The sequence below is a fragment of the Lolium perenne genome, chromosome 1 (assembly GCF_019359855.2).
Source record: "Lolium perenne isolate Kyuss_39 chromosome 1, Kyuss_2.0, whole genome shotgun sequence".
NCBI classification, from domain to species: Eukaryota; Viridiplantae; Streptophyta; class Magnoliopsida; order Poales; family Poaceae; genus Lolium; species Lolium perenne.
In genome coordinates this window covers 262,300,712-262,372,800 of record NC_067244.2, presented here as the reverse complement: position 1 = coordinate 262,372,800, position 72,089 = coordinate 262,300,712, and the positions used below count along the sequence as shown (strand labels likewise).

The 72,089-nt window shown below is 45.2% G+C and overlaps 2 protein-coding genes across 2 annotated transcripts; one reads left to right on the top strand and one right to left on the bottom strand.

The window, feature by feature from the left end:
- Positions 1 to 7,807: 7,807 nt before the first annotated feature.
- On the bottom strand, positions 7,808 to 16,388 carry LOC127327790 (uncharacterized). The gene is made up of 15 exons (XM_051354587.2): positions 16,150 to 16,388; positions 15,066 to 15,471; positions 14,795 to 14,972; positions 14,101 to 14,240; positions 12,805 to 14,029; positions 12,625 to 12,725; positions 12,312 to 12,456; positions 11,851 to 11,919; positions 11,728 to 11,773; positions 11,272 to 11,639; positions 11,028 to 11,107; positions 10,760 to 10,895; positions 10,441 to 10,600; positions 10,146 to 10,228; positions 7,808 to 8,344 (listed from the first exon to the last, which is right to left on the bottom strand). Exons 1-15 carry the CDS (start codon positions 16,271 to 16,273, stop codon positions 8,216 to 8,218), a joined length of 3,390 nt encoding a protein of 1,129 aa, XP_051210547.1. The 5' UTR covers positions 16,274 to 16,388; the 3' UTR covers positions 7,808 to 8,215.
- A 43,592-nt stretch (positions 16,389 to 59,980) lies between these two features.
- Positions 59,981 to 62,151, top strand: LOC127327789 (uncharacterized). Its single transcript, XM_051354586.2, has 3 exons — positions 59,981 to 60,585; positions 61,058 to 61,210; positions 61,523 to 62,151. The coding sequence occupies exons 1-3, from the start codon at positions 60,185 to 60,187 to the stop codon at positions 61,899 to 61,901; spliced, it is 933 nt and encodes a 310-aa protein (XP_051210546.1). The 5' UTR covers positions 59,981 to 60,184; the 3' UTR covers positions 61,902 to 62,151.
- Positions 62,152 to 72,089: the final 9,938 nt, after the last annotated feature.

Sequence of the window (72,089 nt, the reverse complement as noted above, 5' to 3'; positions counted from 1 at the left end):
TATGGTGTGGGGCCCCCGTGCCTCTTCCGACTCTGCCCTTCCGCCTACTTATACTCTCCGTCGCGAAAAACCTATTACCGAGAGCCACGATACGAGAAAAATTCCAGAGACGCCGCCGCCAATCCCATCTCGGGGGATTCAGGAGATCGCCTCTGGCACCCTGCCGGAGAGGGGAATCATCACCCGGAGGACTCTACATCACCATGATCGCCTCCAGACTGATGCCTCCATTGAATCTGGGATAGTGACAGAAAGTTCTAAGGTTGTGGATGTGTTGTTGCTACTAGGGATAAAACATCGATGCTTTGTCTAAGGATATTTGTGTTGATTACATTACGAACCATACTTAATGTAATTGTCTGTTGTTTGCAACTTAATACTGGAAGGGGTGCGGATGCTAACCCGAAGGTGGACTTTTTAGGCATAGATGCATGCTGGATAGCGGTCTATGTAATTTGTCGTAATGCCCTAAGTAAATCTCATATTAGTCATCATGATATGTATGTGCATTGTTATGCCCTCTCTATTTGTCAATTGCCCAACTGTAATTTGTTCACCCAACCTGCTATTTCGTATTGGAGAGACACCACTAGTGAACTATGGACCCCGGTCCATTCTTTTACATCTGAATACAATCTACTGCAATCATTGTTCTCTGCTGTTCTTCGCAAACAAACATCATTCTCTACACCATATGTTTAATCCTTTGTTTACAGCAAGCCGATGAGATTGAAAACCTCACTGTTAAGTTGGGGCAAAGTATTTTGATTGTGTTGTGCAGGTTCCACGTTGGCGCCGGAATCCCTGGTGTTGCGCCGCACTACACTCCTTCACCAACAACCTTCACGTGGCCTTCATCTCCTACTGGTTCGATAACCTTGGTTTCTTACTGAGGGAAAACTTGCTGCTGTGCGCATCACACCTTCCTCTTGGGTTCCCAACGGACGTGTGCTTCACGCGTTATCACGCGCCGCCCCCGGGGGAGATCGATCTCCATGATCTACTCCGGGGGCCGCGCAATCCGTATGAGGGTTCGTTCGCCGATCTGTTGATCCGCTGCCCTCGAGTCATTTTTTTCCAATATGTATATTGGTTTTCTTTTTGCTCCGCCGGTCGCTCGACCGGCGTTTTTCTTTTTGGTTTCACCGATCATAGATCGGATTGAGTCGCCCACCGCCGCCGTCATCACGCGCCTCTACTCCAACCTCGGCGTCGACTTTGCACCGGCTCTCCTCCATCATCCGCCCTACGCCGGCCACTGCGGTCGACTCACTGGCTGGCTGTAGCGCCTGCCTTGGTAGGCTGCCGCGGCCGGCTCGCCCGCGTCGTCTCCGCCTCGGCCGGTCCGGCCCAGCAACCGGTTTGACCGGGACCGTGGCCGGCTTGTCCGGTCCAGTAGTCGGTCTGACCGGGCGGCCGACCGGGCGGGTGAGCGGAGCCCCCTGGACGACCGGGCCTGTGGCCGGCTGGTCCGGTCCATCAGCCGGTCTGACCGGGTGGCCGACCGGGCGGATGAGCGGAGCCCCCTGGACGACCGGGACTGTGGCCGGCTGGTCCGGTCTAGCAGCCGGTCCAACCGGGACCAGGGCTGACCGGGCCGGTCGTAGAGCCGGTTGACCGGGTCTGGCACCGCCTCCATCGACCGTGCGGCACGGCTGCACGCGATGCACATGGGACGCCGTTTGCGTCGCAACCGGCCGCCTTCGCCTGCACGGTCTCCATCGCCGGTCCGTCTTCGCCGTCATCGCCCAGGACATCAACGACAACGTCGCCAACGACTCCGATCTGCGGCGCGTAGTCTACGCCATGGCACGTGTAGCGCCGCCGTCGGTCTGATCAACCGACCCCGCATACGTCTCTGCCAAGCACGTCCCCGAGCACGCGCCTACCACCGATTGAGCATCGGGTTGCTGCTGCGTCGCCCCTTCGGGTCGCAGCGCCGCCGCCTTTGGTCCACGCTGCTAGCCAACGACGCGCCTTATGAGGCACGTACATCGCTGGTGGCGTCCCGCCGCTGCACCGACTCGCGCCCTGCAGTTACGCCGGCCCCTCAGGCCTTGGCATCGCCGCACGTGGTCGCCTTCGCCGTCCCCCGCGCGTCGATGTCCGAGGCCTCCACAGCGCCGCCCCTTCGGCGCGGGTCGCCTCCATCCGCGCATGGTCTTCGTCACGCCGCTAGGTCTTCCTCGCCTACTTCGTGTACCGCAGCCGCGCCCCCACCCCAGGTCGCCGCTGGGCTCGCCAACCACTTCAGGTCGCGCTGGGCTCGCCGACCACCGCAATGCCCGTCTAGGCGTCCAGCATGACCACCCCTGGTCACCGCTGGATTAGCCACCTTCTACGTCTCCAACCGTCTCGACTTCATCGCCCGTGCCATCGCCTCGTCCCCGTCTACACCACCTGCTACTCTACTCTGAGAACCGCGGGCAGCGTCGGCATCTCCGTCGATCTGCGACCGCGACGCTTCCGGAGGCCTCCTCTGCTAGTCCCTCTGACACGGCGATAAGTTCATGATGGTCACTGTGAAGGAGATATGCCCTAGAGGCAATAATAAAGTGGTTATTATTTATATCTTTATGTTTATGATAAATGTTTATATATCATGCTATAATTGTATTAACCGAAACATTAGTACATGTGTGATATGTAAACAACAAAGAGTCCCTAGTATGCCTCTTAACTAGCTTGTTGATTAATGGATGATTAGTTTCATAATCATGAACATTGGATGTTATTAATAACAAGGTTATGTCATTGTATGAATGATGTAATGGACACACCCAAATTAAGCGTAGCATAAGATCTCGTCATTAAGTTATTTGCTATAAGCTTTCGACACATAGTTACCTAGTCCTTATGACCATGAGATCATGTAAATCACTTATACCGGAAAGGTACTTTGATTACACCAAACGCCACTGCGTAAATGGGTGGTTATAAAGGTGGGATTAAGTATCCGGAAAGTATGAGTTGAGGCATATGGATCAACAGTGGGATTTGTCCATCCCGATGACGGATAGATATACTCTGGGCCCCCTCTCGGTGGAATGTCGTCTAATGTCTTGAAAGCATATGAATAAGTTCATAAGAGACCACATACCACGGTACGAGTAAAGAGTACTTGTCAGGAGACGAGGTTGAACAAGGTATAGAGTGATACCGAAGATCAAACCTCGGACAAGTAAAATATCGCGTGACAAAGGGAATTGGTATCGTATGTGAATGGTTCATTCGATCACTAAAGTCATCGTTGAATATGTCGGAGCCATTATGGATCTCCAGATCCCGCTATTGGTTATTGGTCGAAGTGAGTACTCAACCATGTCCGCATAGTTCGCGAACCGTAGGGTGACACACTTAAAGTTGGATGTTGAAATGGTAGAACTTGAATATGGAATGGAGTTCGAATATTTGTTCGGAGTCCCGGATGAGATCCCGGACATCACGAGGAGTTCCGAAATGGTCCGGAGAATAAGATTCATATATAGGATGTCATTTTATGTGAATTAAAATGATCCGGAAGGTTCTATGGAAGGTTCTAGAAAAGTCCGGAAGAAACCACCAAGGAAGGTGGAGTCCATGGCCGGCCAACCCTAGAGGGGGAGGAGTCCCAAGTGGACTCCCCCTATGGGGGCCGGCCACCCCCCCACATGGAAGGGGGGAATCCCACCCCAAATGGGATTCCCACCTTGGGTAGGTTTCCCTATCATATGGAAGGTTTTGGGTTCGGGTCTTATTCGGAGACTTGTAGTCCAACACTTGGGGCTTCCACCTATATAATGAGGGGCCAAGGGGAGGGTGCCGACCACCCCAAGACCACAACCTGGCCGCCCCCCTTGAGTGGCCGGCCACCCCAAGACCACAACCTGGCCGCCCCCCTTGAGTGGCCGGCCACCCCCTCCCAAACCCTAGCCGCCCCCTCTCCTCCATAAGCTCCCGCACGCTTAGCGAAGCTCCGCCGGAGTTCTCCACCGCCACCGACACCACGCCGTCGTGCTGTCGGATTCAAGAGGAGCTACTACTTCCGCTGCCCGCTGGAACGGGAGGTGGACGTCGTCTTCATCAACAACCGAACGTGTGACCGAGTACGGAGGTGTTGCCCGTTCGTGGCGCCGGTGATCAAGATCTTCTACGCGCTTTTGCAAGCGGCAAGTGAACGTCTACCGCAGCAACAAGAGCCTCATCTTGTAGGCTTTGGAATCTCTTCAAGGGTGAGACTCGATAATCCCCTCGTTGCTACCTTCTTCTAGATTGCATCTTGGCTTGGATTGCGTGTTCGCGGTAGGAAATTTTTTGTTTTCTATGCAACGTTATCCTACACACTGCCCCTCGCATGCCCGGTACTGGCAACACCGGAACTGCCTTCGTCCCCGACACGTTCCCGAGTCTGGCAAACTCGCGCCGGACGTCTCGTCTTCATCGGCTTCGACAACGTCTTCTTCGGCATCGCCTCTACGACTGCCTCGACCGCGTCACCGACTTCTTCTATGTGTACTCGATTCTGGCAAAACCGAAGTATGCCTTCGTCCCCGACGTGCGCCTGGTTCTGGCAAAACTAGGGCCGCACCTCGTCCTCGACGGCTCGGACTACATCGACTTCGGCATCGACAACCTCCACGACTGCCTCGACGCGTCTCCGTCACTCTCCTCGCGCACTACGCGCTTGCGGCTACATCGACACCGGCACCTGCCCACGACATAGACCACGGCAATCCCTCGCGCGGTTTCCTCGACCAAGGTTGCAGCACCCACGCTCTCGGCTACCTCGACATCGGCACAAAGGGCTACCACCTCGCCTGCGCCTCACCAGCTTCTTCTCCACCCTGACCGTCCGCGACGCTACCCTTGTTCACGTCGCTACCGCTACGACTGCGGGGGGTGTTAGAGATATATTAGGTAGTATTAGATGTCACGGGATTTGTATAGGATTTGTCATTCATCTCCTGCCATATCTCTAGGAGAGCTTCTTAGCCTCCAAGTCTTGTACGCTATATATACTCGCCCATGAGGCGCAATACAACATCCAATATATTCCGCCAATCTCTCTCTCTCTATCCTTCTACAAAATGTGGCGGCACGGTGCACATCTTCTCATCGATGAATGTTTGTGGCAACCAGCAACTATCGTACTTCGTTTTCCCCTACCTGATTTGAATGAAATTGAGTTGTGATCTCGCTTTTCTCTTTTTGTTCCCTTTTCCCATCATATGTACTCTCACAATTTTACTGCTGCTAGTCTTGATCGCTTAGATAATAAACGATTCTTATCACGTACTACAATTACGTCACGTGGTTTTGGCACATATATATGCACACTCACGGTTCACCTTTAATAGCACCTTGTCTGGCTTTGCATTCTTTGTCGTATGTACTCTCTCTATTTTACTACTACCAATATAGTTTACGAAGCTCGAGTACACAATTTGATCACCTATGTCTGTTATAACATGTTTGTTTATCCCAACAAAGTGTTAGGGAAGAGAGACGTCCATTGTAAAACCAATTTAGGGTTCCATCTCCCTCGCTGGTGACATCATTGGTCCGCTCCTTGTATGGTGGCATGGGGACCTTGGAAGCATGGTGGCCCTCGCTGGTGGGAGGATTCTTGTTCTTTGGTTAGTTTTTTCAGTGTCTTCTTCAAGATAGTGAGGCGGCGCTATGTCCTGAAGTTAGAATACTACAACAAGCGGTGCTCAGCTTAGGTGATGGAGGGACGAGGACGGCGGCGCTCCTTCGGCTCACACTAGTGTGTGTAGTTGTCGCTAGGTGGTTTAAAGACGTGTTTATAACTTTTATTACTTTTAGAGATGCTTATACTATTGTTGATTACTACTAATAGATCACTAGAATTTTCCCAAAAAAGAGAGGGTGAAACGATAACCTTACGATGACATTCATGCCGCCTATTGTTTAATCGAATTTTTCGGGCAAGCACGAAGACTTGTCTCTTAATGTGATTGATGTGGATGTGTTTTAACCGGTTTGAAGTTGGGTTGTAAATTAAAACACGGCATGATTTCTGAAAATTACATATGTCATCCGCTCAAAATTATTATTTATCATGTGTTGTGCTCTATATTTGCACCATATAATTCAGGAACAACAAACATCTCTCGTCACAGAAAAACAAAATTATTACAAACAAAACATGCAAACACATTAACAAAATATGCTTAGTATATAAGATCTCTTTTGATTTACAGTTGTCATCATTGGTGATGGTTACCGCTCTATTGCGCTAGTCCTTTGGGATCGATGACTTCATGTCTACCTACTACAACAAGCTCTACTACGACAAGTTTTGCTCAGCTTTGGTGATAGAGGGGTGACGACGGCGACGCGCTCTACTAGTCGCTAGATGGTCCAAATATCTAATTGTAATTTTCATTCTGGCTGAGGATTCTACTACTGTTGATAATTACGAAAAGATCGGTGAAATTTTCGCAAAAATAATTAGAGGTGAAATTACGATGATATTCATATTGTTTAATCATTTTTTTTCTGGCTAGCGCGAAGACTTGTCTCTTCATGCGATAGATGTGGGTGTGTTTTAACCGGGTAGAAGTTGGGTTGACAGTTAAAACATGACATAATTTTGGAAAATTACATAGCAAATCCTCTCTAAATTGTAATCCCTCATGTGTGTTGCGCTATAATTCGGGCACAACAAGCATTATCTCTTGTCACCCACAAACAAAATTATTCCAGACAAAACATGTCAACAAATAAAAAGATAGTATATAACCGGGGCAAAACATTGCCATCATAATGTAGCAAGTAAAACAAGGGGAAATCTATCTATGGCTACCACCATTACCACCGATGATCCTTGACTAATCTCGGGACAGCAGACTCACTCCCATGACGATGCACCCACCGGCGCAAAACACGGCACCAAAAGCCTTGAGGATCTCGTCGATCCGTTTTAAGTTTTGATTGGACTTCCAGGTGGGGTCGTTGGGTCTGGGCTCGATGTGTCCGGCGAGGCGCTGGAACAGCTTCTTGTCCTTGCCCGTCCCGTACTTGTGGCGAGCCTCCGTCATCAGATCGTAGAGCTCCTCTTTGCTCTTGTCGATCCGTTTCAGCAGGACGCCCTCGCTATCGGCGGTAGTGGCGGCGGTGGTGGTTGCCGCCAGTCAGGGGCTATTTGGTTGTGCCCTGCTCCCCACGCCAAATCAGGGCGCGGCAAAATATTGGCGAAGGATTCGCCCGCCCCAGTTTCGCCAAATCGGGGCACGCCAAAATATTGGGGAAGGATTTGTCCGTCTCAGTTTCACCAGCGCGTGGGCGCACAAACTAGAGTAGGGACCCGAATTTTTGACGTGGCTGAGATAGGATGACTTCAAACCAAAATACTAGCTCATGATACTAATCAACTCCGAAATTTTGGTATGGCAACCGATGGCCACAATCCAAATAGCCCCTTACTACTCTAGCAATCAGGAACTCAAAAAGTGTCTTTGGCTCTCGAGCTGAGTGACCCCTTCATTCTAAAGAATACAAAAGATCATACTCCTATATAGAAGTTCCAAAAAATCTGAAAAAAAAATGGACAGTCAGTGGTGTATTCTACAAGCATGCAAAGTAGCAATACGAAACTCTTTATATGGGCTACAAATCAACAGTTTTTTCATTTTTGTGTAGCTCAAAATATGGAGTATTTGAAATTGATATTTTGCACCTGTTGGCTACATCCATTTTTTATTTTTTTGAACTTGTAAATATTATATATTTGATATTGTTTTAACCGGATCAGCTGGGGAGTCAAAAATCTCCACTCCCAGGAACTGATGAACTCCTCCATGCATGAAGTGACAACTCTTATCTTCATTCATCATCGCAGATGTGTATAAGTTGGATGTAACCAAAATGGAATATTACAAAGGCTAACGAAGTGTGCAGCTATCCTGCGCCACAGCGACAGAAAAAACCTGTACCAACCTCTCTTTCTTTGCATGCTGCATTACGTATACAAAAACCCCATTCCAGGAAAAAGAACACGAAAAAGGACGCACACCATTCCGTCAAACACGAAACCGGCGTGGGTAAGGTCCAAGGGGGGAAGGGACCAATCCTCGCAATGCGAGTTGTTAGCTAGCTACTCGTATTCACACTGCACAAAACTAAGCTATCGAGAACAGCAGCGCTATTGATATCACCTTATTTACAGTGAAACACATCAGCGCTCCAGGAGACTCGATCTGTCGCAAAGAAATCATTCCAGGGTGGCGAACTCATGTTTGTCTTTGTGCCACTTCCTCACGGTGTCGTCCAGCTCCGGAAATGCAGCGAGGACAAGGAGCTCTAGGAGTTCAAATGTTAGCTGCTTCAGACAAACTTGGGACTGCAGGGAAAAACCAAATTGTATATATCAGTTAACGATCATACAGTTGCTCATTCTAATGTTGCATTTATCTTCATGTTTCTTTCCTACAGTACAATTTACAGCATATAAGCATTTTTTTTTTTTTGAAACAAGGCAAGACTTGCCATTTTCATTGATAAAGAAGAAGGCGGCCGATTTATTAACGGGAAAACCGGCCAAAAACCGATACAGATGCACCAAAATCGTCATGGGAGATGACAATATTGGGCACAAACCCCCGACCGACCTGGCCAAATGCCAACAGTCGGCCACACACGCCAACGAGAGATAGCTCCGACTTGGCCGTCGAGCATCACAAGAGAACTATGCTGGGCTTGCGCCGACCGAATCATCCTCCACCCCACCGGTTGCTGGTCATCGTTGCCGCAGGGGCACCCTCCACCGCAGCTCCGACTCCACAGCTCCACAAAGAAGCACGAGAAGACCCGTCGGACACGCCGGTAACCGACTATCGAAGCCCAAGCCGCGACCCAAACTCTGCTTGACGCCTCATCGTTGCCAAACTGCCCGTAGCACCCCCCGCAAGGCAACTCATCCACCATCCATCCTCGAGTCCCCAGGACGAAGGCCACTCCGAGACAATGCCCTCAACAGGGAGAGAGACGCAGAAGTGCCTCCATCGTCCGATCCCAAGGATCTGAGGTTTCCCTCCGGATGCAGAACTCCAAGGTGACGAGAGTAGTCCTAAACGACGCTTCCAAGAAAGTCAACGGCACCCACAGGTGTCGCCGTCGCCAGTCCGGACCAAAGCCCGGGACAAGGATTTCTCCTAGGATCCTTCACCTCGAACCACCCGAGCTGCCAGACGACGACCTGCAACCGCACATCCGCAACCAAGAGCGCCACAACACCGCCTCCCTGCCGCTGCCAAGCACCAACAGATCCAAGATGGATCGATCTGGGCCAGCAGCACAACCGCCCAAGCCACCACCTCTCCAACCGACGACGCCGCAGCCGCCGCACCGCCGGCCTGGCCAGACGCAGGGATTGGAGCTTGGAGCTCCAGATCCGCCACGATGGAGGCTCCCTGGGCCGGCCAGCAGCGACGCCACCCCCGTGGCCGAAGATGCCGGCCACCATCCACGGGGACGCGCCGCAGCACACCACCGCGGCCACCACCCGAGCTCCCGCCGCCGAAGCGCCGTCGGCTCGTCCGGGGCCGCCGCCCCGGCCTCCACGCGCCGGTCGGCCCGCCGCCACCTCACCCGGCAGAGCCAGCCACCAGCGCCGCGCGGGAGAGAACCCCCACCACCTTCGGCGGCGAGGCCCGCCGCCGCCGCGGCAGAGGCCGGCGGCAGCGGCGGCGGAAGGACACGGAGGGGGGCGCGGGGTTGGGGGCTAGGGTTTCCCCCTGGCGCCGCGTGAGGAGCGACGCGAGGGGGTCAGGTCTCTACTATACCGATGTTAATAGTTGTAGTTTAGCATATGACTATGAACATGGATGTTTTAGGACTGTATGACTACAAACTTAAATCTACTGGTCTTAAACAGGTCAACACTGGTTAAGTTGATTGATGAAGGGCCGTATGAGTTTGTGCCAAACATGCTGATATGCTGACTTCATAAAATAACAATACTGAGAATTATGAGGACGATGAATGGGAAAAAGAGATGGCTTATACGTCAGCTGCATAAGCAATGACTGGTAAAAGGGGAAACACTAGGAACTTTCATGCTAATAGAACTGACAATGTCATAGTGTTGAATAAAATGGTAAATCTGCATTCTGTATGCACTGAATCCCCAAAGATTTTTTTACCTGAAGAAAGAAGTAGATATCCTGAGCACATCTTTCGTACTCCTTTCGACCAACCAGACTCACTAGCGCAGGTGGTGCTTTATCTGTGCAGATAAAAAATGTGAACAATCAGTGCTAACAGAAGAACTCTAAAGAACATAGCAACTACAAATCACAGAGGTGACGAGTCTGGTAGCATTATATTGTTATGTCTCTTGAGACATTGAAAAATATAAGAGGGATAGCAGGTAGCAAAAAGAGCCAGGGGTGCGCCCCTGTTTCTCTAATTAGCAATGATAGCATGTACCAAGTTTACCTATTATCAGTTCACGGACAAATTCTGCACGATGTGCAGCTTCTAATCGTTGTTCTTCAGTCAGATAGTTTGTCTTCCCATCATTCTGGGCACCAGGAGAAGGTTCAGCTGGTTTTCTGCTGGGATGCTTTGTCATGAAAATTCCATCTGGCCAGAGTATCTGCAGAGTTAAAACAGGGAAGCATACAGCCTAAATTAGGGGCAGAATCAACACACGATGAGAAGAATTTGTCTAATTGGCTAACTGAAATAAACAACTCCTTCTACATTGTTTTGGCTGTTGACACCTGCTTTTCTAGGTCTACAACCATAGACTTACCTGTTCAACACGCTTGACTGCAAAAGCAATTATCCTCCCCTTTCTCAATAACTGAATTTTCTCAACAAGCCAGTCATCAAATGTGTCTCCCATTCCTAATTGCAGTATTTGCTTTGCTACCCAAAATGCTTGTCGTCTACAAAAACAAAAACGAATAGGTTATTGGAGATCATTCAAACCTGGGTTCATTATACAGAAGTGCACATACCAAGGTTACAGTTACAGATGCTAAATATTAGTCGTAATCAATGGTCTAGAATTAACTCACCTGATCCAGCCTCCATCTTGGAGCTGAAAAATCACATCAACCAGGTGAAATATGGGGGCACTAACATTTGGAGCCATCCACTGCATTAAAGTACGAACAAAATTGTCAGCCATGCAGCTGCTGCACAACATACAATTAAAGTAAAAGAACATCAAATGGAAAAAATGGTTGCAAAAACACGAAATATAGATTGAGCAGACATGATGAATTGATGGTAAGAGTTGTAGAAACAATCAGAACGTACTTCATTAGGAGTCACTGAGTATCCATCAGATTCCAAAATTTGAGATGTATAACCAGTTTGACTTGCCAGCATTTTCTTATGATCTCCTGAATTTATCGAAAACGAGTAATCATTTTGTTCAGGATCACTTCCAGAGTGGTCTTGATACATATCTGCACTTGCGTTGCTAACACTAGTTTCTAAATTCTGATCTGTACTTCCTTTCCTCAGTCTCAAACCATCAACAGCAGCAAAATCCTTATCCTTTTGCAAGTTATCATTTTGATATCCACTTACAGACTGTCTTGTAGAGGACAAATTTCCATTCAAAGCTTTGGGAGAATTCAATGGTTTTGCACCCTTCTCATTAGATCTTACATCTAAATTGACTGCATGAAATCAGGATGCGGGTATTAACCTGTGCACAAAGAATTTAGAAAGAGAAACTAGCTAACTCAATGAAAGGAGATTGCTCACCTGACAGTGCCTGGATAACAGAGAGAGAATCTGAGAATATGTATGTCTGCAACAAGGATATTTCTCTGTTATACACAGCACTTTGAAAAAGGTTGGGCATGGTATGGTTTAGAAGACACTAACCTGTGAATCAACACTTAAAAAATCCCAGACTTCAATACAGCTTGAAACAGTGGGGATCTGAAGAAGATTCTGTAGAATTAACAGGCAGAGTTATTATATATTCAGAATTTAACCAAACTTCAGGAGCAGATAACAGAGCACTATGTAAAGCTAGCATGACAAAAGATAAGGGTCGATTTCAAGGTTACAGACCACATGGAAATTACAGAGAAAAAAAAAGAGCTGACTGATGTTATAAGACCAGAAAGTAGCATAGCTCAATGTATCAAGGCAGTGCATGTAATCAACATTCATGCTTGCAGACATGATTTGCACTGTTTTAGTCGGATACTTAACTAAGACTCAAACTAAGTACATTCCAAGAGATTGTTTCTTGATTAGACATCTCAATGCCAATACTCAAACTTAAGGAGAAAGTGATAACTAAAGAAAGTATCTTCAAATAGAGCAAAGAAATAAACCTTTAGATATATGTCAAGCAACTTGCATCTCTCTCGAACAACAGGAACCTCTAACCCTGATGAGAGGAAATGCTTTGGAGGCAAGTGAAGACTGTACTGAGGATATTCTTTCAGACGCCGATGCAGCTCTTCAAAATGACGAAACCTGATTAAAGCACACAGCAAACCAGAGGAAGAATTAGAAAGCAATAACACAGTTGAATAATCATTCATATGCATATCATCTGTTTTTCTTTTCTTTCGAGGTATAGGCATCATAGCTGCTTTGAGCTTGTGGCTGAAATAATCAAGTGAAGAAATATAGCATAATCACCTCCTCTTGATGGACCAACTATTACCGTTGGCATCAGTTACTGAAACAGAATACACAGCAAACATGCCAGACCCGCTTTTAACAATGCTGGCTCCTACTACCTGAATAAGGAAATCTAATAAAGATATGTACCACCAGTAGTTACAAGGATCAAAGAATGTTTAACAGATAATGTGTTACCTCACATCTTAACTTTAAATATGAGTCTTCCAACACGTTGGTGCTAGAATAATTAGATGAAAAAGAAGAGCCACTTGATGGCAATGACAAAGATGAAGCATTGGCACCACTAAGCATCCTAGTGATACTTTCCACCTCAGTATCATCATATGGTCCATCCGCCCTTGAATCATTTGCTGATGTATTTAGTATACCAAAATCACCACCAGCCAAGAAAGATCTATCAGCTTCTTGCCATAAGGGAGTCTTTTGAGCAACTGTCCTTGACCTTTTCCTTCCTGATGAAGTTCTCGCCATTTTCAACTTTCCCACATGACTTCGATTTGTTCTTGCTTTATGGAAATTAGACAATTCAAGTGGATGATGTATATGAGACGAGGTCCCATTTCCTTTACTTTTGCTATCCCAAACTCTGGTTACAGGAGAGTCTAAGCCAGTCACATTGTTATTTTCGTCCTCCTCGGTGCCATATGAACTCTCACTGTCCACAGCTAAATCTTCTTGGCTGGCATGCTCTGCCATTTCTTCAGATAAACTTTTTGGCAGGTGATTTATGCCATTTGAACATGCAGGAGTAGCTGAGGTTTTTATGGGATGATGTTCCTCAGAAGACGACGTTGTTTGCCTTTGTGGAACGGTAGGATGATGACGAATTGACGACCCCTGCATTGAAGAAGTGGTGACCAAAGAAGATCTAGCAGGTGCTATGGTAACATGGTTTGCATTTTCTAATTTGTAATTCTTCCCTCTAGTCCACATATTCTCAAGGTGCTCAGGTGCTACAGCTCGATTTTTTCGGTGGGAGCTGAAATCCAATGTTTGCGCTGACTGTCCTTCGTAACTCTCTGTAGTTATCCTACCACGAGTTTGGGGATGTGCAGAAATGCCGGTATCTGGATAGATGTGGAAACTGGAAGGTAAACTGCCTGACTCAAGCGGATGTGAATCATTGATTATACAAGAATTAGGGGATTTTGGTTTGACACTCGATGTACTTTTAGTTTTACTGAGTTGCATATCTGAAGCAGTCTTGGACTGACCCTGACTAAATCTCACAAGTTCAACCCCAGGACTCGAGTGATCTGCCAGTGCAGACAGTTCATCCACAGATGGCATAGGAGGTTCCCTTTGCTTCAGCGTCCCAACATCCTCCGATCCAGCAACTCCTTTATCTGCCTTATTGGCACGAGAAAGAACCAAAGCTTCAATCCTTTCATTTATAAACCTGCAAATTTTACATCTCAATGTGATGGCACTAGAAAATACTAATGCTCTAGTCCAGGTGTATGTTACTACCTTGGATTTGCTAAGTTTATGACAGGCCTCAAAACTGCACATGCAAGAAGTTCTCGTGCAGTACAGTGGAAGAACGAGCACTGTAGATTCTCAGGATTTACTGTGATTGAGATCAAACCATCAGCAAGACTTTGTAAGACCTGGGAATAAAAATAAACATATTGTATGCATCAGATGATCAGATAAACTTTGATGCTTAAGCAGATACAGGGTCATGAAATCAACATGATTACCAAGATGCTCAACTCACGAACAATCATAGGAAATGTTAAATTGACACATGAAGTATGAGGCAGTGTGTGTTGTCAAACTTATGGATAGGAACAAAAGGTGAGTGATATGCCATGTCTCACAGACAGTTTATGCAGGAAAACATTACAACTTATTGCGTTAGAAAACAAAAGGTATCGTTCGAATATGCATGCTTAAATATGTGTTGACCTAACACTACAACTAGAAGCACCCAATTCATCCCAAGGATAGATCCAACATGGTACAAATACAATACAGGTGCATATGTAGCACATGAACCTTATGATGCACTGAAAAGTAAGAAGAGGAGGAGAGAGGGAGCGGATAATCCTAATTCCAGACACAACTTTTCATCAAGGGATTGACCTAATTTTGGATGTTTGGCGACTGAACATCTTACTATAAGCAATAAACGAAAACCTCGACATCAATAAAGTCTTACCTTGTATTCAGCACTGGCTGAAAATAAAGCCGGATGCAACTTGCTTTGAGCTATAAGGGCAAGTTTCAGTTCAGCGTCACGACGCTCTGTCGGGAGGTTAACAAACTTCTCTTTTCCAATCTTAGCTTCACAGGATTGATAAAGCTCCAAATTATGGCATATGAGATCGACCAGATCCCTGCATAAGGTAGATAAGGTCTTGCTAAGGCACCCAATGTTCTGAGAAGATACATTGTTCAGTTATTTCATCAGATAGAAAAAGCTTTCTAACCTGGTTAGCAGAGTGATAAGGTTAATATTTCTTGCCCGACTAGAAATCTCTCCAAGGACAGAATTAACTATACTGATGAGTTCCTCTGGTCCGTTCTTATCAGGTGTTACACGGGAGTACCAAAGATCTGTTACCCACTCTGTGATAAGATGCCTTGTGAACTGATCAAACGCTGCTTCGACTGGAGGCGAATTCACCTTGCTCCTCCAAACTGAATTTCCACTCTTCTGAGAAAGGGAAGGTTTGCTTAACTCGGTACTTTTCGTTTTGGCAAGCGGTCGGCTGGCATCATGATCCGTAGTGGCCGTGCTCTTTCTACGGAAGTCGTAGTCAAGTGACATGTAGCGAAATAAAACTATCAAAGCTATGGAAAATGGGAAGTTAATCCAGACTGAAGAGCTTGTCACTGCAATGGAGAAAACCAGTCATTTAGCACGACCATAAGCAAGCAACAGTGTTTTAATAGAATTCAAACAAATATGGATGCTGCCTGCGATTGCAATCTAAATCTGACTCAGGGTATAGCCATTTTCAGAAATTTTAACCAAAGCAATATGAAATTGCTGGCTATACGTACGCGAATTCACCATCGAACTTACACGTGTAGTAGCTCGTACCGTCCTTCTCCTTAGACACTCTACCGTAAGATTCAGCTATAGCAGTACGACCAACGACTGATATGATCCGTGTCTACAATTTCGCTACGAATCCCATTCACCATGAGATAGCAGTAAAATTTCAGATGCCCTGAGGAATTCACCAATCGTCTAAACTGGAAACAACCTGCCTGCCCAGAGCTAAGTCCAGTCTACAACTGCCCAATGCAAAAAAAAAAATTTACAGCACCAACGTAATAAACTAGCATTGCTGCCCTACAGATGCGCATAAAACGATGCCCAGATCAGCGTCCCGCATCAGGATTCAGGAGTAACCACCAGCTAGCATAAAACCTAGTCACGGCACTAACGGCGACCAAAACCGACGCGTGGACCAAAATCAGCTACAATTACCGGCGCGCATCCCGCCCAGAGATCGAGCCTACCGGCGGGCGAGTGTAATCCTAGGGTTTGGGAGAGGGACTCACGGGACATGAGGAAGGCGAGGCCGAAGGCGAAGACGAGGAGCAGCACGGCCCGCTTCTTCCCCTCCTCCGCGAGGTCGCGGGCCGTGAGCGCCCTCCTCGGCGGAGCGGCGGCCGGCGTCGGCATCCTCCGCCGAGGCGCGGGCGAGGGGAGGCGGCGGCGCGCCGGCGGCGGCGGCCGGAGTTTGTGTGTTTGGGAAGGGGGGACGGCCGGTCTAGTGGGTGGTGGCCTTTTCTGGGCGACTGAATTTGTTTCTTTTTGTGTTTTGTTTTTTTGTTGAGGTGTTTTTGTTTGAGCCAGGTCACTGCACCGTGGGACCCGTTTGGGGTGAGCTGGGCCAGCTGGCTGTTTCTGCCTTGTGTAAATTGACCAGGCTGTATAGCAGTTACAAAATCTAAAATTAAGAAAAAAAATGGTAATGCTATGCAGAAATGTGAATAAAATTGTCAGGATTGCCACTAATTTAGTTATCATATTTCTGCATAATTTAAGGCTTGTTTGGGTATATTTCGATCGAACTCAAATCTCTTTGGAAGCTCTGAACTTGAATTGGAACCTTTCGCAATCTGAAACACGCCAACCGTGCGGGCATGTTTGCACGCATGCTTAATGTGGTGGTACACATATTTTTATCTAAAAAGCAACGCACAACATAGGTTTTTTTCGATAAAGGTGTGTCATTGGCAATTAGTGAATTCAGTTCATATGGATGCCTTCCATCATTGGTAGTTGTGGCCTATTAGGCCACCTTGACACCATAAATTCTTGCATCCGCCACCGATGGGAACAATTTCGAAAGCGAGGGTGTAAGCGAACGGGTCTCGAAAAGGACATTTGAAGGGGTTTTGTCACTTTGTCAATGGGAGACAACAGAATAGTCATAAGCAATATGTTCTACAGTCAAAAAAAGCAATATGTTCGCGGGTTGTTATGTTGAATTTCTCTATTGAATTTGTTTTCCTTTAAAATATCGGAAACAATGTTGGAGCACACATCCATGTGCACCACACAGTCCAGCTTTGTTCAATTTTTGTTTGTGGAAGTTGACATGTGTAGGGCAGATTCGGCCCCAACTAGATTAGTGGCTCTTGAATGGGTCAGAAAGAGACTAGAAACGAACATAGACAGCAAACGTGACATCGCAGCCGCTAGTAACAAACTGTTTTGTGTATGAAACGACAGAGAAAACTGAACATTTTTGTTTCAGGTAGAGCATGACGCGCAAACTTTCGAAGCTAAACCATGTCTTCGGCGGCCGACAGTGGTGCCGACCCCGGCACGATATCAGCTCTGCACACCGGGCAGGTGCTGCTGCACTTCATCCATGGCGCAATGCACTCTTGGTGGAACAGGTGCCGGCACGCCGGAACCTCGCCGCACAACGCGCCGTGCACGAACACCTCCAGGCATATCGGGCACTCCAGCTGCCTCTCCCCCGGCGCCGACGCCTCCACGGCGGCGGAGTACGGGAAGTACCCCAGCTCCTCCGCGACCGGCAGCGCCGCCGGCCTCGTGGCCTGCTCCAAAACCATGGCCAGTTCCAGTGCCGCCGTGTTCCGTTCTTCCTCTTGGCGCGACCAGCATAACCAGCACAAGTATACGAGGGGTAGCAGCGAAAACGCCGCTACGGCCACCAAGCAAACGGCGAGTAGGTATACGAGTACTTCCGTCGGGTCCATCGTCGTCCCCCGGAGCTCTGCTTCTGCCTCGATCGGCTGTAGCTAGCGCGTGCTTTCGTTCGTTGTGAATTGCGCGCAGTAGATTCAGCCGGACATATATGGAGATGCGAGTACGCGTCGTCTCAAGATCTTGTAAATGGAAGGTACATATGTGCTTGCCAAAGGCGACACAGACATCTCGTTTATTTTAGGAATCGCACAGGATACAGGCAGCCCGTGTATTTCTTGGGGTTCTCGGTTGACCGGGAAACCTTCCGATCAAGGGCGCACTCAGCCAAAAACAAACAAAAATAAATAAAACACCAATCATCCGACTTACAGTCTTCACCACATCCAAAACCTCATCTCCGTCATCACTTGAAATCTCAAACTCGACATGAGCCGTCGAGATCTGCATGACGCATTCATCTAGCTGCCCCATCAATGTAAGCAGTCGGCACCATGGTAACCGCAGCTAAAAATGCACGATTATCAAGTGTTTGTGCCAGGTACAACTAAGAAAGATGAACATAAATATTGCGCACCAACCCCCGCGTCGCTCGAGCGGGGCGACTCGGGGGAACCCTAACCGCGCCGCCGGCCAGATCCCCCACGCGGCTACCCCTCCGCCGCTGCCGCTGACGTCGTCGCGGTGGCGGCGGCCCCGGCCTCCGAAGGCGGCGCGGGGAGAGCTCGCGGTGGACGCGGAGGGAAGACCGATGGGGACAAGATCAAGAGCACTCGTTTCATCTACTACCCAAGACATGACTCCATGGGAAGACCGATGACCATGCCCCCACCACAACCCAAGATGAACCCCTATGAAGCACCTCAGGACTTCAGGCAGTACAAAACCCGCAGGGATTTGGACAACGCCCTCGCCTCTCGCCAAGCACATCACCCGTGAAGAAGAAGAATCCACCCGGAAGAGTAGTATCACCCCAGCACTTAAGTAGGTGTGAGTTGTATCAGGATCCCCTTGTATCGTAGAGCGATGAATGGTTCTTCAAACCAACGGTGTGTTAGCTTTGTAATGTATGATGCTTGGTATGAATGAAAAAGTGTTGTTGGTTTTTACCCCCGCAACACTACTCAAGTTTTTAATATTATGAATTTTTTTAAACTTTAACAAAACAAACCATAGAAATTTCCCTCTTATCTTATCATCTACATCAATGTTTAGATGGCCCCACCAACCCGCAACGCCACCCAGGATGCCATGATGCAACTGCTGCAGACGATGATAGCAGACCGAGAAGTCGAGAGAGCTGAACGCCAAGCCAACATTGCTGCACTGCAACAACTAGCTCAGAACAATCAAGGCCATGGAAACCACGATCACCCTGGATCGAAGCTGAAGAACTTTCAACACACCAACCCTCCGATGTTCAACAAGACTGAAGAGCCCCTCGGTGCTGATAACTGGCTCCAGACCATGGAGAACAACCTCGAAGTTGCGGGAGTTGAAGCCGCAGAAAAAGTACTGTTTGCCACCCACTACCTGTCAGGACCTGCCAGAGCCTGGTGGACAAGTGCCCGTGCAATGAATGCGGGACAGATGATGACCTGGGAAGACTTCAAGCTGAAGTTTAGCAAATACCATGTGCCTCAAGGACTGATCAAGAAGATGAGAGACGAGTTCCGCGAACTCAAGCAAGGAAGAATGTCCGTGGTGGAATACCGCGACAGGTTTCTCACTCTGTCAAGGTACGCCCCGGATGAGACCGACACCAATGAGAAGAGAAAGGAAAGATTCCTGAACGGACTGCACGACGAGATGCAGACTGTGTTAGTGAACATTCCGTTCGCTGACTTAGAAGCCCTCGTAGACTCAGCCATACAGATGGAAGGAAAGCTACATCAAGCCAATGAGAACCGCAAGCGCAGAATGATGAACCAGAATGGACCCCACCATACCCAGAAGTACCGCAATAACTCCTCTGGAGGAGTCAACCCAAGATACAACAAGCCCCCTGCTCAGAGTTATCGCCCCAACTACACCAACAACAACGGAGGACCCCCGAAGACCGGAGGCAACAACAACAACAACAACCACCCCAACAACAGCAACAACCATGGAAACAACAACAACACAAATACTGCCCCAAGGACTGGAAGCAATGCTACCCCCGTCATTCCCAAAGACAAGTCCACCGTCAACTGCTATGAGTGTGGAGTTATGGGTCACTTCTCCAATGAGTGCCCCAAAAAGCTCGCCAGGATTGCCGCCAATACCGCAGCACCTGCTCAGCAACAGCGCCGCTTTGCCGGAAGAAGGAACCAGAACAACAACAACGGCCGTCTCTACCACATGACTGCCACTGAAGCTCAGGAAGCACCCCAGAGCATGCCAAGTATGTCTTCCTGTTAATAAAATGCACAATCTCTCTTAGGAACCTAACTTTTCTTAAAATCTCGGGACGAGATTTGTTTAAGGGGGAAGGGTTTGTAACATCCCAAGAATTTCAAAACAAAACAAATGAAGTTCCCTAGCTCCAAATTTTGGAACCAACAAAAACTTTTATTAAAATAAGATTGATACATATAGATCTTGTTTAAATCTTGTGCTTTGCCTTGATGAGTGTTATTATGCTTATGTACTAAACCCTAAAACCCTAAAGTGATCAAGTGAAGATCACAACCAAATAAAATAAAAGAGAAAGAAATCAAATAAGAAAAACCTTAAACCCTAATCTTCTCCAAAAATCATTTGGATCTATTTTGAGAAACCCAAAATAAAATAAAAGACATATGGGGGCATATAGCCCTAATAGGTAAATCTTGAACCCTACCTTTTTAATTATGCTAAATAGTGGTGAACCATTGTGAACCACACTAAACCCTAAACCTCACCCCTCTTTCCACCACCCTAGTTAAAATAGAATAAAAGGAAATTAAATAAGAAAGAGGCATATGTGCCTATGGCTACTTTTATAAATCTTTACCCTAGAACTTTCCACTTTGTTTAGAGGTTTGGAAAACCTTCACACACTTTACCTAGTACTTATCAAACCTAATCCAAGTGGTTTCGAAAGAAAATAAAAAGAAACTAAAAATGCCATAGAGGCATATGAGAGTAAAATGCAAATTTGTGAATTTGAGAAGATTGACCCTAGGACTTGTTGTGAATGGTTGGATCACTCCTATATACCATTTCAACACTCAACCACACCAATTGGGTCAAGCCAAGTCAAATTAATAATCAAATGCAACATATGCATAGAGGCATATGTGACACATAGCCATAATACCCAATTCTTGCCCTATGAATTTAAACCTTGACCAAATGGTGTGCAACCATTTCTAAACTTCATATAACCCTAAATTGACCCTAACCCATGTCCAAGTAAAGCAAGGTGAACCCTTTTCAAAAATAATAAAAAGTGACACATCACCTCTTATGTGTTATGGCCATTTTTGCAAATCTTTGAACAAGACCATTTGAAATGGTTTCAATGGTTTGAATATGTTTCTAAACTAATAAGAATCACCTTAGAGTCAACCAAAGTCAAATTAAATGGAGAGAAATCACATAGTGAGAAATTCCCCAATTTCACTCACATACACTTAGGCCAAAATTGCAAATCCTCATTTGAGACCACCATTGCTTGACCTATGGTTTCTAAAACTCTTATATAAAAAAAACAAACACAAATGCATAAAAGAAACCAGATTCAAATCAAGGGAAATCTCAAAATTTACATACATGTGATAATGGTCATATGACCCATTTATAAAATCTTCACTACTTTACCCCCCTGCATTTGAATCTTCCTAAACTAAACTTGGTCAACTATGACCATGTCATCCAAGACCATATGAAGTTCAACAACTTTCATGTTGACCATCTCTGCTGAGGTGGACCAGGTTGACCAGTAGGGTTTGGACAAGTGGGGATGTTGAAATTATGGGAAGATAACCCCAAATTTAAAAACTTACAAATCTTTGTCAAAATGACCACCACCACCACAAAACCCTTTCTCTATTTATATAAATGAAGTGCACCAAAAAGAATTTCAAATTTTGAAAAGAAGTTTCTTGCGGCCATTTAGTCGAACACATTGCAGGCATCATTTGGCAAATAAGAGACATGCTATTATCCTCTGGATTTTTGCCTAAACTACCTTTATTTCTGGATGATCATTGCTCCCCTATCACCCCTACACCAAGCCCAGTACTTGCATCGGTTGTTTAAGTTGGAGAAATGCCAAGACTTTGCTCATGCCGTGAGCATGCACACACACACGCAACCCTCCTCTCTGGCCACCATCTTGGCGCCTCTCCTTGTCCTGGAGCATCTATACCCCTCCAGTACCTCGACGGTACACGCCCCAGCGACGCTCGACCACGGCATTGGCCGAACAAAGCGTGCCCAGACACGCCCAGGACGTGCCAGGCACGCGGTGACCACGCCCCGACCCAACCCTGGACGCGCCAGAGCACACCGTCGACCCGTCGCCCTCGTCCGCCTACCCCTCTCTCACTTTGCACACGCACGGCCCTCTGCACCAGCTACCTACTGGACATGATCAATAGCTCGCGGGAGCCTCGTCACCGTCGCAATGATCCGAGTTCTGCCGCGCCGGTACTGCGAGGACGGCCACGATGCTAGCACGCCTCAGACCATCATTGGCCACGCCAAAGACGCTCTCTAGCCTCGCCTAGTCATCACCTACCTCGCGCGACCCCTACCTTGCCCCTTCACCGCTCCAGACGGCCGCGCCATGGACGACCTCCACAGCACCTCACGGTCACCTTCCGTCCTATAAATAGAGACCATTTCAGCCTCCCTTCTCCACACAGAACCTGCTCCCCTCCTTCTCCTTGATCGCCTTGACCACCTCTCCCTTCCCAATTTCGCCGGAGTAGCTCTAATTTCACCGCCGACCACCGTGACAGTAGCAAGAAGGCGACGACGATTGGCGCCACCCCAGCCTCTCCCTCGACCACCATTCGAACCGCCGTCGTCTCCAACGCCGATCGCCCACCTCGCCGACCCCGCTGGACGCCGGTAAGTCTCCCCTCGCTACCTCGCCGCCGCCGGTAGGGTTAGCTCTCCGGCGAGCCGTGTCGAGGAAGGTGGCGACCCGGCCGTCCGATCGTCTTTAAATCCAACGCACCGCATCATCCCATACCGTTTCGGTATTTTAAACACACTCGACGCTGGGCCCCAGCTTGTCAGCGGCCCGCGCACACGGGCTGTGCTGCTGGGCCGTGTCTCGCGGTTTGAAATCGTTTGGGCCCGTTAGGTTTTCCCGCGCGGCCCATCAATTCAAATCTCGTTTAATTGTTTCATCCAAATTTTAAATACTGGTGCCCCAATCAAAAATGAATAAATCTCAAACTACTGCACCAAATTTAGCAAATCCAAATGTTCTGGAAAGATTATGTTTTTCTCTAACCAACCCCACTGGATTCAAACTCATATCTTGTGTAGAATTTGAATAGCAAAATTAACAAAACAGAGACTTTTCAGTATTCAAATAAATCTTAAAAATCAACCACTTTGAATTTTGAAGTGAATCCAATTGCAATAATTCACTTTTAACAAACCCTAGTTTACTATGTAAAAAGATGATAGGTGTTCTGTACATGATCATGGGCTAGATTCAAAAATTGGCTATGTAGTCAATACTAGCTCATTTAAACCATATCCAAAATTTTAGAATTTAAATCAATGAGGTGTAGCACCTCATTTAAAGCATTCTCACAAGTGGTGAAGTAATGTGTTGACCTTTAAATGCTTAGGCTCATACTTGCTCACTTGTAGAATTTAAACCAACATAGTTTTTTTTAAATTGCACTAGTTATTTAAATCACATGAGATGATGAATCTCTTTTAAATCCCTATTCTCAAATACTAAGTGGGAAGTGTTGACCTTGGTCAACATGGGATCATCCCTGGTTATTTGAGAATATTGCATCACCTCAATAATAGTTTTTACTAAATTAGTTACATTTATGTGTTAAATCATATGAGAGGTATTCCTCTCATTTAAATCTGGTTCTCAAGTAATTCAACATGAGGTAGTGACCATGGTCTAATAATCTCATATTGAATTATTTGGTGGCATTAAATCACTACCTTGTTAGTATTAAATTGCATGAGGTATGGAACCTCATTTAAATCATTTTCTCAAATGATAAGTATGAAGAGGTGGACTTTGGTCAACCTAGGTCATATATTATTCATAAGAGAAATTAAATCTTAAGAAAATTTCAATGAGAGGAAATTATTTTCCTAATGTTAAATAAGGAAACCCTAGAATAATGGGTTGATAAATGTTAAGTAGTGATGCTAGATCCTTTGTGTGTGAGCCAATAAGGCTAATTAAGATTACTTAAGTGTTGTTTGGTGATTGTATCCTCGTATTCGTTTATAGACGCTAGTACCGGAGACTATCAAGAGGAAGAGGTCTTCTACCAAGAGGAAGAGCAAGAAAACTTTGATCACCTCACCAATCAAGGCAAGCTAGACTAATGCAAGCTAATATTCTTGCAAGCTAACACTCTTGCAAGGTTCCCTTGTGCAAAGCTCTACAAGAGCAAGGCACCATTACATTTTACTTTATGAGCCTATCCCAAGTTTCTACTCTACAAGCTTTACTTGTTTTTATTTATCAAAGTTACTTTTTGATTTATGATTCACTTGGTTGAACTATAGAGTAGTACAAGAGCATCACACTTAGCCTAGCAAGCTCCAAGATACTTAGTACCCCTCATAACTAGATGCTAGTGCTCAATATTATAAGTGACTACTCTAGTTGGGAACTTGTGAATTTGAAAGGACTTTGAAAACCTTGGAATGATGAGTCATTCTATTGAGAGATTTTGAAGGTGAATATGACTGGTGAATTTTATCAAAAACACTGATGGTTGGGTTCGGATGCGATACCATTCCAATTTTACAAGTACCCCCACAATACCCAATATGGGTAAGGGCTTAACTAGAAATTTATGTGCTTTAGTATGGGTTCCCTCCAACAAGCGTCATCGGGGTTAGGCCGAGGGCTGCCTCTACAACAAACACAACGATACGATATGACGTGAAATGAGGTGAATGTCCGGCCCAAGCCCTGTGCAGTTCCCGGGTTGACTGCGGTTTTCACCGGGAGGCCAAGCTCATGGGGAGAGGTGCCTATACTAGAGTATGTAAATGAAAGGTTAGGATTGGTAGTTCGCGTACTGCATACGATAAATCAGGGCCAGTTACCCCTGACGAACTATTGCAATTGTTGTGGCACAAGTGTACAACCTCTGCAGAGTTAAACCTATTCGAATAGCCGCGTCCGCGGTTATGGACAGTTGGAAAGGCCATACTGTTCCGTCATCAGAACTTTTCTAAAAATATGAACGGTGACTTGTGATTTGAATTGAAAGGTGACTTTGACTTTGAATCACGACTGAGTTGTGGGAATGACACTAATGTTCCCACTTGAGTTAGTTGAGCAAATGAAGAGTTTTTGATTAGTGTTTTATGAAATAAAACTGGCTTTATGCAAATAAACCTAGAGCTTAGTATCCCCTTACTATAATTAATAGTGCTTACACTAGTATTAGTTTGCGAGTACTTTAAAGTACTCATGGCTTTGTCCCTGGCTATTCAAATGGCCAGACTATGAAGAGGAGTACCAGAACCCGGAAGAAGGACAGCAGGACGTCTACGACAACTAGGATCACTCCTGACGTCAACAGTTGCCTGTGGAATAGATGGACTACTACTACGCTACTTTCGCTTCCGCTATGTGTTATGTAATGAATAAATAGAACTTCTATTATTGTAATGAGACTGGATCAGGTGATCCTTTATTTGTAAGACGATTATGTGTTGTAATGAATGATGTGTTGTGATATCAATCTATTATGTCTCGCAAAAACAATATTCCTGGGATTGCGAGGAATGGCATAATAGGCATCTGGACTTAAAAATCCGGGTGTTGACAAGTTGGTATCAGAGCCATTGTTGACCTTAGGAGACCTTAGTTAGAATGGACGTCTGCAAAACTTAGTTTCAAAACCAAAGAACTGAATATTTGTGAAAAACTTATTCTCACTCTTATCCTTGAGATCTGCTTCAAAATAAGAAAGTTATGCTCTACTTTCTCTTATACTACTACATAAAATTTTGACACACTCCTCTAACTTACTTATCCTAATTGCTCACAGATGAAGTACCAATGGGAGTGCTATCAGCTTGGTCACGGAGGAGAACTAAGGTTCGAAAAAGAGTTGAAGCAACTAGTGGACTATCTGGGACACCCGTATCCCGAGTTCTTCGGAATACCCCTCAAGGCTCAGTTAGGAGAACCACCTCGGTGGGACGTTTCTACTGATCTACGAAGGAAGCTTGATGCCCCGGTATGGGAAACCATCTGGTTTTCTGTAACGGGAAACACTTGGAAGGAAGGACTAGACAAAGCTATGCAAGAAGCAATGTCCCGTCTGTGTGGACAAAATGAGGACAAGATCAAGAGCACTCGTTTCATCTACTACCCAAGACATGACTCCATGGGAAGACCGATGACCATGCCCCCACCACAACCCAAGATGAACCCCTATGAAGCACCTCAGGACTTCAGGCAGTACAAAACCCGCAGGGATTTGGACAACGCCCTCGCCTCTCGCCAAGCACATCACCCGTGAAGAAGAAGAATCCACCCGGAAGAGTAGTATCACCCCAGCACTTAAGTAGGTGTGAGTTGTATCAGGATCCCCTTGTATCGTAGAGCGATGAATGGTTCTTCAAACCAACGGTGTGTTAGCTTTGTAATGTATGATGCTTGGTATGAATGAAAAAGTGTTGTTGGTTTTTACCCCCGCAACACTACTCAAGTTTTCAATATTATGAATTTTTTTAAACTTTAACAAAACAAACCATAGAAATTTCCCTCTTATCTTATCATCTACATCAATGTTTAGATGGCCCCACCAACCCGCAACGCCACCCAGGATGCCATGATGCAACTGCTGCAGACGATGATAGCAGACCGAGAAGTCGAGAGAGCTGAACGCCAAGCCAACATTGCTGCACTGCAACAACTAGCTCAGAACAATCAAGGCCATGGAAACCACGATCACCCTGGATCGAAGCTGAAGAACTTTCAACACACCAACCCTCCGATGTTCAACAAGACTGAAGAGCCCCTCGGTGTTGATGACTGGCTCCAGACCATGGAGAACAACCTCGAAGTTGCGGGAGTTGAAGCCGCAGGAAAAGTACTGTTTGCCACCCACTACCTGTCAGGACCTGCCAGAGCCTGGTGGACAAGTGCCCGTGCAATGAATGCGGGACAGATGATGACCTGGGAAGACTTCAAGCTGAAGTTTAGCAAATACCATGTGCCTCAAGGACTGATCAAGAAGATGAGAGACGAGTTCCGCGAACTCAAGCAAGGAAGAATGTCCGTGGTGGAATACCGCGACAGGTTTCTCACTCTGTCAAGGTACGCCACGGATGAGACCGACACCAATGAGAAGAGAAAGGAAAGATTCCTGAACGGACTGCACGACGAGATGCAGACTGTGTTAGTGAACATTCCGTTCGCTGACTTAGAAGCCCTCGTAGACTCAGCCATACAGATGGAAGGAAAGCTACATCAAGCCAATGAGAACCGCAAGCGCAGAATGATGAACCAGAATGGACCCCACCATACCCAGAAGTACCGCAATAACTCCTCTGGAGGAGTCAACCCAAGATACAACAAGCCCCCTGCTCAGAGTTATCGCCCCAACTACACCAACAACAACGGAGGACCCCCGAAGACCGGAGGCAACAACAACAACAACAACAACCACCCCAACAACAGCAACAACCATGGAAACAACAACAACACAAATACTGCCCCAAGGACTGGAAGCAATGCTACCCCCGTCATTCCCAAAGACAAGTCCACCGTCAACTGCTATGAGTGTGGAGTTGTGGGTCACTTCTCCAATGAGTGCCCCAAAAAGCTCGCCAGGATTGCCGCCAATACCGCAGCACCTGCTCAGCAACAGCGCCGCTTTGCCGGAAGAAGGAACCAGAACAACAACAACGGCCGTCTCTACCACATGATCACATCGAAGCTCGTGAAGCACCCCGCAGCATGCCAAGTAGGTCTTCCTGTTAATAAAATGCACAATCTCTCTTAGGAACCTAACTTTTCTTAAAATCTCGGGACGAGATTTGTTTAAGGGGGAAGGGTTTGTAACATCCCAAGAATTTCAAAACAAAACAAATGAAGTTCCCTAGCTCCAAATTTTGGAACCAACAAAAACTTTTATTAAAATAAGATTGATACATATAGATCTTGTTTAAATCTTGTGCTTTGCCTTGATGAGTGTTATTATGCTTATGTACTAAACCCTAAAACCCTAAAGTGATCAAGTGAAGATCACAACCAAATAAAATAAAAGAGAAAGAAATCAAATAAGAAAAACCTTAAACCCTAATCTTCTCCAAAAATCATTTGGATCTATTTTGAGAAACCCAAAATAAAATAAAAGACATATGGGGGCATATAGCCCTAATAGGTAAATCTTGAACCCTACCTTTTTAATTATGCTAAATAGTGGTGAACCATTGTGAACCACACTAAACCCTAAACCTCACCCCTCTTTCCACCACCCTAGTTAAAATAGAATAAAAGGAAATTAAATAAGAAAGAGGCATATGTGCCTATGGCTACTTTTATAAATCTTTACCCTAGAACTTTCCACTTTGTTTAGAGGTTTGGAAAACCTTCACACCATTTTACCTAGTACTTATCAAACCTAATCCAAGTGGTTTCCAAAGAAAATAAAAAGAAACTAAAAATGCCATAGAGGCATATGAGAGTAAAATGCAAATTTGTGAATTTGAGAAGATTGACCCTAGGACTTGTTGTGAATGGTTGGATCACTCCTATATACCATTTCAACACTCAACCACACCAATTGGGTCAAGCCAAGTCAAATTAATAATCAAATGCAACATATGCATAGAGGCATATGTGACACATAGCCATAATACCCAATTCTTGCCCTATGACTTTAAACCTTGACCAAATGGTGTGCAACCATTTCTAAACTTCATATAACCCTAAATTGACCCTAACCCATGTCCAAGTAAAGCAAGGTGAACCCTTTTCAAAAATAATAAAAAGTGACACATCACCTCTTATGTGTTATGGCCATTTTTGCAAATCTTTGAACAAGACCATTTGAAATGGTTTCAATGGTTTGAATATGTTTCTAAACTAATAAGAATCACCTTAGAGTCAACCAAAGTCAAATTAAATGGAGAGAAATCACATAGTGAGAAATTCCCCAATTTCACTCACATACACTTAGGCCAAAATTGCAAATCCTCATTTGAGACCACCATTGCTTGACCTATGGTTTCTAAAACTCTTATATAACAAAAACAAACACAAATGCATAAAAGAAACCAGATTCAAATCAAGGGAAATCTCAAAATTTACATACATGTGATAATGGTCATATGACCCATTTATAAAATCTTCACTACTTTACCCCCCTGCATTTGAATCTTCCTAAACTAAACTTGGTCAACTATGACCATGTCATCCAAGACCATATGAAGGTCAACAACTTTCATGTTGACCATCTCTGCTGAGGTGGACCAGGTTGACCAGTAGGGTTTGGACAAGTGGGGATGTTGAAATTATGGGAAGATAACCCCAAATTTAAAAACTTACAAATCTTTGTCAAAATGATCACCACCACCACAAAACCCTTTCTCTATTTATATAAATGAAGTGCACCAAAAAGAATTTCAAATTTTGAAAAGAAGTTTCTTGCGGCCATTTAGTCGAACACATTGCAGGCATCATTTGGCAAATAAGAGACATGCTATTATCCTCTGGATTTTTGCCTAAACTACCTTTATTTCTGGATGATCATTGCTCCCCTATCACCCCTACACCAAGCCCAGTACTTGCATCGGTTGTTTAAGTTGGAGAAATGCCAAGACTTTGCTCATGCCGTGAGCATGCACACACACACGCAACCCTCCTCTCTGGCCACCATCTTGGCGCCTCTCCTTGTCCTGGAGCATCTATACCCCTCCAGTACCTCGACGGTACACGCCCCAGCGACGCTCGACCACGGCATTGGCCGAACAAAGCGTGCCCAGACACGCCCAGGACGTGCCAGGCACGCGGTGACCACGCCCCGACCCAACCCTGGACGCGCCAGAGCACACCGTCGACCCGTCGCCCTCGTCCGCCTACCCCTCTCTCACTTTGCACACGCACGGCCCTCTGCACCAGCTACCTACTGGACATGATCAATAGCTCGCGGGAGCCTCGTCACCGTCGCAATGATCCGAGTTCTGCCGCGCCGGTACTGCGAGGACGGCCACGATGCTAGCACGCCTCAGACCATCATTGGCCACGCCAGCACGCTCTCTAGCCTCGCCTAGTCATCACCTACCTCGCGCGACCCCTACCTTGCCCCTTCACCGCTCCAGACGGCCGCGCCATGGACGACCTCCACAGCACCTCACGGTCACCTTCCGTCCTATAAATAGAGACCATTTCAGCCTCCCTTCTCCACACAGAACCTGCTCCCCTCCTTCTCCTTGATCGCCTTGACCACCTCTCCCTTCCCAATTTCGCCGGAGTAGCTCTAATTTCACCGCCGACCACCGTGACAGTAGCAAGAAGGCGACGACGATTGGCGCCACCCCAGCCTCTCCCTCGACCACCATTCGAACCGCCGTCGTCTCCAACGCCGATCGCCCACCTCGCCGACCCCGCTGGACGCCGGTAAGTCTCCCCTCGCTACCTCGCTGCCGCCGGTAGGGTTAGCTCTCCGGCGAGCCGTGTCGAGGAAGGTGGCGACCCAGAGCCGTCCGATCGTCTTTAAATCCAACGCACCGCATCATCCCATACCGTTTCGGTATTTTAAACACACTGACGCCTGGGCCCCAGCTTGTCAGGCGGCCCGCGCACACGGGCTGTGCTGCTGGGCCGTGTCTCGCGGTTTGAAATCGTTTGGGCCCGTTAGGTTTTCCCGCGCGGCCCATCAATTCAAATCTCGTTTAATTGTTTCATCCAAATTTTAAATACTGGTGCCCCAATCAAAAATGAATAAATCTCAAACTACTGCACCAAATTTAGCAAATCCAAATGTTCTGGAAAGATTATGTTTTTCTCTAACCAACCCCACTGGATTCAAACTCATATCTTGTGTAGAATTTGAATAGCAAAATTAACAAAACAGAGACTTTTCAGTATTCAAATAAATCTTAAAAATCAACCACTTTGAATTTTGAAGTGAATCCAATTGCAATAATTCACTTTTAACAAACCCTAGTTTACTATGTAAAAAGATGATAGGTGTTCTGTACATGATCATGGGCTAGATTCAAAAATTGGCTATGTAGTCAATACTAGCTCATTTAAACCATATCCAAAATTTTAGAATTTAAATCAATGAGGTGTAGCACCTCATTTAAAGCATTCTCACAAGTGGTGAAGTAATGTGTTGACCTTTAAATGCTTAGGCTCATACTTGCTCACTTGTAGAATTTAAACCAACATAGTTTTTTTTAAATTGCACTAGTTATTTAAATCACATGAGATGATGAATCTCTTTTAAATCCCTATTCTCAAATACTAAGTGGGAAGTGTTGACCTTGGTCAACATGGGATCATCCCTGGTTATTTGAGAATATTGCATCACCTCAATAATAGTTTTTACTAAATTAGTTACATTTATGTGTTAAATCATATGAGAGGTATTCCTCTCATTTAAATCTGGTTCTCAAGTAATTCAACATGAGGTAGTGACCATGGTCTAATAATCTCATATTGAATTATTTGGTGGCATTAAATCACTACCTTGTTAGTATTAAATTGCATGAGGTATGGAACCTCATTTAAATCATTTTCTCAAATGATAAGTATGAAGAGGTGGACTTTGGTCAACCTAGGTCATATATTATTCATAAGAGAAATTAAATCTTAAGAAAATTTCAATGAGAGGAAATTATTTTCCTAATGTTAAATAAGGAAACCCTAGAATAATGGGTTGATAAATGTTAAGTAGTAATGCTAGATCCTTTGTGTGTGAGCCAATAAGGCTAATTAAGATTACTTAAGTGTTGTTTGGTGATTGTATCCTCGTATTCGTTTATAGACGCTAGTACCGGAGACTATCAAGAGGAAGAGGTCTTCTACCAAGAGGAAGAGCAAGAAAACTTTGATCACCTCACCAATCAAGGCAAGCTAGACTAATGCAAGCTAATATTCTTGCAAGCTAACACTCTTGCAAGGTTCCCTTGTGCAAAGCTCTACAAGAGCAAGGCACCATTACATTTTACTTTATGAACCTATCCCAAGTTTCTACTCTACAAGCTTTACTTGTTTTTATTTATCAAAGTTACTTTTTGATTTATGATTCACTTGGTTGAACTATAGAGTAGTACAAGAGCATCACACTTAGCCTAGCAAGCTCCAAGATACTTAGTACCCCTCATAACTAGATGCTAGTGCTCAATATTATAAGTGACTACTCTAGTTGGGAACTTGTGAATTTGAAAGGACTTTGAAAACCTTGGAATGATGAGTCATTCTATTGAGAGATTTTGAAGGTGAATATGACTGGTGAATTTTATCAAAAACACTGATGGTTGGGTTCGGATGCGATACCATTCCAATTTTACAAGTACCCCCACAATACCCAATATGGGTAAGGGCTTAACTAGAAATTTATGTGCTTTAGTATGGGTTCCCTCTGAACAAGCGTCATCGGGGTTAGGCCGAGGGCTGCCTCTACAACAAACACAACGATACGATATGACGTGAAATGAGGTGAATGTCCGGCCCAAGCCCTGTGCAGTTTCCGGGTTGACTGCGGTTTTCACCGGGAGGCCAAGCTCATGGGGAGAGGTGCCTATACTAGAGTATGTAAATGAAAGGTTAGGATTGGTAGTTCGCGTACTGCGTACGATAAATCAGGGCCAGTTACCCCTGACGAACTATTGCAATTGTTGTGGCACAAGTGTACAACCTCTGCAGAGTTAAACCTATTCGAATAGCCGCGTCCGCGGTTATGGACAGTTGGAAAGGCCATACTGTTCCGTCATTAGAACTTTTCTAAAAATATGAACGGTGACTTGTGATTTGAATTGAAAGGTGACTTTGACTTTGAATCACGACTGAGTTGTGGGAATGACACTAATGTTCCCACTTGAGTTAGTTGAGCAAATGAAGAGTTTTTGATTAGTGTTTTATGAAATAAAACTGGCTTTATGCAAATAAACCTAGAGCTTAGTATCCCCTTACTATAATTAATAGTGCTTACACTAGTATTAGTTTGCGAGTACTTTAAAGTACTCATGGCTTTGTCCCTGGCTATTCAAATGGCCAGACTATGAAGAGGAGTACCAGAACCCGGAAGAAGGACAGCAGGACGTCTACGACAACTAGGATCACTCCTGACGTCAACAGTTGCCTGTGGAATAGATGGACTACTACTACGCTACTTTCGCTTCCGCTATGTGTTATGTAATGAATAAATAGAACTTCTATTATTGTAATGAGACTGGATCAGGTGATCCTTTATTTGTAAGACGATTATGTGTTGTAATGAATGATGTGTTATGATATCAATCTATTATGTCTCGCAAAAACAATATTCCTGGGATTGCGAGGAATGGCATAATAGGCATCTGGACTTAAAAATCCGGGTGTTGACATGATCTGCTGGAGCTTGGTGGCTATGGTATACCACCGTGGGTGGCAGGCTGGCCGGGGCGCGGCCCGGATGGCATCTGCAAGCCGTGGTGGAGGTGTGCCACGGTACAAGGACGGCGGCGCGGCGGCGCGGCTTTTGGTTGGCCAAGTGCTGCATCAGCGCCTTGGGGACGGCGGCAAGGTTGGCGTGCGGTGTTGGCCTGCTGTGCGTGGAGGCCGGAGCGGCGGCTCCGGAATCGTGGTCGTGTTGATGGTATGCCTCTGGCTGCGTGGGCAGCAGGGCATGCTTCCGTGGCGTGGACGGCGTCCCTCTTGTCGGTAGTCTATGCTCGTCCGGTGTTTTGGGCTGTCACTGCGACAGTGGAGGTGGTGCGGGTCTCCGGACGAAAGTCCTGCCTGACTTGTTCGGTGCCGGCAACGGCGGCTCTCGAGGGCGTCGTTTTTCCTCCTTGGAGGCGTTGCTGTGGAGTCCTGACACCCCTCCGCCCACCATTCCAGGGTGAAAGCCCAAATCTGGCTATAGCCGGATTGGATGACGGCGGCGTCTTTGGATGTCGTGACCTCCTTGGAGGCGTCATTTTTTCGGAATGTCTGGGAGCCATCATGGCAATGCCTTGGCTACTACTTGGGTCGACGTTTTCGGGTATCCGTCGGTGCGCGAGTGCCGCTGGCTTGCTTTGCGGTCTGCCTCACCCCTCGAAGCTTGAAAGGCCTAGCCGTCTCTTTCGGCTCTGACTTCCTTTCCAGGGACGTGGACCGGGTAGTCGCGGCGCTCGCTGTTGCCGTCGTGCCGGTGTCATTCGGCGGCGCTCCAGACCTTGTTGCTATAGGTCGTGTGTCCAGGTGTGTGGTTTTCGCCGGTTTCTCCCTGAAAACTGTGCCGTTTGGTTTTTCTTGTCTGGTTTTCCTAATAAACTAGACACGGGTGTTGCGTTTGTATCGGTTTTCGGCCAGTTTCCCTTATAAACTGGTCATATTTCCCTCTTCTTAATGAATAGGCAGAGCTCCTGCCGGTTGCTCCAAAAAAAAAGATGAACATAAATATATATTTAATAAAACTATAATATTATCAAGTTGACGTGTAATGTTTGTACATGCACATATATAATACTTCTATGTTAAAGTAATTATTTGCGGTGTTGTTAGTTCTCGGTCGAGAATTAGCTTAGTTCTTAGTAAATTTCTAAACCATAGGATTGCATGTGCGACCATGAGTTGCAACTGAGAGTTTTCTAATTAGGTAGTTCGTTCTAGTCATGACGTGCAACATGGGTTGTAACTACACTTGACCGTTGGATTGCTTCGTGATTCATACTACTATCGAGTTGGAATTGAGATTCCATGATATCACTGAGAATTAGATTAATTCTAAGTCCAATGAGAATTTGTCACACTCATTTATTTGTGTGTCTCTATTCATTTAGTTTTTAATTAACTAGCTATAATAGATATGGAGTCGTATGTCACGACCTACATGAGCCACAGCTGATCCAAAACTAAACCATGTCTTCCGCAGCTGACAGTGGTTCTTCCGACCCCGACGAGATATGAGCTCTGCACAGCGGGCAGCTGACAGTGTTCTTGCTCCTCATCCACGTCTCAATGCACTCTTGATGGAACATGTGCCGGCACGCCGGAACCTCGCTGCACGTCGCCCCGCGCACGAACGCCTCCAGGCAGATCGCGCACTCCGGCTGCCTCTCCCCCGCAGACCTCGTGCCACCCTCCACGGCGGCGAAGTACTGGAAGTACCCCAGCTTCTTCTTCTTCTTCTTCTTCTTCTCGACCGGCGCCGCACCCGCCGCCGCTGTCAACACCAAAACCTGCTCCCCCGGCATCCACTGTGCCGCGGCCGCAGCCGCCCAGATCCGAGCCCGCCGCAGCGCAACCCGCTCCCGCTGCGCGAATTCGGCCGCGTTCCGTTCTTCTGTTTTTCGGAGTAATTCTATGCAGCAGGATAGTATGCAGCAGGCGATGGACAGAGCAAATACGAACAACGGAAGAAAACAAACGTATAGGAAAGCTTCCCACTCTTCCATCGTCGTCGCCGTCGTTCGTTAAGACGCAGCGGGATCGATCAGGGGAGATTTGGTTCTCGCGAGAAGATATCAGCTCCAACACAGCCGGCCGGGCGGTGCTCTGCTTCTGTATTCGGCTATAGCGCGTACGTACTGTATTATGAAACACAACGATGGGATTGGAGTAGATTCAGTCGGAGACGCGAGTACGTGGTGCACCAGTCTATTTTAGGAATCGCATACCATACTCATAGCTAGCAGACTCCGCATATTACCCCAAATCCGCATCTTAATCGCTCGTATGCAGTTTTGGACGGAAAAAAAAAGGCCGAATCAAACTCCTTATGTCCACCAAAAACGTAATTATTTGTACCGAATTGCTAAGTTTCAGCTAGCTGAGACGTAGCTTATGTTTTAGTCTGTGCTCCATCATTAGATTTTGTTTCTGCTTGAAGATTCGTGTTTGCTGTTGTTTGTACTTTGTTTAGGCCCACATCGAAACACGCTGATGTAATTCGATTGAAACATAAGTTAAGTCTCAGTCGACTGGGACTTAGACACACCCTAATTTTTAGGGGATCAGTAAAGACGGCCTCCCAACCCGCACAAGAACAGATTCTAGGGTCGAACTGGGGCGATCCTCATCTATGCGAGGCGTTGGCGCGAAGGACTTCCCTCCCCTTCGTTCCCGTCTACCCACCGCCGCCACGAATCCCGCCGACCCTGCCCGCTTCCCCCTCGCCGCATCTCCGAACCCGCCGAATGTTGTTAAACAGCTCGCGCCGATCGAATCGACCGCTCGCACCGTTCCCGTATCTTGATCAGCTTCCACCGCCACCCAGCTCGCGCTCGTCCCCATGGTCGCCTCCGTTCAAGCGCTAGGACAACCACATCGTCTCCGTTAGCACAGCCGCTCCCACCGTAGAAACGCCCTCTGCAGGAGTGTGGGCAAGACCCAGCCAAAGAAACCGACGGCAAAGAAAGAGGCATCCGAATAAGTCGGCGGCGAAGAACACGCAACATAAGAAGCCAGTGACAAAGGTGGCGCCCGTGAAGACGTACCGAAGAAGGCCTCTTTGGCAGCTCTGGGTATGGACACTGACGGCACCCCCGCCCACCAGGCGTTTGATCGTAATTCCCAAAGGTATAATTTTTTCTCTATCTTCTCTACAATTGCCATGATCTTGTGATCGATTGGGAACTTATTTTTCCACAACATAGGGCGATCGAGGAGCAGGTGTCGTTGGTGAGCATGTTGAACGACGCGTCCATCAACCTCGATGACGCGCCGCTCGGAGAATATTATGATGAAGACATGTGATATTTGCAAAATCACAGATCGTGTGTAGCTAGTTTTTAAAAGTAAGATTATCGAACCAAGTGAAGCTTGATTGTTAAAGGTTTAATTGTCTCTTGTTGCGTTCACTTAGGTGTACCTGACAGGTTATCCTTAAATTCAAAGCAAAGTAATAATTATTATTTTGGGAACTTTGTAAAATAAGTAAATATAAAATAACTAAGTAAACGAGACAATGCGGATGATACGAAATTAAATGGAACTCAATAAGAGTAAAGTGATCTCAGAAAATTACGGATCCATCACTAGCCTAGGTATGGTGATTAGGAATATCGATTTTGTCTTTTATATATGTCTGTGTGTGGGAAGGTTCTTGTATAGACTACTTTTAGTTGTCCTTTTGAATTGTATGCTTACCGTCGTATGGATTTTGGGTTGTGCAATACCCATCCACTTTTTAAAGATGCATGACTTCTATCTTTGCTGACTTTATAGAGGATATCATGAAAGTATTCATGGGCGATTTCTTCGTCTTCGGAAGCTAATTTAATAATTGTCTCCAACTTCAGTGGTCTGGTCTATTTCGAACATAAAATGTGTATGTGTTTAATTTGTTTGGATCGGGCCACAAACACAAATTTAACCGTGTTGCAGCATTTTTCATTTGGGTCGGTGGCAGCCTATCGCCTCGAAGCATTTTTGGTAGTCAATGATAAATTTGACCCACATGTCATAGGCTCTAAAAAGTATCATCCTTTAAAATAAATATATCAAGTAAAAAACTAAGGGAAATCAAGTAAGTTTCATAAAAAAAACTAGTAATGTCACAGAAATTATAGTAAAATTAATGGAAAATGTAGTAAATGTCATATATAGTAAAATTAATAGAAAATGTAGTAAATATAACGGATAATGAAGTAAATGACATGGAACATGTAATAAAAACTAATGGAGAATGTAGTAAATGGTATGCATAATGTAACAAAGGTCATGAAAAATGTAGTAAAACTACTAAGTGTGAAGTAAATTGTATGGAATATGTAGTAAAACTCATAAAAATCTAGTAAAATAAAATGTAGAAAATTTCATGGAGAGCACCCAACTGCTGGCGTGCTCTTCCATCCGTGCATGTGACGGCCACGGTGAGCGTCAAGGGGCTTTGTTTGATTAGCAACTGGGCCATGTCGAACATGAGGAGAACATATGGACGGACCTTGTCCGCTTAGACCCGTTCTAAGACCAAATTGGTTTGGACATGGGTTGTCGCCGAAACCGCGGTCCATTTGGGTAGGATCACTGGGCTGAATTTTTTTTGTTCGTATGAATTTTTTTCCAAACGATCCGAAGATCGGATTTTTCATTATCAGAAGATAATGAAAAACAAGCGAGTATCACATGCCCACCAGGCACGTTTCCACACACCCACCACACCAAAAATATACATAACGCCGCCTGAGGCTAGCTACCAACGCAGGAAAACTAACAGTTTTTGCATCCAACCCGGGCATCACAACGTAACAACAAACCCAACGAAGACTACTACAACGATATCCAGCCAAAAGCAGCAACATCAAAGAACGTTCCAGCGCAACATCACGTTTCTTCACAATACTGTAGATCATCAGGCGATGTCGGCATGATCATCTTCCTCCATATCGTCCACTTCATTAGCAGCATCTCTTGCTTCTCTGATCATCAACGGCCTCTGCACCGGAGCAGGCCTGTTCCGATCCCCATCAGCAGCATTTTGAGCAGTAGCAAGCTTCAGTAGGCCATCAGCTCCCAAACGCAGGTCTTCAGCATCTTTTTCACCATGGAGACCTGTTCAATATTTCATAAAAACAGTTAAATAACTAATCAATTCAACAGGGTCCTTGATCAATTTGTGATCGAAGCAGGATCTATTTCTCAGTTTCCATATCGCCCAGCAAATCGCAGCCAACCCCGCAATTTGCGTGTTTCTGCTTGCAGGAATAAAACGTGGGATCCACCAGAAAAATTGTGTAAAGGTGCCAGGTCTGGTTTTTACTCCAATCAAGTTCCCAACTGCACTCCAGACAAACTTTGCCGCTGGACAGGAGAAGAAGAGATGGGAAATGCTTTCAGGGTTATTGCAGAATTGACAGGAAGCATTCCCATGCCAATTCCTTTTTAGCAGATTATCTTTTGTAGCAATAGCATTGTGCCATATCATCCACAGCCAGATTTTGATTTTCAAAGGAATTCTACTCTTCCATTAGTGTTTGAAGGTTCTGTCTATACCATTGCTGCACAGGTGATTGTACACTGACTTGACAGTAAATTTGCCATTTTTTGTCCATTTCCAGTGAGGTTTATCTTGCCTATCAGTTAACACTGTCTGTGACATGATTTGATGTAGGCCATGAATCTGCAGAGCAATATCAGGTGTCATCCATCTCCTGAAGGAAAAATTCCAGTTCATGTTGGCAGCATCAGCAACTGTCACATCTTGCTCAATACATATGTCAAAGATCTCAGGGAATCTATCCTTTAAAGGATTTTGCCCACACCAAGCATCACACCAAAAGCTGGTGTTTTTGCCATCCCCCACCTTCATCCTTCTCCCTTTCAAATATACTTGTTTCACCTGCAGCATATCAGACTAGAGGGGAGAGTCTCCAGGTCTTTTTCTTGCATGATATATACCACCATGATTGAGAAACTGACGGCCATAATCCAATTCGCGCAGGGTTGCTCGAGATGCCCTTAGGCCAAAGGTTTATGGTTTGGGCTATGAAAGTGTGCTAGAAGTGTTGCAAGCAATGGAGGCAATGGCGCAATGCCATGTCCGGTTTAGAACGAGATGGACCTTCGTATTGCTTGATAGGGTCAAGACTCAAGAGCACAACCAAATAGGGACGAAACAACAAAAAATAGAGTAGAGCCACTAAATAAAGCTAAACCACATGCATTTTCTTAGTTGACTCACGGGTCAATGACATAATCTACTTGTCACAGCTAATAAAGCTAAACCATGTCTTCCGCAGCCGACAGCCGTTCCGATCCCGGCACGATGAGAGCCCTACACAGCGGGCAGGTGCTCTTGCTGTTCTTCATCCACGCCCCAATGCAGTCCCGGTGGAAAACGTGCCGGCACGCCGGCACCTCGCTGCACGCCGCCCAGCGCACGAACTCCTCCAGGCATATCCCGCACACCAGCCTCTGCCCCGCCGCCTCCACGGCGCCTGCATACGGGAAGTACCCGAGCTCCTTCTTCGCAACCAACCTCATGGTCTGCTCCACCGCAGCGACAGGCGCTGCTGCCGCCGTCGCCAACGTTCCGGTCTGCTCCACCGCCACGCCAGGCGCCGCCGCCGCGAAGCTCCTATGTTGCTCCGCCGCAGCCAACGTCCTCCTAGCCTGCTGCACCGCCAGTTCCACGGCCGCGTCCCATTCTTCTGTTTCTGAGCGTGGTTCTCTGCAGCAGCAGGATATGCACCCGTCTATGCAGACACATACGGTAATGAGGATGAGCGGACCCATTACGAGCGACGGAAGAAGAAGAAGAAGAAAGTCTAGGACTACTTCCATCGGCTGGGCCACCGTTCGCTCCGGCCGCTAGACACACGCGCGGTCGAGTGCGATCCACGAGGGGAGATTTCGTTCTCGCGCGCGAGACGATGTACGTACGCGGTAATAGATCTGTTCTGTCTGTACACGCTAGGATGTACTTTATGAAGCACAACAATGGGATTGGAGTATTGGAGTGGATTCAGTCGAATATATATGGAGATGCCAGTACGTGGTGTCATATAAGAAGAAGAAGACCTTGTAATTGGAAGGTGCAACATGCTTACCAAAAGAGACGCAAGCAGCTCCTGCATTTTAGGGATCTCATGCCATACTGCGAAATTTTACTATTACTTCTCGGTTTTCATGGCCATCCTGTAAACCGTCTGTTCATGGGTAAGTTTCCATGCCAAAACGTCGTGGCTGTGCTCCCTAGGGAGAGGAGAGGGCGTACATATGGGATTTTCCTTATTCAGTGTGGCGTCGTTTTTTGTTGGATTCTGGCCTTTTCCACTTCCATCAGGTCCTTATATCTGGTTAACCTTTTGCGGTTTAAAACAATCACCAAACCCTTCCATGAATAGGCAAATCGACCGATATTATAACTGAACAAAGTGATATTTTCTTGAGATGACACCTACCAAGGATGAACAAGGTCAATTATGTACGCTCGCAATCTGAAACATTCCAACTCTGGAAGTCAACATCTGGCATGCTAAAGGCAAAATACTCTAGGATTCAAGAACACACTGAAATCACTTCCTTTCAAAAAAGGAACAAATTGAAAGCAGACGAACACCAAAACACATGACAAACTGCAAGACAAGTAGAAATCTGAGCCCAGTATGGATCAAATGAAGCACAATGTCTGCATGCAAAGGACAGCTTCCAAAACACACTCAAAACATGATATTTTTTTCCTGATATTTCAGGCACCGTACCAGCAGGTATCACCAAAATAATCACAACCTGCGTACTTAATCAACTGGCCCAAACAAAGGGGCATGAGACAAAACTCTTCTGCTTAGGATGGACAAGAACTCAGGAAGTTGCAAAGATAACACCTGTAAGGCGCACACACACCAAACCGGCTGGATAACCACAAGTTCAAGATAATGAGTAAACACTTGGATAAACGTTATAAGATATGCATCCTCACAAACTAATGGACAACCAAAAATGATCCTACCTGAATATTTATTTACTCCTCAGGAGCCCATTGATTGTAGAGCATATGCAAGAATAGCATAACCATGCCCACTGAGACCCACAAAACATTGACGGAAAACACAAGATTTGTCATCGACATTTCAGATTCTAGCTCGATTACCAACTGACATCCATCCAGATCATAACCTCAGCCCACTAACAATTTTCCCAAAGAATGGACACATCAACACAATTTCCTGCCACATGTTGCACAAGGAGGCAAGAAGCATACACCAAATTCCACATCCCACGTGGACAGGCACAGATGTGAAATTCCAGAATTCACACAGAAAGATATCAATCACATCTCCCATTCATCTACCTCAAAATTATGTTACTGGTTAACTGCATTGCAGACATCCCCGTGGCAATAGTAGAAATCAGGGTCAGCAATAAAGGATCAGATAAAAACAAGGACATATATAACCACAAGCTCAGGACATACAAAGATAACATGTTAGATACGTATGCTCACGGCCTAATTAAAACACTCCAATTACCCAACTGGCCTACCTTGATGTTTACTTACCCACTAAGAGCCCGCTAATTGTTGAACAAATGCAAGAAGAGTAGAAAGCATGCGCAGTGAAACTTGGAAAACAGTGATGAAAACACAAGTTGTTAATAACAGATGTTTCGAATTCAAGTCTAGTACCAGCATCCATCCATCCAGAGCACGATCGCAACCCACTAGTAATTTCCCTGCAGAATGGATACAGAAACACAACTTCCTACTGTATATCCACAGCAGCATCTCACGGGTAGGCAAAAGGGATCACCTTTCAGTCACATGTAAGACAGGGACCAAATTCCACATCCCAAATGAACAGGCACTCATGGCAAAATCCAGAATCGGCACAGATTGATATCAATCACACCACCCATTCATTCATCATCTAAATCATGCGACCATCCAGGTTCTGGTTCCAGCGAAATATCAGTGCAGAAGTACCAGCATAACAGATGATGATAATAACAAGTTACTGAATTAATCTACCACGGACACCACCATTTCCACCTCCAAAACACACGCTAGCCGGCCAACCCACATGTGCAACAACCATCGGTCCGCCCTACCCTGATCAACGGGGATCAGAACGGGGTGAGGAGCTGGAAGAGGGAGGGCCTGGGGTCGGACTTGAGGACGCCGACGGCGACGACGAGCGGGACGAAGCCGTAGTGCGCGACCACCTTCGCCGCGTTCAGAGCCCACGCGCTCCACAGCTCCCACTCCCTCGCCGAGCGCCGCGCCGCCGCCGCCTCCGCGCGCGAGGCCGGCGGGAGGGCGCCGCCCCCCTTCCTCCCGAGGCCCCTCGGCTTGGGCTTGGGCTTCGGGGACGAGCGGCTCGGAGGCGCCATGGTCGGTTGGTGGTGGGTTCGCTCGACTGGTGTCGGTGCGCTCGCCGCCGCTGCTCGCCGCCGTGCAGAGGTGAAAGTGTAAAACCCTACCGGAGCTCACGCGTCTCGGCGGCGGGTGGGGGCTGAGGGTTTTGATGAACGGTGGCGCGGGCCGTGCTGGTGGCCTGGCCCATCAAGTTAGAATGGGCTAATGGGCGTCTTGTTGGGCTGTGTATTTTCGGCCTCGTCCTATGTAGTAGTAAGGCTCGTTAAGCAGACGGGCTGGTCCTTTAGACCAAAAGAACAATGACGGTGGCCTTCGGAAATGGAGACGTGGGTTATGTTTTTATTTTCACAATTCAAATTTAAAATTTTAAAGTTTAAAAAAAATATGAAATAAATTGTACATGTAGCCTATGCTGCATAGTTTCAACATGCAAAATCTCAAGGTGAAATACATTGTATATTTCCTGTACAAAAATGACATTTATCTCAGAAATGTTAGAGGTTTTTTTGAGAGAACAAATGTTAGAGGTTAAAATCTGCCGTGTTCACTATACTTGAGATCTATATTTTTTTCAAATTTGCAAAGCTAAAATACAGAGTCTTTAAAATTGATATTTTGCAAATTGGTCATCATCATGTGACAGGTTTTCCCTGTATTTTTTAATCTTTAAAATGGCAATGTTGATTTTGTTATTATTTAAAAGGCTCCATGGAGCCCGAGGTCCGAAAGGCAACACTCCGTTGACCTCTAGTTTTAGTCGACTTTGATGTATTGCTAATTTTCTGACTTTTTTTTTTTTGCTTCTTATCTGTCATGTTTTTGCCACTCCCATGGTACTGTCTGGATTGTTAGAAATAAAACGCACATTTATTTCAAGACTATTTTTTACCAAAAGATTTGAGCAACAATATGTCGACAATATATCAACTGTATATCAAACATTATTTGTGTGTATGAAAATTCTTGGTCAATGGCAAACCATGAAAATCGTGTGCGCCTTATTTATCGCCGTACATATGTAAGGGGTCATGCAGTACAATATTAACGACATGTTCAATCTTTGTAAAAGTACCATTGATTAGGATGAATTTTACAAGAAGCCTAGTTCCACCTGCTCCACATAGCGGGAGCAAGTCTATGAGATCGCTTCTCAAAACTGGAAAAGAATATGCAACACCCCCGGAAAGAAACCCTCGTATTGGTCTCTTATAGTTTTGAGAGGTCCTTTTCAAGTATCTATTTTGGCGAGGCAAAATTTTGTATTGAAAACTCGTTTCCAGTTTAGCCGGTACCGGTTTGGCGAGGTCAAGCTGGAGGAGAAGACCACCGCCAGACAGAGAGACGCAACAGGTTAGTGTGGTCGGAAGACCTTGTTGAATATTTATATTTTTGGGGTCTATTTTTTCATTATACACTAAAATTTAGAAGTGCGAGCTCGGCCACGACGGCCAGTATATCTTTACTCAGTCCTCTCTTGCTATAGAAAAATGAAAATTGTATTGCAGGGAAAATTAGAGCATCTCCAGTCACGTTCCTTAAAGTGTTTCCAAACGGTATTAGATTTAGCGTTTGGGGGACGTCGCTGCAAACGTGGCCTCCAGACTTATTTTTACATTAAAATATTCTTTTTCGTTTTTTTGTCATTTTCATTTCAATAGAGAGGAGAAACATTATACAAAATAATACGTAGTTTGGAACATGATTTTACACAAACTAATACATAGTTAAGACATCACAAAATAAGAAAACCTAACTAGTGTTGTCCACGCAGATTTCGTATGTTCGCTGTCAAGAAAGAACACACTCAGGCACTCTCAGTCACCCAAACTAGAAAATCCAGCTGGCAATGATAGCCATGTCGTTCCTATGCAAGCAGAACATACATAAACCTCAGTAGCCATCTTCGCTGCGAAAAAAGAACACTCGGCGTGTTCAATGGTCGTCCTCTTCTTCGTCGCTATGGTAGTGTCGGCGGCAGGATGTGTCGTCGAACACCTTCACGCTCATCTCCTCGCCACCTTGGTAGGAAAATGTGAGTACGCAGCCGGCTTGGAGGCCGTGAAAGCGCGCGAACTTCTCCGAGCCTGTGTAGAGGTATATCTTGTCACGCCCGTCGAAGAGCACGTCCACCGACCACCGGCAGAAGCCGCCGCCAGCCTCCCGCAGCTGCAGCGCGGCCGCCTCGTTGACGGCGACGAACTCGGCGAACTTGTCCGACAGCCACTAGATGTCGAGTGGGTCGCCATTGAGGACGACGATGAACTCGAACTCCCACTCCCCCTCCGAAGACGACGACGGCGCAGTCGACAACGACCGTGCATGCCTTGCTGCTCCAGCACGGCAGGCGCGGCCGCGCCCACGGCCTCAGCCTCTATCAGCCATGGAATGGCCCTCGACTCTTGAGATGGTGGCGGCTAGGGTTGGGGAGAGAGGCGTTAGGGTTTGTGTGTGAGGGACGATGCAAGAGTGCCCTTTTTTATAGGCCGGAGGGGGCGAGGGAGCGGTGGCGCGTATTGATGGCGGCACGGAGAGCTAGGCGCGACGACACATGTTGCTGCGCCTCTGTGGAAATTGCACCGTCGCTGCGCGTCAATAACTTCCATCATGAGGTAGGCGACGGTTAGGCGTCGTTCGTGTGTCAATGACGCGTCGGGCCCACCACTCCCCGTCTCGTTTTTCACTCTGTTTGGCGTGCCCGGAGCGTCCTCTGTTGAGCGGAGACGGGCTGGAAACGCTGGACACTGTATTAGACCGCGTCGAGCGAATGAAGGCTTTGGAGCGTCTAGCTGGGAACGAAAAAAATGCCCAACTCACTCCAAATCCTTTTGGGAAACGTGTCCCTCGGGGAGATGCTCTTAGAGCATGTCTAACAGGTCCCGTATATTTTCGCCCCTTAAAACGCGAGTAGAGGATTCTGTATTCACTTTTCATCGGTCGAAAACTCGGACGAGCTAGCAGAACCTGTAAACTCACCCTGTAAAATGGAATATTCCCAGAATATGCCAAATCAAAAAAAAATTCTCCCCTTTCATCTTCCTCCTCTAGCCAATTGTTGGCCTAGCCACCATGCTCCCCGCCCCGGCCATGGCTGCGCCGCCCCCGGCCGCCCTCGCCTCGCCCCGCCCCCGCCGCCTCGCTTCGCCCGGCCGCGCCGCCCCCGGCCGCCTCGCCCCGGCCCGGGCGCGCCGCCCCCGGCCGCCCTCGCCTCGCTTCGCCCGCCGCGGCGCCCGGCCGGCCGCCCTTGCCTCGCCCGGCCCGGCCGCGCGCCGCCGCCTCGCCCCGCCCGCTCGCGACCTTGTTGCGGCCGTGCTCGCTCCGGCCAGCCCCGCCCCGCTCGGCCATGCTCGCGCCGGCCCGGCGGCGCTCGCCCAGCCCCGCCCCGGCTGCAGCTCGCCGGAATTTAGCCGGATTCCGGCGAGGCGAATCGCGAAAGCAGTTACATTTTCTGAAATTTCAGCCCGCCACGAGTGAGGGGTTGGTCCTGTATTTGGTCTCCCACCGCGCACAAGTAGGGGGCGAAGACCCGCCCCGTAATCGAAACCAGTAAAAATCGAAGCGGAGGGTTTTACGAGGTCTATTAGATGGCCGGGTAGAGCTCAAACCTGATCAGCATGTAACTAGAGTACAAGACAAGGTGTCCAGGACCACCGAACGGGAGAGAAGGAGAGGCAGTACTGTAGATCGGAATCGTACGCACGCAAGACGCGGACCGACTTGAGCAACATGAAAAACACGAGCTCCATCGTGTGCGCGCGCATCACATCCATCCGCCGCCGACGCCGCCCCAGCGGTCGGTCGGCGTCGGCCCCTCGCCCCGGCGGTCGCCATCGTCGTATCGATCTCGTCGGCGCCCGCAATCCACGGGCTCCCGTTCACACACGTGCGAGATCTTTCCTCGATCGGATCGTGTTCCTTCACCCTTCTGCGTGGCAGGCCTACACGTACGCCGGCCACGGTGCGCCGCGCCGGCCGTATCCGATACACACACACACACGTCCACCGCGCTCGATAGATCACGTGCCGAAATTATCAGGCACAGCACGTACATAGGCACGCCGGTCACCGAATTAGCCGTTGGCTTGGCTGCATATACGTCCGTGTAGGGGCGCCTCCCTCTTCCGGACATACGTAGACGATTACGTCGAGCGGTGTCGGTGTACCATCGACTGTAGCCGCACGCGCACGTGGTCTCGTATTCCGGCATCTACCAGCGATCGAAAGCGACGGACCAACGGCGATATACGGTCGATCGGGAGGTTTATTTGACCACCGCCGCCGCTAGCTCATCTCGCCGGAAATACTACGCCGGCAGAGGAACAGATACAATGTGATAGAATACCTCCTTACCAGGCAGATCAAGGTAAAAAAAAAACACGAAAATCTAAGCAAAAGAAATCACGAAAATGCAAAACTTACCGCCGAAAACACCGAAATGAGACCAAGAGGATCTATAGCTCCACGGCGGTGCCCCAAGAGGATAGCTCCACGACGGTGCATTCGAGGGGGCTTCAACGGTTCGACCATTCTATATTCCCTAGTAAATCAAGCACCACGCTAGAATTAGGGAACACGTTTGATGATACATTTGAATGTTTGAGTTTCTTTTTTTTTTTGCATAATTCAAGGTCTTTCTTGTTCCGGCGAACATCTGCATCATTCTGTGTCTCCGTCGTATTCGGTCTGTATTTCTTTCCAACAATATATGCTTTTGTTTTTATTCCTAGGGTTTCAGTATTTGTTTTTGTTTCTAAAAAAATATGAAAACAAATGTGGCAACGCTTAGTTCTTTATCCTCTCCGTTTTCATCCCTACGCACAAGTGAAAGGACACGGATGTCGCCTAGAAGGGGGGGGGGGTGAATAGGCGATTTAAAACTTTTACGAGATGGGCTTAACAAATGCGGAATAAAACTAGCGTTTACTTTGTCAAGCCCAAAGCCTATATACTATTGTTCACCTATGTGCACCAACAACTTATTCTAAGCAATGGTTCACCTATGTGCACCAACAACTTATGCTAAGCAATACAAGCAAGTATGTGATAGCAAGATATATATAACTTCAAGCACGATGGCTATCACAAGGTAAAGTGCATAAGTAAAGAGCTCGGGTATAGAGATAACCGAGGCACGCGGGAGACGATGATTTATCCCGGAGTTCACACTCTTGCGAGTGCTAATCCCCGGTGGAGAGGTGCGGTTGCTTAGTGCTCCCGAACGCCACAAGAGACTCACCTTGAGGTGTGGTTGCTCGATGCACACCAACGCCACAAAGGCCTCACCCCAAGATGCGGTACTCACACCACACACCGAACGCCACGAAGGCGCCTCACCTAAATCTCCGGTGACCCTCGCCACAAAGGCCTAGGTCACGGTTCCACTAAGGGATTTCCTTCGAGGCGGAAACCGGGCCTTACACAAAGATTGGGGCACACATCCACAACTTAATTGGAGGCTCCCAACAAATCGCCACAAAGGCATAGAATCCGTCTAGGGTTCCAAGAACCCAAGAGTAACAACCTTCTTGCTTTCACCACCACGAATCACCGTGCAGAACTCAAACCGATGCACCAAATGCAATGGTAAGAACACCACAAAGATGCTCAAGTCCTTCTCTCTCAAATTCCAACAAAGCTACAAAAGCTATTGGGGGAATAAGAGAGGAAGAACAAAGGAATTCACAAAGAACACCAAGATCAAGATCTAGAGAGTTCCACTCACAAAGAGATGGATTTGATTGGTAGAAATGTAGATCTAGATCTCCTCTCTCTTTTCCCTCAAATGGGGGCAAGAATCATGGAGGGATTGAGAGATAGTGCAAGCTTCTCTAGTTCAACAATGGAGGAGAGAGAGTGTGAGAGAAGCAACAGCCCAAGGAGGAAGAAGGGGGGTATTTATACCCCCCAAGAAAATCGAGCCGTTGGGCAAAACCAGGGCCGGATAATCCGGCCTAAGTAAGGGCCGGATAATCCGCCCCCCCGGATAATCCGGCCTCTGGGACAAAACCTGGTCAAAATCCGGGCAAATGTCCGGCCCCTATACTGAGCAGCAATTCCTGAGGTCCTTAGCCGATTTCGAGGGGGCCGGATATTTCTGAAATATCCGGCCCGGATATTTCCGAAATATCCGGCCTAAGCAAACTGCAGAAACACCAAAACTAAAACGGGCATAACTTTTGCATCCGGACTCCGATTTCGATGATCTTGGGCTCGTTGAAATCACAACAACGAGCTCTACAACAATATGCATAGAAACATCATAGTCCAGCAAAGGAGGATAGAAACAAATGATGAAAGGTTTGACCTATCTCAAAAAGACATACTGGTAAAACCTCCAATCTTGAAAATGCAACAAGTTGCCCATGGAAAAACCATTCTCAATGAACTAGAGCTTGTCATGAGAATAAGCACAAGCTCTAAAACATCACATGGATAAGATCCAAATAAAACCAAGTAAGATGATGAACCAAACTCGAAAACGCAACAAGTGATCTATGCGAAATCCGTTTTCGATGAACTAGAGCTTGTCATGAGAATAAGCACAAGCTCTAAAATATCACATGGATAAGGTCCAAATAACAACCAAGAAAGATGATGTAAGGATGCAAAGGTTTGAGCTCTCTCCGAACGATACGATCGAGTTACTCACTCGAGAGCCCTCTTGATAGTACGGCAACTAAACTATAAACCGGTCTCCAACTACACTATGAGACCGGTGGGAAAGAAACCCTATCAAGAGCAAACCTTATACTTGCGCATTCCACTTGAGCTCGATGACGACGATCTTGACCTCAACAAGATGGAACGCCTTTCTTGCTTGTGCTTGCTTGACGAAGTCTTGTGGATTGCTCCCCCATAATCCACCATGGGAGAGCTTCTTCTTCGGCGCATCTTCACATAACCATGACCACCATGTGGATTGCTCCCCCATAATCCACCATGGGAGAGCTTCTTCTTCGGCGCATCTTCACATATCTATGATCACCATATGGATGGCAAGACTCAAGCAAAGGATCTCTTCGAGATGGCTCATCTTGAACTTGCACTTCATTTCTCCATGGCAAGCTTCAAGCTTATGAACTCTTCGAGTTGGATCATCTTGAACTTGCACTTCATTCTTCATTCTTCATCATATTGATGTCTTGAAGTAACTTGAGGGCTCACTTCATCTTCATCTTCAAGACATACTTGACACTTGATATCCTTCATCAATTTCTTGTTATTGCAACCTTGAAGCCAACAAATGGTTCAAGAATTGCCTATGGATAACTCCTACAAATATAACTCAATGCAAACATTAGTCCATAGGGATTGTCATTAATTACCAAAACCACACATGGGGGATCCATGCACTTTCAATCTCCCCCATTTTGGTAATTGATGACAATCTCTTTGAGAGGGTTTATATAAGGAATTTAAGTAACAAATAAGTTGAATATATAGAGAAAACTCCCCCATAATATATGCATGTGTGAATGATCTTGACTTTCATTGCATATATTGGCATTCAAAGCCTAGTGGAGTTTCCTCTAAATATTCAAATATGCAAAGCAACAAGATGCAATGCAATAAAGGCACATGCTTAAGCACAAAGCAAAGACATAACCAAATTCCCTTAAACCCTCCAAACTTCTCCCCCATTGGAACCAATTGCCGAAATGGGTGAAAAATTTAGAAGGCCAATATAGTGAGAGTTCCTCCATAGCGTGTGCATTTCTCATAATTTGAGTGGAATCAAATGCACATATCCAATGACGAATATTCGGAAGGAATCACACTATAGATAGGATCAAAGATTGCAAAAAGATAACAAAGTCAAGAAGCTTCAACAAATGAAGCAAGCAACCAAATGAACCACAAGGAAGATACCAAAAGAAAGATAGATATTATGATAAGATCAAGAAGATTGCTCTAAATAATATGAGGAAGCTCCCCAAGGTTTGTGCACAAAACTAGACAATTTGCATTGGAGTATAAAGTGCACAAACATGGAATCATCACTCCCATGATATCATTCAAAAACAAAAGATACCAAGTGAATCAAACTCTAATGATCACCACAAGATAGTGTTCTAAATCAAATGAGGAAGCTCCCCAAGGTACATGCATAAAATAAAATGTTGCATTTAAATACAATATGCATAACATGGAATCCTCACTCCCTCATTACCATTTAAAACACAAACATTTGCAATAGATCATAGATAGAAAATTAAGCTTACCACTTGCAACAAACAAATGGTTGAGCAACAAGTAAGAGGCACCATAATAAAAGGCTCAACCAAGAGGATATGTGAAAGGCATGATAAATCATATTATAAGACTATTACAAGGATGAGCAAAAAGCATTATCATAGTCTTCAATGAATTATATTGCTTAGCATGACCAATCAACACGCAACAAATAAATAAGATATCGAATGGAGATGTATCATCTCTTATGTGTATAAGTTTCTCTAAGTGAGAAATATCACAAAGATATTTATCCACAAAGAAACATGCACACACAAAATAGATACACAAGAAATATAGCATGATATCCAAGACAAAGTCATGCAATATACCAATAAGAATTTTTGCTTAATAGCATGGCCAAAGGCTCAATTTTATCTTATTGTACATTCATGAACTTCAACCACAAACAACTAAAATACATCACAAATATCAACAAGGGATAGAAGATAGTTGGGATGCATTTGAGAAAGGCAACAAGTATCACAAACGGGGATACTAAAAGAAATAACTCAATTTGCACTTTCATCGATATTGCACATGTGAGAGACTTGAGGAATTGATATGCAATAAAATTGCTAGATAGGCATAGATGGGATGGGTGAATCATGATCATGATTTTATATACTTCCCAACATATGTGCTCATCTCAAACTACTCACATTCGCAATAAAGAGGTTTCGTTAAGATTTTAGCAAGAAGCACAACATTTGCAAATCAAGAGATTCATGCCAAGATGCAACCACATGGTTGGATGCTAGAAAAATATGCATGAGAAGATACTTGTTACCGAGATAGCATTGGTGAGGATGTAGTAGATATGTGTTCGTTGACCATCCTAGCTTGCCTCAAGTTACCATTGAGTCACCACTTCTCCCCAAGAGTGAGACAAGCATCCAATGCATATCCATTGTACCTAACACAAAGGTAAGTACAAGAAGGTCCCCAAACTAATTGGGTTCAAAGTAGTTAGACACACTACAACATATAGGACAAACTCCACAATTCTATGTGCATATAGATATGAAATTGAATTTCATGCACATCTTAGCCAAATTAGGATTTGATGGAGTTTACCCTATATATTGAATCAAAGAAAGTGACACATGCCATAAGATATACATATATTAAATATGCATGCACAATACTTTCAAGAACCAAAGGAAGATACAATTTGGACAAAAACACCAAATAAACCAAGAGACAATGGTTGTCCAAATTATATCAAAGAATTAAATCAACACAAGATTGACTTCAAGGACTTATCTCATTATAAGAAGCTAATTAAACCTAAACACAAAGGAATGAGATAACCAACTCCCAAGAGAGCAAGGTTCCAACAAATAAACCAAACCCTCGACACTTTTTATGATGGCACAACGTACCAAAAAGAAAATTTTATGTCTCCCAAAACTAAATTTTTGATAATGATCAAGAGATGTTAAGCATTCTAATAAATATAGAAGAGCTCCCCCAATATTGGTGCATTATCTAGGATTTTTCATATGAATACAAAATGCACAAAACTAGGATCATCACGCTACCTATATCTAGTAAAATGCTAAGAAAGTTTGAATAGACAAATTAGATCTATAAGATGCAAGGAAGACACATGGGAGTAAAAGCACAACACATTCATGGCAATAAATAATACAATTTAAACACAAGAGCCAATGTAAATATGATCAATAAATTTCTACCTCATAATAGATTGCCAATTGTCCTAGGACACAAGGTATTAGGAAATATTTCCCGGTGGTAGTTTGTAAGTATATGTAAGATCATATCAACACCAAATAAAGCATATGGTAAAAGATAAGAGTTAACCATCACGCAAAGAGAGTTTCTTGATAGCTTCAATTAGTCATACCATCATGCAAAGCAATTAATAGTATTCATACCAACATGCAAAGCAATTAATAGTATTCATACCAACATGCAAAGCAATTAATAGTATTCATACCAACATGCAAAGCAATTAATAGTATGACTTGAAGCATATGGTTTTCCAAAAATGTATTGAGGGACACATTGTGAAAAACCATGCTAAGGACCACTTTCACAAATAAGATCCACAAAGATATTAGCAATGAAGCCATTTAAGCAAATTGGAACTTGTTTGAGAAAACATGTCACATATGAGAGATAATTTACAATATCAATTCTATGTGACACAACCTCAAATGTTCACATTTCCTAGGCTTGTAATATGCACAAAGCTTATTACTCCCCCATAATGTGATAAGGAATTTATTTTCACAAGAGGCAAATAAGATCCAACTAGAGATATTAATGAACATTAGAATTTGAATTTCTCATGAAGATGACATACCACATAGAGACTAGATAATCTTGCAATATCAATTCTAAGTGATATTCCTCATGTACACACATTGTTAGGATTGTGAAATTACTAAAGGCATATCACTCCCCCAAAATGTTATAGTCCATTAATCTCTCATAAGAGCCATATAAGATACAACAAGATGCAAAGAGGCTCCAACACAAGCACAAATATATGGTGTGCAACCTAACATACATAGACTTGATTTCTCAAGAAAAACAAGTAGGATGCACAACATATACAAACACATGTTAGGAACAAAACTAACACATGCAAAGGGGCGAGTAACTTTCAATATAAATGAGTTGAGCACATGTTACCGCAAGGAGGAACATTGGGTGTATGATAGAAGTAAGATAACCAAAAGACTTGGCTTGAGATAATATAAATGATGAAGATCCCTTAATTCTTCATGATGTAGCCAAGTCTCCAATGCCCTCCAACAAGCACCTATTGATCAAGTTTTGGATTGTTGGTCCCCAACTAAGTTGGGTCCTAAGAGGTTAGTCACAATAGGCTTGGCAACCCAAATGGTTCTTTTCTTGACACCACTTTGAGCACCAACATATTTGGCAAACACATTGCCACCCTCATCCTTACAAAGAGAATAAACATCATCAACGGTGATAGAGTTGGATGAGGTACCAATAGTGCAAAAGGAGGAGATGTGGCCCTTCTCGCGGCATATGTAGCAAGTTCTTTTCTTCTCCTTCTTCTCACTAGATTTCTCCACAATGGGAGCATTGGCTTGATTCTTCTTGGGAAGTGACATTTCTTCAACTTGAGGTTGAATATGAGTTTGAGCTTGAGGCCGCTTCCCTTTTTGCTTCTTCTTCAAAGGGCAAGATCTAACATGGTGCCCTTCAATTTTGCACTTGAAACAAACAATCTTGGCCGGGTCTTTGACTTGTACTTGGCCCTTGTTGTTGTTGTTGGACTTGTTCTTTTTGTTGGATTTGAATCCAAGTCCACTCTTGTCATTGGGGGATTGTTGCACACTTAACATCGTGTCAAGTTTGCATTTCCCTTCATGACTCTTTACCAAGTCGGTCTTCAAAGAAGTGACTTGGGCCTTGAGCTCTTTGATTTCCTCTACATGGTTAGTAACAACACAAGTACTAGAGGAAGTAGAGCCTTCATTGTTAGAGCAACAAGGCAAGGAAGATAATTCATCACAAGATTTAGCAATATTATGAGTGGATGAATTACTAGGACTAGCACATGGCAATATAACATTTTGAGTAGTAGTGCTAGTACCCACATGAGGCTCACAAGGTGTTGCCTTAGATATGATAGCCTCATGAGTTAACTTTAGCCTATCATGAGAGGCTAGAAGATCCTCATGGGAGCTAGCAAGCTTTCCATGATTTTCTTTCAATTTCCCATAATTGCTAGTTAGCAAATCAAGTTGAGCCCTTAGCTCAACATTCTCCTTCAAGATAGATGCTTCACAAGAAGTAGAGTTAGTAGCACAAGCATCATCACAAGACATATCAAGAAGAGAGGGTAACATAGCATGCTCTTTTAAATATGAAGCTTGTAGTTGCTCATATGACTTGGTGAGGATAGAGTGTTCGCTCTCCAAGGCCTTGTGGGCCTTGTCTAGATCATCTAGATCCTTAACAAGTTTATCATGACCAACACCAACTTTGGACTTTTCATTTTTAAGCAATTTTAATTTAGCTTTAGCATGGTCTCTTTCTTTAGTGAGTTTAGCAAATATTTCATTTTGAGACACCTCAAGGGTTTCAAGTTGCTCCTCTAGAGAGGCTACGGTATCTTGTTCTTCTTCAAGATCATTCTTTAAGGATGCTACATCATTGGCATACTCTCGTTCAAGAGCACCCTTTTTATCAATGGTGTTCTCATGCATCCAAATAAGTTTTTGGCTCTCAATAGCGGTAGTCAAGATTTCAAAGAAGTGAGTGCTAGCAATTTTATCTTTGCAAATAACCTTGAATACGCTCTCACCCTTATCGCGTAGAGAGACAACCCAATCCTCTTCTTCATATTCATCCTCATCCTTATCACCACGAGACATATTAGGTTCCATGGTAGGAGGTACCGTGGAACCCTTGGCCATAAAGCATATATGAGGACCGTGAGATAAAGATGAGGAGTTACTTGAGGCTCCTTTCAAGATCTTGTCTTGACTAATAGAATCCTTGGTTTCCTCTACATTGTTAGACACACAACAACTAGAGGAAATAGAATCATTTTTATCATGGCCACAAGACAAATCAAGCATATCATTATGAGATTTATTCAAGCAACTTACACATGATATGCAAGGACTATCAACACAAGCATGTAAATCATTTCTAGTGCTAGATGTGTTTAAGTCCAAAGATGAAGCATTGCAATGAGATAGAGATGAAGAATCATCAATAGTAAGCTCAATATCAACATTGCAATTTTCATCACCACTCACCATATCATTACCTTGTGTCTTACCACACTTTGGTGAAGTGGATGAAGATGAGAACTCATCACGGCCGGAAGTGGAAGCAAAACAATCATCCTCAATAATATTGGACACATCATATTTATCTTGAATCTTTGTCCATAACTCATGAGCGCTCCAAAAAGGCAAGTATGGAAAAAGACCTACATCTCTCAAAGCATTCATAAGAACATAAGAAGCTTGAGAATTGAGATATAAATTTTTCTCATCCTCTAACGATAGATTTTGTGAATCCATAGGAGGAGAAAAACCTATATCTACAATTTTCTCCATATGAGGGTCAATGTCCCGAAAATGACTAAGCATGCAAATTTTCCAAACATCATAATTTGTACCATCTAATATAAGAGTGTTATCGTGCACTAATCCTCTAGCCGACATCTTTACTCTCAAGGCGGTGAAGCCTAAGAATGAGAGACCTTGCTCTGATACCAATTGAAAGGACACGGATGTCGCCTAGAGGGGGGGGGTGAATAGGCGATTTAAAACTTTTACGAGATGGGCTTAACAAATGCGGAATAAAACTAGCGTTTACTTTGTCAAGCCCAAAGCCTATATACTATTGTTCACCTATGTGCACCAACAACTTATTCTAAGCAATGGTTCACCTATGTGCACCAACAACTTATGCTAAGCAATACAAGCAAGTATGTGATAGCAAGATATATATAACTTCAAGCACGATGGCTCTCACAAGGTAAAGTGCATAAGTAAAGAGCTCGGGTATAGAGATAACCGAGGCACGCGGGAGACGATGATTTATCCCGGAGTTCACACTCTTGCGAGTGCTAATCTCCGGTGGAGAGGTGCGGTTGCTTAGTGCTCCCGAACGCCACAAGAGGCTCACCTTGAGGTGTGGTTGCTCGATGCACACCAACGCCACAAAGGCCTTACCCCAAGATGCGGTACTCACACCACACACCGAACGCCACGAAGGCACCTCACCTAAATCTCCGGTGACCCTCGCCACAAAGGCCTAGGTCACGGTTCCACTAAGGGATTTCCTTCGAGGCGGAAACCGGGCCTTACACAAAGATTGGGGCACACATCCACAACTTAATTGGAGGCTCCCAACAAATCGCCACAAAGGCATAGAATCCGTCTAGGGTTCCAAGAACCCAAGAGTAACAACCTTCTTGCTTTCACCACCACGAATCACCGTGGAGAACTCAAACCGATGCACCAAATGCAATGGTAAGAACACCACAAAGATGCTCAAGTCCTTCTCTCTCAAATTCCAACAAAGCTACAAAAGCTATTGGGGGAATAAGAGAGGAAGAACAAAGGAATTCACAAAGAACACCAAGATCAAGATCTAGAGAGTTCCACTCATAAAGAGATGGATTTGATTGGTAGAAATGTAGATCTAGATCTCCTCTCTCTTTTCCCTCAAATGGGGGCAAGAATCATGGAGGGATTGAGAGATAGTGCAAGCTTCTCTAGTTCAACAATGGAGGAGAGAGAGAGTGAGAGAAGCAACAGCCCAAGGAGGAAGAAGGGGGGTATTTATACCCCCCAAGAAAATCGAGCCGTTGGGCAAAACCAGGGCCGGATAATCCGGCCTAAGTAAGGGCCGGATAATCCGCCCCCCCGGATAATCCGGCCTCTGGGACAAAACCTGGTCAAAATCCGGGCAAATGTCCGGCCCCTATACTGAGCAGCAATTCCTGAGGTCCTTAGCCGATTTCGAGGGGGCCGGATATTTCCGAAATATCCGGCCTAAGCAAACTGCAGAAACACCAAAACTAAAACGGGCATAACTTTTGCATCCGGACTCCGATTTCGATGATCTTGGGCTCGTTGAAATCACAACAACGAGCTCTACAACAATATGCATAGAAACATCATAGTCCAGCAAAGGAGGATAGAAACAAATGATGAAAGGTTTGACCTATCTCAAAAAGACATACCGGTAAAACCTCCAATCTTGAAAATGCAACAAGTTGCCCATGGAAAAACCATTCTCAATGAACTAGAGCTTGTCATGAGAATAAGCACAAGCTCTAAAACATCACATGGATAAGATCCAAATAAAACCAAGTAAGATGATGAACCAAACTCGAAAACGCAACAAGTGATCTATGCGAAATCCGTTTTCGATGAACTAGAGCTTGTCATGAGAATAAGCACAAGCTCTAAAACATCACATGGATAAGGTCCAAATAACAACCAAGAAAGATGATGTAAGGATGCAAAGGTTTGAGCTCTCTCCGAACGATACGATCGAGTTACTCACTCGAGAGCCCTCTTGATAGTACGGCAACTAAACTATAAACCGGTCTCCAACTACACTATGAGACCGGTGAGAAAGAAACCCTATCAAGAGCAAACCTTATACTTGCGCATTCCACTTGAGCTCGATGACGACGATCTTGACCTCAACAAGATGGAACGCCTTTCTTGCTTGTGCTTGCTTGACGAAGTCTTGTGGATTGCTCCCCCATAATCCACCATGGGAGAGCTTCTTCTTCGGCGCATCTTCACATAACCATGACCACCATGTTGATTGCTCCCCCATAATCCACCATGGGAGAGCTTCTTCTTCGGCGCATCTTCACATATCCATGATCACCATATGGATGGCAAGACTCAAGCAAAGGATCTCTTCGAGATGGCTCATCTTGAACTTGCACTTCATTTCTCCATGGCAAGCTTCAAGCTTATGAACTCTTCGAGTTGGATCATCTTGAACTTGCACTTCATTCTTCATTCTTCATCATATTGATGTCTTGAAGTAACTTGAGGGCTCACTTCATCTTCATCTTCAAGACATACTTGACACTTGATATCCTTCATCAATTTCTTGTTATTGCAACCTTGAAGCCAACAAATGGTTCAAGAATTGCCTATGGACAACTCCTACAAATATAACTCAATGCAAACATTAGTCCATAGGGATTGTCATTAATTACCAAAACCACACATGGGGGATCCATGCACTTTCAACAAGGCATCGCCACCATTGGCGCCGATACGCTCAACTTTTGCCCGAAGAAACCTTTGGACCGCTCCCATCCACGGGCCGCCTGCTATCCCCGACTTAGGCCTCATACGGACAATATATGGCCTGCCAAAGCCCCAACTCGAGTTCAAGCCCCTGGCGTGACCAACATCACACCGCAAAGCCAACGGATTAGGCGAGGTAGGACAACAACACAAACCAACATGCATCATGCCACACTACAACCCAAGTGAAGGGATCCACCCTCCATCGCCCGTGTTGGTCGCCGTTCAGACGCAACAACAGGTCCGAGATCAGCCCTAGATTTAGCATCATCTACTTCACCATCGCGCTGCCGCGCCAAGGTATATGTTGCCATCCGCCTACAACCCTAAGCATCGTTGTCTCAATGGTAATGAAATTCGATCCCTTTGTTGATTCACTTGGAAAAAAACAACACATAGCCGTGTCTCCCCCGCCACCACCGACGGACCCTGCCGCCATGTTCTGTCATCGGCCGCCATGAGAGGAGTCACCGTCACTTCACTCCACCCTTGCCGGCCCAGGCCGAAACTGCACGCTTCCGCATGAGAGCACCCCCGCCGCAACACCCGGGGACAAGCTATTTTTATGTCCACGACTAAACACAAACGAATCAAAACAAACATAAATCATATCTAAAATACCGGAGAGATGCCTAACGGCCAGCGGGCACGAGCACACGGCGGCTTGCGCCGAACGCCTGGATCCGTGTGGCACATGGCTGACCGCTTGCAAGCAGCGGACTGATGAGAAAATCAATATAGCGGTGGTCAGAACGTTGTACGGGCCACCGTTGATTGGCGTAGGTGTATAGCTTGGAGGTTTGGCGTATAGAAAACTGGATTCGTCCTTGGCAGAAGGATCGAGTTTGGCAGGAGGCCCGTACCCGTACCAACCCCCATACACGTGTAAGTAAAGGAAAACGTAATGGTGGCGTAGTGCTAACGCATTCTCATTTTACATGACCAAAATAATGCTTATTTCCCTGGAGACTCACGCAAGATGCTCCTAAAATATCATGAGGATCTTAAAACCCTATACGAATCCATGTTTAAGTTAAGTATAAAACAAGAGTTGTCTAGCACGTACTAGTACGATAATACCATGCGCGTGCACACAGGTTTTTTCTTCCAAGAGGGCCAGTCGTATCTTGCACCTCCCGAGGCCGAGAGGCAAAGACTCACCTACACCTCCGTTCAACGCCTCTCCCTTTCTTCCACCTTCCCATTCCACGCTCCATCTCTCCCGGCGCCTCCATCCCACACACTCGCGTCGCATGCACCCCATGTCCGGAGCAGGAGGAGCTCACGGCGGCGGCCAGCTCTACGGGGACCATCATCCTGCAGCGGCTGCCTCCGTCCCCTTATACGACGGCGACGACAACTGCTTCTTCCAGAATTCCGTCGATGGTGGCCTCGCGCCGCCTTACGCTAGCATCACCGACTACCTGCAGGGCTTCCTCGACCCCGCGGGGCTCGCGACGCACTTGGACGCGGCGCCGTGCGTCCCGGCAGGTGACGCCGTGAATCGGGACTCGGCGGCGCCCAACTCGTCGACGTCCAGCGAGCCGCGCCGGGGCAAGAAAGGCAGGTCTGAGCCGGAGCAGGAGCAGGAGGGAGACGAGCAAGGTGAAGTCGACGAGGACGAGGAGGGATCGGTTGATCGTCAGGACTGCAGGTTAGCAATCTAACTAACTAATCAGGTTTTAGTCTATGCCCCAAATCGATCCCCGCCTAGCTGAGGATCCCTTGCCGTGGATGGATGGATCAATAATTGCCAGATTGATATAGTACAAACTAGCTAACGGAAGCAACTTCTGATCACTGGATCTCGATCTCAAGTGTTGGATCGATCGCTCCTGTTCTTGCAGCTCTCGCTTTCCCGGTCTGAATGCGAAGATCCTTCAACCGCGTCAAGTGTGAACCTTCGGATTTAGGGTTCACCAGCTACTTGCCATTGCCACCTACCATTCAAAATAAATATCATTTTATGAATTCCATTTTATAAGTATAAGCAAACGAGTAGCTAGTAGTATATGAATCGGCCTCTATAACTGAGACCGACTTGCAGCACACGACCTGCGCTGCCCATAGCTAGCTGACTTTGATGATCTCCTCGCCGTGCTGATCAATCCATTCATGGGATGCAGGAGCGACACAAAGAAGAAGAAGGGGAAGGTGGAGAAGAAGGCGCGCGGGCCCCGAGTGGCGTTCGCAACCAAGAGCGAGGTCGACCACCTCGACGACGGCTATCGCTGGCGCAAGTACGGCCAGAAGGCTGTCAAGAACAGCTCATTTCCAAGGTACGGACGCCACTTGTATTTCTCGCACGCCTTTCTCGTTTCATAACTGCAGACGGTACTGACTTGTTGAAAGGGATCTTTGATTCTTCGAGTGGTTTTTATGGTAAATTGTACATTTGGAGAAAATGTTGTTCAGTGCACCACAGCATGATCAACTAACGTTTTGATCAAAATCGTTGCCACGCCAATAATCCAGCTTGATGCATGCATGCTGAAATTCCTATGCCATAGCTAGCTAAACGACTGACAGTAGCGCGCAATGCCCAACCGACGCACACACTGAACTGAGATTCTGAAACTGCGTGCGTGCAGGAGCTACTACCGGTGCACGGCAGCGCGGTGCGGGGTGAAGAAGCAGGTGGAGCGGTCGCAGCAAGACCCCTCCACCGTCGTCACCACCTACGAGGGACACCACGCGCACCCGAGCCCCGCCGCCCACCGCGGCATGGCAACCGCCGGTGCCAACGGCCTCTACTCCATGGCCTCGCTCCAGCAGCAACAGCACGGGTTCAGCCCGTCATCACCCGACAACCTCTTCCTCGCCGCTGCACGCGCCATGGCACCAGCGGCTGCCGCTACCTCGCCGGCCGCTCTGCTGCCAAGTCAGGCCGACCACCGATTTGCGGAGTACTACGGCATGCAGCTGCAGGATGTTCTTCTTGATCCTAGTAATCAGCATGGGCATCGTTAAGCCGCCGGTCCTCTGGCCCTGTGTACATCTCTGACCAGATATCAGTTTCACACCTTCTTCTTTTTTCCTAAGCTGACCGGTACAAATATTTGTTGGCCTGAGTCTGTTGTGGATTTTGAAACCAAATGTTGTAGCTATTCCAGTAGGAATTACAGCAAGCACAGTTATATACAGCGATAGTGCAAATTCAGGCATTCGAGGATTTTGTAATACGAAAGCATGCACAATGTAAATGGCACCTTTGCAAGAATTATTCTGCTCTTGGATGCGATGCACGGGAGTATGGATACATTCGGACCGGATACCATACTTTTTCGACGGATTCAGAGCGAATCGGATAATAGCCGGTTGCGGATTCAAATATGTCTATATGAGACAGCGGATTTGGAACGGAGATAGAGCGAACTTAGGTTGGAGAAAAAAAATTGATATTAGGTAGGTAACCTAGATAATCAAAAGTAAGTGATAAAATGATTTTAACAAATACTTATAAAATAAATAATGCAACATGCTAGAATAAATAAGTATGACACAATCACATAAACAAAGTAGGTTTATATGGATGTAGTAACACAAACAGTAGGGACAGGATAACACCAACGCATGCTTCAGTACTCCACTATCTTAACAAGTTTGGACTCCATATTCCATAGTGTGACTATGTAAATGGGCTATTGTTTAAGGGAAAACTTGACAACTCATTAGCTGCTAAATACGCTATATAAGCTTTTGAGTTTTGGATAAAAAATAGATTATGCGGATAAAAACCATCGGATAATCCTAAATAATTTTCAGATATGGATATCCTTGTGCTATTTTGCGCACCATCTCCTATTCCATATCTGTTGTCAAATTGGGAATCAGATATCCTTATATGTCGAATTCCATAAAAAATCATCGATATAATCTTTAAAACGGATTCGAAAACAAAATTGGTGCGACAATTATTCTATCCATTTACACTGCTACACGGGAGAACCTGTGGACCTTGTTGCCCACCATCTGGGAGCGTGGGCCACTGTTAGGTGGTAGCTAGCAAGTGCTCTACAAAAGTTCAAAAAATTTGAAAGCTTTTTTCGGAAATATTTTTATACTTACACACATGGGTGTGGGTGTTTTCGTCACCGTTCGATTTAATTTGAGATGAGAGAGAGAGATAGCTACTATTCCACCTACCACAGCAAGCAGGAATCTCAAGGAATAAATCGACGATACATAACACACCCACACCAATGCGTGTGGGTACAAAATACACTATCGACTTTTTAAAAAGTTTAAAGTTTTGAAAGAATGATATTTTTATAGTTTAAGGTTTCTAAAATTTGAGAATTTTGGAAGATTCGAACTATGAAAGGTCAATAGGAAAGATTAAAAATGCTAGTCTTTATAAAATTTGGATTTTATTCAAGTTACCAAATAAAGAAAGTTTGAAAATAGCAAAGAAGAAAAAGATTACTGTTTACAAAGTGAACCTTGGATAACTTGCTTGTGTGTGCCAATAGTTTCATACAATTAAATTGTGTTGCACGCCCAAACATACTGCTGAATGAGGAGGATTTTTAATTGAGAAGAAGGATGAACTATGTGTAAACCACTTTAAAATTTATTCTCTATCATAAACAAATACTAATTATAATATTTTAACCCAAAAATTAATCATTATTTATCCAAAGAATAATGCATTAATAAAAGCAATTAAAATAGACCTCATATTTTTAACAATTAAATAAGTCCATAAATTACTTTGGACTTAACTAATTCTTGGAAATATTCCAAGACACTATTTATACTCTTAAGGAGTATTATAAATTGTGCTTATTCGCCACCTCCGACATTAAATAACTAAGCATCGGGAAGGGGGGAACAACCCTAAAAATCAAAAGCATGCATATTTGAATCTTTAACCATTGCCCTTGTCGGACGATGATGCTATCTTTCAGAAACACAGGACCGGTGTCAGTCCAAACAATCCAACTGCACTACCTTGCAGTCACCAGGAAAGTTCATCGCTTGCTCATATCATTTTGATTATTTTTTTATTAAATTACTTGCAAAGTACTATACTTATCCCTCTTGCATGAAAAGCGAAAATGCTATTTTCATAACTATGAATATGACTATGTGGTTGACGATGGAACCATGGTATGAGTATGGTGGAGGTTCCATTGCATAGGGTTTATATCCATCTAGGATTAACAACAAGTGTCGTCCAGTGATTCTTGTGCCGTAAGACCCGTGTTAACCATAAGATCTGGAGTGGAACGGAGTAGTCAGTTGTATTTCTTCCTCTCGTACATCAACGGATGCGTTTACCGTAGCAGTTGTGTCTTGTGAGAACAACCGGTGGGTGATACGTCTCCGACGTATCGATAATTTCTTATGTTCCATGCCACATTATTGATAATATCTACATGTTTTATGCACACTTTATGTCATATTCGTGCATTCAAAAGAAGCCCGGTGACCGGGTGTATACGTGAGCACGCATCCATTGGCTGACATGTGTCACATTTAGCAACCCCCTGTTATCATCATTGTTGGGTTAACAAACCACATCAGCACTAACAACACTTCCAAATCATGTAGGCGCTACCAATCATTGAAACGCGGGACCCACAGCCCACGCCAAGTACGCTTAGCGATGCATAAGACAGCTTCAAGGCAACAGACCCAATTGACTAGAACCTGATCTCAACACAGATCGTGCGGCATCTAGAGGGTGCTCACGTATACACCTAGTCACCAAATCCTCTCTCTTCGTGCATTTTCTGGAACTAACCTATTAACAAGATGCCGAAGTGCCAGTTGCTGTTTTCTGCTGTTTTTGGTTTCAGAAATCCTAGTAACGAAATATTCTCGGAATTGGACGAAATCAACGCCCAGGGTCCTATTTTGCCATGAAGCTTCCAGAAGACCGAAGAGGAGACGAAGTGGGGCCACGAGGCGGCCACACCATAGGGCGGCGCGGCCTGGCCCTTGGCCGCGCCGACCTGTAGTGTGGGGCCCTCGTGTGGCCCCCTGACCTGCCCTTCCGCCTACTTAAAGCCTCCGTCGCGAAACCCCAGCATCGAGAGCCACGATACAGAAAACCTTCTAGAGACGCCGCCGCCAATCCCATCTCGGGGGATTCAGGAGATCGCCTCCGGCACCCTGCCGGAGAGGGGATTCATCTCCCGGAGGACTCTACGCCGCCATGGTCGCCTCCGGAGTGATGTGTGAGTAGTCTACCCCTGGACTATGGGTCCATAGCAGTAGCTAGATGGTTGTCTTCTCCCCATTGTGCTTAATTGTCGGGTCTTGTGAGCTGCCGATCATGATCAAGATCATCTATCTGTAATTCTATATGTTGCGTTTGTTGGGATCCGATGAATAGAGAATACTTGTTATGTTGATTATCAAAGTTATGTCTATGTGTTGTTTATGATCTTGCATGCTCTCCGTTATTAGTAGATGCTCTGGCCAAGTTGATGCTAGTAACTCCAAGAGGGAGTATTTATGCTCGATAGTGGGTTCATGTCTCTGTGAATCTGGAGGGGTGACAAGAACCTCTAAGATTATGGATGTGATGTTGCCACTAGGGATAAAACATTGGTGCTATGTTCGAGGATGTAGTCACTGATTACATTACGCGCAATACTTAATGCAATTGTCTGTTGTTAGCAACTTAATACTGGAGGGGGTTCGGATGATAACCTGAAGGTGGACTTTTTAGGCATAGATGCATGCTAGATAGCGGTCTATGTACTTTGTCGTAATGCCCAATTAAATCTCACAGTACTCATCATAATATGTATGTGCATGGTCATGCCCTCTCTATTTGTCAATTGCCCAACTGTAATTTGTTCACCCAACATGCTGTTTATCTTATGGGAGAGACACCTCTAGTGAACTGTGGACCCCGGTCCAATTCTCTATACTGAAATACAATCTCTTGCAATACTTTGTTCTCTTGTTTTCTGCAAACAATCATCTTCCACACAATACGGTTAATCCTTTGTTACAGCAAGCCGGTGAGATTGACAACCTCGCTGTTTCGTTGGGGCAAAGTACTTTGGTTGTGTTGTGCAGGTTCCACGTTGGCGCCGGAATCTCTGGTGTTGCGCCGCATTACATCCCGCCGCCATCAACCTTCAACGTGCTTCTTGACTCCTACTGGTTCGATTAAACCTTGGTTTCTTACTGAGGGAAACTTGCCGCTGTGCGCATCACACCTTCCTCTTGGGGTTCCCAACGGACGTGTCAACTACACGCATCAAGCAAATTTCTGGCGCCGTTGCCGGGGAGATCAAGACACGCTGCAAGGGGAGTCTCCACTTCCCAATCTCTTTACTTTGTTTTTGTCTTGCTTTATTTTATTTACTACTTTGTTTGCTGCACTAAATCAAAATACAAAAAAATTAGTTGCTAGTTTTACTTTATTTGCTATCTTGTTTACTATATCAAAAACACAAAAAAATTAGTTACTCGCATTTACTTTATTTAGTTTGCTTTATTTACTACTGCTAAAATGAGTAATCCTGAAGTTGAAGTTCGTACGTTTAAGCAACGAGGGGGAGAATGTTTAAGAGATGCTTGGTACAGAATTAGTGATGCCCATAATAGGTGCATTAAGAAACACTCCACCACTATCCTACTCAGGAATTTTTATGTTGGTATCTCTAGCTGGAATAGGTATGTTCTTGATAGTCTCGCGAAAGGTAACTTCCTAAGTACTCCTGCATTAGAAGCTAGCTGCATTATTGAGAGTCTATTTGGAATACCCCCTGTTGATGAAGTTAAAACTGAAATCTCTCTTGAAGATGTTATGAAAAAATTGGAAACCTTAGAGAAATTTTTTCCAAGTATTGAAGCTAAATTGGAAATGCTACTTGATAAAACTGATGAACTTGATCAATCCTTAGGAGGAATTGATGAAAAAATTAGTGTCCTAGGAACTTGTGTTGTCCATGACGATCAAAGCAATAGGATTGACGAACTTGAAAAAGCTATGGGAACCTTGGGTTCAACATTTTCTTCTCTTAAATATAAGGAGAAAGGTTAATGTGGGTAAGGAGCAAAAGTTTATGTATGTCTCTAAAGTGCCTAAACCAAAGAAGTATTATTATAGGCCTAAAATTGATAAAGCCCTTAGTACCACTACGGATGGGGGAGCTCATGATAACGATGTACCATCTCTTGATAATACTTGATACACACTTTCTGCGCCTAGCGGAAAGGCGTTAAAGAAAAGCGCTTATGGGAGACAACCCATGGTTTTTACTACAGTACTTTGTTTTTATTTTGTGTCTTGGAAGTTGTTTACTACTGTAGCAACCTCTCCTTATCTTAGTTTAGTGTTTTATTGTGCCAAGTAAAGTCGTTGATAGTAAAGTTCATACTAGATTTGGATTACTGCGCAGAAACAGATTTCTTTGCTGTCACGAATCTGGGCTGTTTTCTCTGTAGGTAACTCAGAAAATTGTGCCAATTTACGTGAGTGATCCACAGATATGTACGCAACTTTCATTCAATTTGAGCATTTTCATTTGAGCAAGTCTGGTGCCTCGATAAAATTCGTCAATACGAACTGTTCTATTTTTGACAGATTCTGCCTTTTATTTCGCATTGCCTCTTTTGCCATGTTGGATGAATTTCTTTGATCCATTAATGTCCAGTAGCTTTATGCAATGTCCAGAAGTGTTAAGAATGATTGTGTCACCTCTGAACATGTTAATTTTTATTGTCCACTAACCCTCTAATGAGTTGTTTCGAGTTTGGTGTGGAGGAAGTTTTCAAGGATCAAGAGAGGAGTATGATGCAATATGATCAAGGAGAGTGAAAGCTCTAAGCTTGGGGATGCCCCGGTGGTTCACCCCTGCATATTCTAAGAAGACTCAAGCGTCTAAGCTTGGGGATGCCCAAGGCATCCCCTTCTTCATCGACAACATTATCAGGTTCCTCCCCTGAAACTATATTTTTATTCCATCACATCTTATGTGCTTTTCTTGGAGCGTCGGTTTGTTTTTGTTTTTGTTTTGTTTGAATAAAATGGATCCTAGCATTCACTGTATGGGAGAGAGACACGCTCCGCTGTAGCATATGGACAAGTATGTCCTTAGGCTCTACTCATAGTATTCATGGCGAAGTTTCTTCTTCGTTAAATTGTTATATGGTTGGAATTGGAAAATGATACTTGTAGTAAATTGCTATAATGTCTTGGATAATGTGATACTTGGTAATTGTTGTGCTCATGCTTAAGCTCTTGCATCATATACTTTGCACTCATTAATGAAGAAATACATAGAGCATGCTTAAATTTGGTTTGCATATTTGGTCTCTCTAAGGTCTAGATAATTTCTAGTATTGAGTTTGAACAACAAGGAAGATGGTGTAGAGTCTTATAATGTTTACAATATGTCTTTTATGTGAGTTTTGCTGCACCGGTTCATCCTTGTGTTTGTTTCAAATAGCCTTGCTAGCCTAAACCTTGTATTGAGAGGGATTACTTCTCATGCATCCAAAATACTTGAGCCAACCACTATGCCATTCGTGTCCACCATACCTACCTACTACATGGTATTTCTCCGCCATTCCAAAGTAAATTGCTTGAGTACTACCTTTAAAATTCCATCATTCACCTTTGCAATATATAGCTCATGGGACAAATAGCTTAAAAACTATTGTGGTATTGAATATGTACTTATGCACTTTATCTCTTATTAAGTTGCTTGTTGTGCGATAACCATGTTTCTGGGGACGCCATCAACTATTCTTTGTTGAATATCATGTGAGTTGCTATGCATGTCCGTCTTGTCTGAAGTAAGAGAGATCTACCACCTTATGGTTAAGCATGCATATTGTTAGAGAAGAACATTGGGCCGCTAACTAAAGCCATGATCCATGGTGGAAGTTTCAGTTTTGGACAATATCCTCAATCTCAAATGAGAAAATTAATTGTTGCTACATGCTTATGCTTAAAAGAGGAGTCCATTATCTGTTGTCTATGTTGTCCCGGTATGGATGTCTAAGTTGAGAATAATCAATAGCGAGAAATCCAATGCGAGCTTTCTCCTTAGACCTTTGTACAGGCGGCATAGAGGTACCCCTTTGTGACACTTGGTTAAAACATGTGCATTGCGATGATCCCGGTAGTCCAAGCTAATTAGGACAAGGTGCGGGCACTATTAGTATACTATGCATGAGGCTTGCAACTTATAAGATATAATTTACATAACTCATATGCTTTATTACTACCGTTGACAAAATTGTTTCTTGTTTTCAAAATCAAAGCTCTAGCACAAATATAGCAATCGATGCTTTTCCTCTATGGAGGACCATTCTTTTACTTTCATTGTTGAGTCAGTTCACCTATTTCTCTCCACCTCAAGAAGCAAACACTTGTGTGAACTGTGCATTGATTCCTACATACTTGCATATTGCACTTATTATATTACTCTATGTTGGCAATTATCCATGAGATATACATGTTACAAGTTGAAAGCAACCGCTGAAACTTAATCTTCCTTTGTGTTGCTTCAATGCTTTTACTATGAATTATTGCTTTATGAGTTAACTCTTATGCAAGACTTATTGATGCTTGTCTTGAAGTAATATTCATGAAAAGTCTTTGCTATATGATTCACTTGTTTACTCATGTCATATACATTGTTTTGATCGCTGCATTCACTACATATGCTCTACAAATAGTATGATCAAGGTTATGATGGCATGTCACTCCAGAAATTATCTTTGTTATCGTTTTACCTGCTCGGGACGAGCAGAACTAAGCTTGGGGATGCTGATACGTCTCCGACGTATCGATAATTTCTTATGTTCCATGCCACATTATTGATAATATCTACATGTTTTATGCACACTTTATGTCATATTCGTGCATTTTCTGGAACTAACCTATTAACAAGATGCCGAAGTGCCGATTCTGTTTTCTGCTGTTTTTGGTTTCAGAAATCCTAGTAACGAAATATTCTCGGAATTGGACGAAATCAACGCCCAGGGTCCTATTTTGCCACGAAGCTTCCAGAAGACCGAAGAGGAGACGAAGTGGGGCCACGAGGCGGCCACACCATAGGGCGGCGCGGCCTGGCCCTTGGCCGCGCCGACCTGTAGTGTGGGGCCCTCGTGTGGCCCCCTGACCTGCCCTTCCGCCTACTTAAAGCCTCCGTCGCGAAACCCCCAGTACCGAGAGCCACGATACGGAAAACCTTCCAGAGACGCCGCCGCCGCCAATCCCATCTCGGGGGATTCAGGAGATCGCCTCCAGCACCCTGCCGGAGAGGGGATTCATCTCCCGGAGGACTCTACGCCGCCATGGTCGCCTCCGGAGTGATGTGTGAGTAGTCTACCCCTGGACTATGGGTCCATAGCAGTAGCTAGATGGTTGTCTTCTCCCCATTGTGCTTAATTGTCGGGTCTTGTGAGCTGCCGAACATGATCAAGATCATCTATCTGTAATTCTATATGTTGCGTTTGTTGGGATCCGATGAATAGAGAATACTTGTTATGTTGATTATCAAAGTTATGTCTATGTGTTGTTTATGATCTTGCATGCTCTCCGTTATTAGTAGATGCTCTGGCCAAGTTGATGCTAGTAACTCCAAGAGGGAGTATTTATGCTCGATAGTGGGTTCATGTCTCCGTGAATCTGGAGGGGTGACAAGAACCTCTAAGATTATGGATGTGATGTTGCCACTAGGGATAAAACATTGGTGCTATGTTCGAGGATGTAGTCACTGATTACATTACGCGCAATACTTAATGCAATTGTCTGTTGTTAGCAACTTAATACTGGAGGGGGTTCGGATGATAACCTGAAGGTGGACTTTTTAGGCATAGATGCATGCTGGATAGCGGTTTATATACTTTGTCGTAATGCCCAATTAAATCTCACAGTACTCATCATAATTTGTTCACCCAACGTGCTTCTTGATTGCCCAACTGTAATTTGTTCACCCAACATGCTGTTTATCTTATGGGAGAGACACCTCTAGTGAACTGTGGACCCCGGTCCAATTCTCTATACTGAAATACAATCTACTGCAATATTGTTCTAATGTTTTCTGCAAACAATCATCTTCCACACAATACGGTTAATCCTTTGTTACAGCAAGCCGGTGAGATTGACAACCTCATTGTTTCGTTGGGGCAAAGTACTTTGGTTGTGTTGTGCAGGTTCCACGTTGGCGCCGGAATCTCTGGTGTTGCGCCGCACTACATCCCGCCGCCATCAACCTTCAACGTGCTTCTTGACTCCTACTGGTTTGATTAAACCTTGGTTTCTTACTGAGGGAAACTTGCCGCTGTGCGCATCACACCTTCCTCTTGGGGTTCCCAACGGACGTGTCAACTACACGCATCAGTGGTGGGGATCTCATTCTAATTCCCCACAGTAATGTGGTCTATGATGGGTTGCAACAGACCTGCGAAGGTATCGAGGCCATGGTACCCGATAGTAGTCGAGGTCGGATGATATCCAATGGATATGCTGACCGGTGAGGACCCAAGGTTGGAATTTCAACAAAGGGTGGGTGTGCGGGATCGCGAAGAAACACAATGATTGGCTAGGACCTTATACCGGGCCTCACACCATGGAAGTGTGAACGGGAAAGCTGCCCGGTTGGCACCAAGGTTAAGATCTCTTATGGGTAAAGCAACACACCTCTGCAGAGTGTAACGAATCGTGATCTGTCACTCCCTATTCCGGGTTATGAAACTGCGAACGCGGCCGGAAAGGAACTCCATGAAGTTCTAGACACCCGGTGAAGGCTGATGGACATAGCTCTTCGGAATAAAAGCAACCTTTTGAAGAAATGCTTATAAAAATCTGCATTGGCATTTGACTTTCTGGTCTAATTTCGTAGCTAGTGCATAAAACACCTCTTTCCTATAATGAACTTGTTGAGTACGCTCGTACTCATACATGTTATAATCCCATGCTTAGATTGTCTGAATCACCTGGAGGAGGCCACTGAAGGACAAGAAGGAGCAGATGGGATTGATACGCCTCCGACGTATTGATAATTTCTTATGTTCCATGCCACATTATTGATGATATCTACATGTTTTATGCATACTTTATGTCATATTTATGCATTTTCCGGCACTAACCTATTAACGAGATGCCGAAGAGCCAGTTGCAGTTTTCTGGTGTTTTTGGTTTCAGAAATCCTAGTAAGGAAATATTCTCGGAAT

Coding starts and splice junctions, on each gene's coding strand:
- LOC127327790 (XM_051354587.2), bottom strand. CDS start 16,273: ATGCCGACGCCGGCCGCCGCTCCGCCGAGGAGGGCGCTCACGGCCCGC. Junction 11,774..11,850: donor TTTTAAGTGTTGATTCACAG/GTTAGTGTCTTC, acceptor TCCTTGTTGCAG/ACATACATATTCTCAGATTC. Junction 10,896..11,027: donor CAAGATGGAGGCTGGATCAG/GTGAGTTAATTC, acceptor TTGTTTTTGTAG/ACGACAAGCATTTTGGGTAG.
- LOC127327789 (XM_051354586.2), top strand. CDS start 60,185: ATGCACCCCATGTCCGGAGCAGGAGGAGCTCACGGCGGCGGCCAGCTC. Junction 60,586..61,057: donor GTTGATCGTCAGGACTGCAG/GTTAGCAATCTA, acceptor CATGGGATGCAG/GAGCGACACAAAGAAGAAGA. Junction 61,211..61,522: donor AAGAACAGCTCATTTCCAAG/GTACGGACGCCA, acceptor GCGTGCGTGCAG/GAGCTACTACCGGTGCACGG.